The following is a 65,598-nucleotide window of genomic DNA, read 5'->3' as shown; positions in this document are numbered from 1 at the left end:
ACTTTCCCGGCTAAGGCTTAAGCACTGCCACAGTAGGCTTTGGCTTTTTAATGTGTGGTGGGGTTTTTTTATTGTTTGGGGGTTTTGTTTGGTTGGTTTGGTTTAGTTTTGCTACTGAATGTCAACAATTCATCTTCAAATTAAGTAGTCTAAGGAGATTTTAGGAGCATTACACTAGTTGATGTTCTTCGTAAAGAGGTGAAAGCCAGCACAGACAAGTGAAGAACTGGCAAAAACCTGAAAGAGGCTGGGAAATCACTCTAACTCAGTTTCTGTCAAGCCAGCTATCATCCATTGCTGATGGTTATTACTGTACTGAAGATGGAATTGAGAAAAGGGGAACAAAAGAAATTGTATTGGTGCTGTTTGTTTACCTTTCAGGTGCAAAAGGGGAGCCATGCTTTCAGAGTTGAACCAGTAAGTTCTGTTACCAACTTAAGTTTTGTTAGAGTGGTTGTTTTGTTCCCTTTGATCCCCTTAGTTTTTATCATTGAAATCAGGTACTTAAACCAGAAAATGACAGTATTGATACCATAGCACCTATTAAGTTACATAGAATATAATAGAATTAACCAGGTTGGAAGAGCCCTTTGAGATTGAGTCCAACCTAACATCCAACACTATCTAATCAATTAAACCAACTAAACCATGGCACCAAGCACCCCATCCAGTCTTTACCTACACATCTCCAGTGATGGTGACTCCACCACCTCCCTGGACAGCCCATTCCAATGGCCAATCACTCTTTCTATGAAGAACTTCTTCCTAACATCCAGCCTAAACCTCCCCTGGTGCAGCCTGAGACTGTGTCCTCTTGTTCTGGTACTGGCTGCCTGGGAGAAGAGACCAACCCCCACCTGGCTACAACCTCCCTTCAGGTAGTTGTAGACAGCAAGAAGGTCTCCCCTGAGCCTCCTCTTCTCCAGGCTAAGCAACCCCAGCCCTCTCAGCCTCTCCTCATAGGGCTTGTGTCCAAACCCCTCCCCAGCTTTGTTGCCCTTCTCTGGACACATTCCAGCAAGTCAACATCCTTCCTAAACTGAGGGGCCCAGAACTGGACACAGTACCACACACTTTGTTGTATTTGCACTGCTTTGTCTCCTTTTTATGTATAATTCTTGTAGTATTGGGAGTTTCTTCACAAGGACAAGTCTAAATACTTACTCTTTCTTCACAGTTCGGTCTGTTCTAAATTAACCTGGTTAACAGGACTTGACTCCAGCCAAGAGACGTGAGGCCTCATCTCAGCTTTTCTATCAAATAAAACATATTCTACAGGGTATGTACAGCATCTGATAGCTCTGAATATGTGGCAAATTCATCTGCAAATTGCTTCAGCAATCAAAGGACAAGTTTTTTCCTCACCTGCAAGCTTTCAGCTCTGCCCAGGACCTTGCTGTTGTGAGGCAGCTAAGCTCACAGAGAGGAACATGCCTTTAAAGGCTGTAAAAAGTCTGATTTTTTACAGCTTTATGAAAGGTAGAGCTCACATCCCTTCTCAGAAAGGAGGTAGCCAAACCAAAGACCCATCCTAATTTAGGACACTATAAAACACAAACAGGGGGAAAAATCACAGGTTCAAAGTGAAGGATTTCAAGGGAGGTACAGAGAAATTCCACAGAACAACTGCTGTCAGTCACCTTTTTATATTCAATAACAACATGTTTCAATAGCAAACCCCCAAAATAATCCCAGAGTGCCAAAGCAGATGCAAGCTCTGCATGCTCTTTCTTCTTTGGCCTGAAAAAACTCACCTTGGGCAGAAGAGGGTTAACAAAGAGGTCTCTTCTTAGAAGCCCTTGATGAGACTGTAAATATGAGGAACCGAATGGCAAAATGCAACCACAAGGTTAACATGGGGCTGTGGTGAAAAAAAGGCATGGCCTGGTATAGAATAGAATAGAATAGAATAGAATAGAATAGAATAGAATAGAATAGAATAGAATAGAATAGAATAGAATAGAATAGAATAGAATAGAATAGAATAGAATAGAATAGAACCGAACCGAACCAGACCAGGTTGGAAGAGACCTTCAAGATCATTGCATCCAATCCATCAACCAATCCAACCCCCCTGAACAACTAAACCATGGCACCAAGCACCCCATCAAGTCTCCTCCAATGATGGTGACTCCACCACCTCCCTGGGCAGCCCATTCCAATGGCCAATCACTCTCTCTGTGTAGAACTTCTTCCTGACATCCAGCCTAAACCTTCCCTGGCACAGCCTGAGACTGTGTCCTCTTGTTCTGGTGCTGGTTGCCTGGGAAAAGAGACCAACCCCCACCTGTCTACAACCTCCCTTCAGGTAGATGTAGAGAGCAATAAGGTCACCTCTGAATCTCCTCCTCTCCAGTCTAAGCAACCCCAGCTCCCTCAGCCTCTCCTCATAAGGCTTGTGTTCCAAATAGCTGCTGACCCTCCCATCACCTGTTCTGGAGTTTGGCTAATGGGAGTTTCCATCTAGGCAATGTCAGGCACACAGAAGTACCTAAAGAAGCTCACAGGAGGTCTTAGTGCTGGAACAGGAAAGCACCCACCTGTACAGTTTGCTCAAGGTGCAGGCTGGCAGAGAACAACTCTCATGTGCTATGGGAACGCTGCAATGCCCATCCCTCCTCGAGACACAGTCAGAGTGGCACCAATCAGCATAATGCTGAGGGTCATTTCCAACTCACATGCAGGGCTGCTTGGCAAGACTGGGCTTGTCCACGGGGATGTGTTCTCTTCTCTCTCTGCAAGAACCAGATGATTCTAGACATTCCATTCCCTATTTTGAGTTCAGTAACCTATAATAACTTTATATACTCTGCAATATAAAGAACTTCAATTTTTGATTGCAGCTTGAATAAAATAGTCCTGCTGTCCAGTCAAGAACACCCTACAAGCTCTGGCTAACCTGGAGTTTGACATGTTGATTGGCAAGCTGACACTGGTGCGTTCACTATCTGCTGTCTGATGCCAAACAGGAAAGGTAATGGCTGACTTCTTCCTGCTTTTCTCTTGGCAGAAGCACTTCTTCTCTTCTATCAAGTTACTGATCTATTTTTCCTCTTCTTCACATTTCTAAGGGTGTATTAACACCCAAAGATAATTTTGGCCAGTTATTTCAGAATCCTTTATTAAACTGAACCCTTCAAAGACTGCTTTATCGGAACTTTCTTGCCTTAAAATCGTTTTACCTGCACCACTGTTAATTATGAGCTTTCCAGGGATTAAGGCATCACCTTTTTATTTTCACACACAATACATTATGCCTTCTGCTCAAAAAATAAGAGAGAAGCCTCTTTCTTCACTTAATCAAAGAGAGAAGCGAGCTGAACAATGCAAATTTCTAAGGCACAGCCTTGACTGCACATCTGAGGTAATTTCCTGTCTTCTGGCACACTGTGGAGATTGCAGACAATTCTTAAACTCACTTTCATGTTTGCACGTATCTTAATCGCAATTTATTCATACAGGCAAAGCATTCTCTAAAGGAACTCAAATTGCATTAAACAGCAAGAGGGACATTTAGCCACTGCTTCAATGGATGGTGAAAAAAACAGGAGTTGCCCTGAAAAGTTCTGTCACTGATTTGCTGATCTCCTTATGTTCTCAGTCCCACTTGGAAGTTTTCCTTCTCATATACCTGGACCCCTCACTGTCGATTGCTTCATAGAGGTCCTTTTTATTCTCTGCTGTTGCATGCAAATAACCAAGGTAGGCCACACAGAGGCTAATTGCTACGAGTCCAAATGCCATCACAGGTTTGTTCTGACAAGAAAAAAAAAAGCAAATGAGTTGTGTTTTTAGTCAAAACATTTTTCATTCAACACAAACATTACATTCTTCTATCTTGGCTTAGAAAGAGAACAGCAAACTATTGTGAAGTCTGCAAAAATCATCACTGCCTTCACACAGAGTGATCCAAATGACTTTGACAAGCAGCAAGCAAGGAGACTTGATTTTATGACAGCAAAAGGAATTCCCTTTGAAAAAGAAGACTCCTTCTGGAGACAGAACATCACATTGCCCAGGGCTCTACCTATCACTGGGTGCAAGTGCTGCTTGAGCCTGAACAAACAGGCCAAACCCAGTCACTAAAGGCAAGTACTACAAACTTCTAACAGAATCAGTCTGGATATACTACTGGGAGAATGCACTTTGCTCCTGCCAAGCAAAGTGCATGATACACTGCTACCTGATCCCCTGATCATGTATTACCAACACAAAATCTGCTTTTACTATATGCACAAATTTAATCCAGTCTTCCTGGGTTCTGCAAGTGTAAATAAAACCCAAGTACCATCAATTTCATTATCTGAACTTCATTCAAAGCAAGAAAAAACAAAATGCAGAAAAGCTATCAAAAATCCCCTCCTTTCTATCAAAAATCTTACATTTTATGATTTGTTCACTTTTAAATATTAAAGGGGCTTCCTATGACTTAACCTGACAAATTACATGGGTAATATGCCTATAAAGAGTCTTTCTGAAAGCAACATGGTTAGGTACAAAAGAATCAGACATTTTAACAGTGAAATAAAAGCTGGAATAAACAATGTAATGTTTTGGGCTCTTAACAATCTGAGTAGAAAGAAGCAAAAATATTTTCAGTTACATTACTGAGTAGTTTGCATAACAAGAGATGGTTACATAAAGCACACAGAACTGCAATGACTATTTTAAAGCAACTGTGTCTCTCCAGGCATATAGAGTTTCTCTCAGAATAAGCCTCTTACAGGTTTAATGAAAAGCTCTGGGTTCACAGCTCGGAAGAGCATAGTTGTTTGAACACTCTTCAGTCCTGGTTTTCTATCTCTGGGCGTTTCATTTTCATTTGGAGCTTTGGCGGAAGACATTTTAATTAACGCTGGGTATTTCCTAAAAGCAGAAGGAGAAATGTCTTATTCATCAAATTACAAACTGAGAGAATTACATTCACTGAGTTCACACTCAGCTTGTCTTTACAGCATTAATTTTTCTGTATATACTGTGTATATCAGCGATTCCCTTTGGCGGTTCCACTGGGTTTTGCTTAAGCAAACTGGTTTCTGAGCACGTTCATTTTGTGCATCCTAATATTAAGTGCTGGAGATGCACATCTTTACAGAGCAAATGTAAACTGTGTCCAGTTCTGAGCCCCTCAGTTCAAGAAGGACATCGAGACACTTGAATGTGTCCAGAGAAGGGCAACGAGGCTGGGGAGAGGCCTCGAGCACAAGCCCTATGAGGGGAGGCTGAGGGAGCTGGGGGTGTCTAGCCTCGAGAAGAGGAGGCTCAGGGGAGACCTCATTGCTCTCTACAACTACCTGAAGGGGCATTGTAGCCAGGAGGGAGTTGGTCTCTTCTCTCAAGCAACCAGCACCAGAACAAGAGGACACAGTCTCAGGCTGTGCCAGGGGAAGTTTAGGCTTGAGGTGAGGAGAAAGTTCTTCACTGAGAGAGTTGTTAGCCATTGGAATGTGCTGCCCAGGGAGGTGGTGGAGTCACCATCCCTGGAGGTGTTCGAGAGGGGACTGGATGTGGCACTTGGTGCCATGGTCTAGTCATGAGGTCTGTGGTGACGGGTTGGACTTGATGATCTTTGAGGTCTCTTCCAACCTTGGTGATACTGTGATACTGTAAACCTCTTTATAATGTGCCTGAAGTTTTTCACGTGCCTTTGGCTAATGGTTTAGCTACCTGTGAACTGAGTAGCAGTTTTCAGACCACTGGTAAAAAAAAAGACTAAGTGAAGGAACATTTTTACTTTTCTTTTAAACCCCAGTGCAGTGGTCACCCTATCCACCCACCCCAGCAGCACCAAGGCCTCCCTTGGGTCTCACATTTACACAGAAAGGGGTGTTTAGGAAGAGACTGGATGGGGCACTTGGTGCCATGGTTTAGTTGATTAGATGGTGCTGGGTCACAGGTTGGACTCGATGATGTCGAAGGTCTTTTCCAACCTGGTTACTTCTTTTCTATTTTATTTTGTTCTATTCTATTCTATTCTAAATTCTGTTCTACTCAATTCCTCCTTTAAAGATGCTACTTGAGCAAGGGTGGCCAAACACCGTCCTTGGTTAACCTTGATTACTGAGGGGCAGAGACAGTGCTGGGGACCCCTCTTGCCCCATAATTCACCCGAACGGGGCACAACTAGGGATCCACGGGCAAGCTTCACAAACTCAACCTAGCAATCGCCCCGAGCTTCCTCCAGCAAGGCCCCAGGCACAGCGGGAAGGTCAGGGCAGCTTGGAGGTCGGCTAAAGGGGAGTACATGGGCACAGGGTGGCACGCCGCCAGTCCCTGTGCGAGAGGCAACCGCCCAGGCGCTCAACTTGAGTGCCCCGCACCGGCGCCCGCAGCACAAACCGCGAGGGCAGCGACGGAAAGGGCGGCAAACCCCATCCCGGGCGCCCGCGGTCCTCTGACGCCGCTACCGGCTTTGAACCGGGGACGAAGCGGGCAGTTCCCAACAGGAAAAGCCCGTCGGGCTTGCCCGGGACATAACGAGTAGCTCTGGAGCCGGAGGACGACAGTTAACGCCTGACCGGCCACCGGCGCCATCGCCCCCGATCTCTCACCCCACTACTCACCCCTCAGAGCCGCCGCCACCTCCCTTCGGGCGGGACGCGGCGGGGAGGGGCGGGGCTGAGCCGGCGCGGGCCGCGGCCTGCACGCGTGCGCACCCTGCTGGGCGGAGGCCGCCGGCAAGGGCGCGGGCTCCGCCCCAGGCCGCCCATCCCCTCACGGCGCTGTCAGGGGGAGGAGCAGCCTGTTTGCCCCGGTTCGGGGCTGGGGGCTGCCTCCTGGAGCCCAGCTCCGCACAGCGAGCGGGAGGTGCGGGAAGGAGCTGGCCCGGGAGCAGGCTTTGTCTGGCGGCTGTTGGCCCCCGGTACCGGCCAGGCGCTGGCAGTCACCTGTAAACACCCCGACAGCCGTATACGATAAGCCCAGTTGGCGCCAACCTCGGTAATCGGGCTAGCAGCAATTGCGTTTTAAAAGAGGGAAACAGAAACAAGCAGTCGGTCTGTTGATCCCAAGTGGCAGTGTTACCCCAAAAGCAGAGTCACTTCCTCGGTGTGCGACAGCCAACGTGCACACTGAGCAGAGGGATGTGTGTTTATCCCTGGCTTATGCACAGCCAGGAGCTGGTCAGGTCCAGGGAGGGGATTCTCCCCTCGACACCACTCTCGTGTGACCCCACCTGGAGTACTGTGACCAGTTCTGGAGCCCCTGTTACAGGAAGGACCTGGACGTGCTGGAAGGTGTCCAGAGAAGGGCCGTGAAAATGATCAGAGGGCTGGAGCTCCTCTCCTGTGAGGACAGACTGAGGGAGTTGAGGCTGGTCAGTCTGGAGAAGAGAAGGCTCTGAGCAGACCTTATTGTGGCCTTCCAGTACCTGAAGGAGGCTTACAGGAAAGCTGGTGAGGGACTTTTCAGGGTGTCAGGTAGTGATAGGGCCAGGGGGAATGGAGCAAGACTGGAAGTGGGGAGATTCAGATTGGATGTTAGGAAGAAGTTCTTCCCCATGGGGGTGCTGAGACCCTGGAACAGGTTGCCAAGGGAGGTGGTGAAAGCATCATCCCTGGATATTTTTAAGGCCAGGCTGGATGTGGCTCTGATCAACCTGATCAGTGGAAAGTGTCCTTGCTCATGGCAGGGGGATTGGAACTGGATGATCCTTGAGGTCCTTCCAGCCCTGACAAGTCTGTGATTCTGTATTCCACAAACTAGCTCAACATAATTACAAAGTTTTGTGTACAAGTCTAGTTAACACACTCCTACCTGTGTGTATTTATAGTTACTCCTTGATTGGTTTACAGCTTCTTCAGTTAAAACAACAATCTCTACAAAATTGACAGCACACAGTCTGATAGGGGTGGTCTTGTAGGCAAGGGGCTTCTCAGCCCAAGGGGTGTGTGGTTTAGTATTGTAATGATATTTTAATGAGAAAAGTTCACTCATTAGGAACATAAATTGCAACAGTTTTACATCTTCAGGGTTTGCTGATAAAAGTTTCTTCTGTTGACAAGTTACTTTTTCTTTAGCTGTTGATGTCCTTGGTGTCTTCTTAATAGCCTTTTGCTTTACTGCAATGGGAATTTCCAGCACAAGCATCATCAATCTTTCAGGTCCTCTTCAAGGATGTTGTTCCCAGCAAGGCATGCATTGTTTATTCAAAGTAACCAGCTTTATACTGTGAAGCTTCCCAATCCTCCTTAGAAGATCAATGCAGTATAGTTAACCCTAATTTAAACAGAGTCACTATAACCTAAACATTTATTCAAACAGCTTCACTTGGATAGCACCAGGATCAGGAAGGGGTATTTCACATGGAGATGCATCTCTGGAAGTGCAGCCATTTGAGCAGAAAAATACAGTGCAACTGAGGCATCTGATTTCAGGTATTTAGATCAGAACTTCATATTTTGGGTGTCTGGGAACTCCTGGTTATGTAAATGCTGCTCTGTGGTGGTATTGTGTCTTCTATTACTTGTAAACCATAACATTAATAAAATTACCCAGAGTCCAGAGGAAACAAAACCCATGCAATCACATCTGCCTGCTCATGCTTCCCTTACCATCCCTACTGCCTTTGATGCCAGTGGGCAGTTTCAGCCATGCTAGAAAGGAGGGTTGAAATGTAAATTTTTGGGAAAAAAACAATACCTGGAGGTTAGGCAGAGGCCCAAATTGGTGCTCCCAATTGGTGTCCCTGGGTAACTAGTGGGCAGAACTAGATGAGGTGGATAATATTACAGGGATTTAGCTGTAGCCAGCTGGTGGATTAGTACCTACATGGCTCTGTGGTGCCCAGCAACAGGACAAGAGGTAAGGGGCACCAATTTGAACATAGGAAGTTCCATCTAAACAAGAGAAGGAAATTCTTTATGTTGAGGTTGTTGGAGCACTGGAACAGGCTGCCCAAAAAGAACAGAATAGAATAGAATAGACCAGACCAGACCAGACCAGGTTGTAAGAGACCCTCAAGATCATTGCATCCAACCTATCATCCAACACCACCTAATCAACTAAACCATGCAACCAAGCACCCTGTCAAGTCTCCTCCTGAACATCTCCAATGACAGTGACTCCTGGGCAGCCCACTCCAATGGGCAATCACTCTCTCTGTGTAGAACTTCTTCCTAACCTCCAGTCTAAACCTACTTTGGTGCAGCTTGAGACTGTGTCCTCTTGTTCTGGTGCTGGTTGCCTGGGACAAGAGACCAACCTCCACCTGTCTACAACCTCCCTTCAGGTAGTTGTAGAGAGCAGTAAGGTCTGCGCTGAGTCTCCTCTTCTGCAGGTCTCTATCTCTGCAGTAATTCAAAGACAGCCTGGACGCTATCCTGTGCAACCTGCTCTGGCTGAACTTGCTCTGGCAGGGGCATTGGACTAGATGGTTTCCAGAGGTCCCTACATCCACTATCATTCTGTGATTCTGCACTCACACTTCTCCATATCTGGAGGACATGGTAGAGCATCTGGTTATTGTGGCCATGGAGGAGGAGGAGGGGGAGAAGCATAAATGTAGAAGCACCCAGACTCTGAGAGCCCCTCCCTCCGTGTTTTCTTTTGCAGTAATCGAACTGCATTTATTCATTTCTTGACAGATGGCAGAGTAATAGGATATTGCAGGTTAAGTTGTTCCTTCTAAATCCAGATGGAGTACCTAAAGAGTTATTTTTTTATTTTTGATTTTTTTTCCTGTGTGTAAATATCATGGAGAAAATAGCAGGGAAATCAGTTTTGGTGTCAAGAGAGAGCCAAGTGGTATGTCTGTGTTTTGTGTCAACATTTAATTCACAACATGCCATCTGCTAATCTGGTAGGTATTGTTTTGGAAGCATATGACACACAGCTGATTTTGTTTGGAAACTGTTGAGTAGAAGTCATGTCTGAGTGAAGGTTGCTGCTCTCATTTGCTTTTATGATTCTGTAATTGAAAGAAGCTGGGAGAAGGTTTTTGCCTGAGCCTTGGTTTGAGGGAAAGGATGGGAGGGGGGGCTTACAGTACTGTAGGAGATGCTCTGTCTACAGCTCCCAAGTGTCTGACACTACTGTACATGGGAATGCAAAACACTTACATCACCACACTGAAAAGCTCAGTCACTTATCAGCAAGTGCACTGCTTCCCAGCAGTTACTGTCATTAACTAACCCCATCCTTGAAGATAAACCTTATGACTCAAGGCCAGCCAGGGTCATAATGATATTTTCGAGGTCATGGCAGGATGAGTTTATGCCAGAACACATTTGCCTGATGATAGTGACAAGTATTGTTAGACTGCTGCAAGTTCTTTAGCACTTTCCATCTTTCCTATAATGGCTAACTAATTCCCAGGCATGATTAACAGAGGAAGAGATCATACATAGTACAAAGAACACCACTGGCTGGAGAGAAAATAATGCTCCATCTGAAAAGTTGTGGGATAAGGCTTTATGCAGAGAAAGAGAAAGAAGCAGAGAGAGAGAGATAGAAATGGGGTTGGGTTTTGATGTGGGTGGTGGTAGTCAGCATACACTGAGCAGGTGCCAAGTATCCAGATTAACTCTGCAGTGAAAGAAAAAAAATCTTGGACTGCTTACTGTTCCTAATTTTGCTTTATGGCTGTGGGAAAGCATCTTGTTTTATCTTTAATATGAATCATATGTTGCTATCATCTGACCCAAGGGGATGCTGAAATGCTCCAACCATCAAGGCTTACAAAGTTGACTGTCATCTTTTTTATAGAAGAGACTCTATAAAGTGTAGAACTGTAAACATCTGTGGTATTCCTGAGTCACCCATCCTCTTTAACATCTTGAGTATCTCCCCTGAAAAGTAACCACACAGAACCCCTCTTCCTTTTCCAACCCAAAGTCTGTTGCTGAGATTTGTGTTCCTTTTAAATAGATTCCTTTAGGATTTTGCATTCAGCATTGTGCTTTGTGCTGAGGCCATTCAAAACATAATAGCAGCTTCTGCTTTTCTTGAGACCCGCATGCCCTTATCATTTGAGCTGCAGCAGAGCCTCCATGGGGACCAGAGCAAATCTGGTGCAGTGTCCCACACATACAGGCTGGGCAGTGACTGGCTGGAAAGAAGCCCTGAGGAGAGAGACTTGGGGGTGCTGGTGTAGGAGAAGCTCAACATGAGCTCAGTGTGCACTTGCAGCCCGGAAAGCCAATCAGATCCTGGGCTGCATCAAGAGAAGTGTGGCCAGCAGGTCAAGGGAGGTGATTCTCCCCCTCTACTCAGCTCTGCTGAGACCCCACCTGGAGTACTGTGTCCAGTTCTGGAGCCCCTATTACAAGAGGGATCTGGAGGTGCTGGAAGGTGTCCAGAGAGGGGCCATGAGGATGATCAGAGGGCTGGAGCACCTCTCCTATGAGGATAGACTGAAGGAGTTGGGGCTGTTCAGTCTGGAGAAGAGAAGGCTCCAAGGTGACCTAATTGTGGCCTTCCAGTATCTGAATAGGGCCTACAAGAAGGCTGGGGAGGGAGTTCTCAGGCTCTCAGGTAGTGATAGGACTAGGGGGAATGGAATGAAGCTGGAGGTGGGGAGATTCAGGCTGGAGGTGAGGAGGAAGTTCTTCACCATGAGAGTGGTGAAGCCCTGGAATGGGTTGTCCGGGGAGGTGGTTGAGGTCCCATCCCTGGAGGTGTTTAAGACCAGGCTGGACGAGGCTCTGGCCAGCCTGATCTAGTGTGAGGTGTCCCTGCCCATGGCAGGGGGGTTGGAGGTAGATGATCCTTGTGGTCCCTTCCAACCCTGACTGATTCTATGTTTCTCTGATTCTATGATGGCCAAGCCTAGTGCAGGCTGGGGGGCAGCAGCCTGTCTGTGTCTTTGCTGATTCACCTCACAGCTCCTGCTTTTTTTGAGTACTCACACGAGAACAGAGCTTCAAAATAAAGATAGAATGCCTCAAGCTACTGATAAGCTTATCCCTACTTCAGGGAGACAGTTACACAACTGTTGTGGGCAGAAAAATGTCTTTTTGCATCAATACTGGGACTTCAGCACTGGTATGATTTGTAGTGAGAGGGGCAACTTCCATCAGGTTTTTGTTAGGGTGTGTTGTGTGTCTTTATATTCTTCTTTTACCTGATTTATACAATGTTTGACACACTGTGAGTTTCCTGACATTTTAATTACAGCTCACAGCTGGGAGGGGGTTTGGTTGGTATTTGGTGGTTGTTGTTTGGGTTTTTTGTTGGTTTGGTGTTGGGTTTTGTTGTTGTTCTGAACAAATCTGGGGTAGAAGGGAAAGGAAAACTCAGGAATTACAAGTAATGCCTTCACCTTACTGACTAAGCTAATCGTGAGGGGAACCACTGCTGCACTGAGGCGTGTGAAACAGCATTGCCACATTGAGGACATCAGTGCAGGAAAAGAAACAAACAGGTCTGCAGCTAGACAGAGGCAGCGCTGAGGGCTGCTTTCTGTGGAGCTGTTGCTCAGCTGATGTCAGCCTCAAGAGCCCTTGTGTTGCTTTTCAGCCGCTGTCGCTCGTTTCTGTCACTCCCACTGAAAGAAAGCAGAGTTTTCAAGCAGCAGCAGGCACTGGTTGGGACCACTGACAATCCAAAACTGTTTTAAGGCAAAATGCATTTTAAAGCCACGAAATCTGTGAGAGCAAAATCTTCTGTGTTTCATAATATTATGCCTTCCATACCACTTGTTAGGCAGCTGTGTCTCTGAGAGACAAACAAATCAGCCAGCCGTGGGTTCAGGCAAAGATTAAAGCAATTGTTGCTCTTCAAACACTGATTAAGCTCAGTGTGGAAGGAGAAAGGCACTTTGTTTGGTTCTGCTTTCATTAACGAGTGAGCAAATTATTACTGACTGGGAACAGAATAATGCCAAGCCCAAAATGCGCCCCCTGGAAAGAAAAAGCTGGTTTATACTGAGAAGAAAGAGCAGAGAGACGTGCAGCACTGAATTTGCTCACTGCAACAATACACAGCCCGGTGCATCCTAGAGTGGGGTGTAAAGACAAACCTGAGCTAACCTAAGATTGCACCTCCAAAAAGAAAGGGGCAAGGGGAGACTTGTTTTCACTTGTGGTTGCTGTAGCTTTCTTTGCATGAGAGAACTCAGAATTACTCAGCCTTGGAAGACATCAATATTGCTCCCTAGTCCAGTTGAAGACTAACATTGCCAGAAAAGAAAAAACAACACTTTTTTTTTTCCAATTGGATAGGTGAGACAGTTTGAAGTAAGCAGGGCAATGAGTTGGGGTGGCATCTGGAACTGGGAGCACAGACCAAACGGTAGACAGGCGGATGGTGGTCTCTTCTCCCAGGCAGCCAGCACCAGAACAAGAGGACACAGTCTCAGGCTGCACCAGGGGAGGTTTAGGCTGGAGGTTAGGAAAAAGTTCTACACAGAGAGAGTAATTGCCCATTGGAATGGGCTGCCCAGGGAGGTGGTGGAGTCACCATCATTGGAGGTGTTCAGGAGGAGACTTGATGGGGTGCTTGGTGCCATGGGTTAGTTGTTTAGGTGGTGTTGGATTGGTTGATGGGTTGGACGCGACGATCTTGAAGGTCTCTTCCAACCTGGTCCTATCCTATCCTATCCTATCCTATCCTATCCTATCCTATCCTATCCTATCCTATCCTATCCTATCCTATCCTATCCAGGTTCCCCAGTCAGCGTAAGCTGTGGTAAAGTAAAATCCTGCAGCCAGTGGTCTCACTGATCTGGGCACCCTTCAGATCTCGGGCAGCAAACATAGCTCCTAGGAATACTCTGGAGGGTAGACATTTCACAGGTTCAACAGAGTGAACTCTGTAGTGAGGGACATGAGCACCCTGAAATCTGGAGCTCTTCAGATTTTCTGCACCTTACAGTTGTCTTTTCAGTATCTAAATACAATCACATGCTGAACTGCAGTAGACTGGCAGTGTCTAATGTTTACATACTAGGTCAGATAGGGATATAGCTGTGGGTGTCATAAAGATCCCTAAACAGCTTTGACATTTAAGTGATAGGATTGTAACCATGCAGTTCCAATTAATGAAAAATGAGCTGTTGGGGCTTGTCTCTGTAGGAGAAGTGCAGTTGCTCAGATGCCTTTAATGCTATAATAAAGTTTAGATTTAAAGTCAAATTTTAGCTCTCTCAGTACTGGAGGTAATCATAGAATTCCTGCAGTCATTTTGGCTTTGAATTGATGATGTGAAATGAATTTTATTCAGCCAGCTGTGCCTTTTGCCAGGCATTCAGCAGTAGTATTGGGAGGAAGCCATTCACCTGGAGGAAGCTCCCTCCAGCAGGCAGCTGGGAGGCTCTGTGCTACCTGCTGTCCGGCTCCAAGCTCTGGCACCTTCAGTCATCCTTCAGAGGCATCACCTTTTCTGGGGACAGGAGCAAAGTCCTGATTCATGTATTAAGCTATGTGACACCTTCCTCTCTGTAAAACTGCTGAACATGCACATATAATTCCCAGATAAAAGCCACAGTAAATTTAAGATGAATAAATTACACTGTGAAGAATTAATTTCAGAGGCAAAGAGTTCAGCCTTCCTGGGCTATACCTCAGGGGTGCAGCCACATCCCAGGTAAAAAGGACCACCAAAGCAATGATGCATGACAAAGATGCATAAGGCAGGATATGAACACTTGTTCCATTGCTTAGTAATTGAAAATAAAGATAGGGGCTTTCTGGTAGGCAGTGGCTCAGCTGCCTTGTCCAATGTGGGAATTAGCCTGTACAGTAACCAAACTACAACAAGGCAACCACCCACAGAACAAGAGGACACAGTCTCAAGCTGCACCAGGGGAGATTTAGACTGGATGCTAGGAAGAAGTTGTTCATGGAAAGAGAGTCCGATTGTTGGAATGGGCTGCCCAGGGAGGTGGAGGTGTTTAGGAAGAGACTGGATGAGGCACTTGGTGCCATGGTTTAGTTGATTAGATGGTGTTGGGTGATAGGTTGAACTCGATGATCTCAAAGGTCTTTTCCAACCTGGTTGATTTCATTCTCCCCTCCCCTCCCCTCCCCTCCCCTCCCCTCCCCTCCCCTCCCCTCCCCTCCCCTCCCCTCCCCTCTCCTCTCCTCTCCTCTCCTCTCCTCTCCTCTCCTCTCCTCGAGTCTCCTCTCCTCTCCTCGAGTCTCCTCTCCTCTCCTCGAGTCTCCTCTCCTCTCCTCTCCTCTCCTCTCCTCTCCTCTCCTCTCCTCTCCTCTCCTCTCCTCTCCTCTCCTCTCCTCTCCTCTCCTCTCCTCTCCTCTCGAGTCTCCTCGAGTCTCCTCGAGTCTCCTCTCCTCGAGTCTCCTCGAGTCTCCTCGAGTCTCCTCTCCTCTCCTCGAGTCTCCTCTCCTCGAGTCTCCTCTCCTCGAGTCTCCTCTCCTCGAGTCTCCTCTCCTCTCCTCGAGTCTCCTCTCCTCGAGTCTCCTCTCCTCTCCTCGAGTCTCCTCTCCTCGAGTCTCCTCTCCTCGAGTCTCCTCTCCTCGAGTCTCCTCTCCTCTATTCTAGTCTACTCTATTCTATTCTACAGTTTAATAGCAAGGGAAAAAAAAAGCCTTCAGTTACTTGGGAAAACCACTGTAATTTAAAATTCTATCAGAAAGATGTACCTGGCCATTTCTGTAATGTATTGTCAGGAGCAATGTGTGTCTAAAAGAATATTGATCCTCAGTGGACAAATGACTTGCCCAGGGGACCCCAAAATACAAATCTAATGTACAATAACAAAGAGCAAGCAAGGTGGGAGTTAAGGCTCTTAGGTGACTTTCAGATGGTTACCATGATTCTATACACTGTTCAAATGTATCATATGAACAAAGTTACTATAATAATAAAAAATTGTAGAGGCCATGCTATGTAGGGGTGCTAAGAGTCAAGAAGTGTTTCTTGCAGGCCCTTCTTGCCATTTTGATATTGCAATAAAGTTAATATCACAGAGAGCAGAAATTGGATGAGATGAAGGTTAGCAGTGAAGCAGCATCTGAATGGGGGAGCTAGCCAGATCATAGAATGGTCCAGGCTGGAAGGGACCCCCAAAGGTCATATAGTCCAACCACCCTCTCACCCCCACCCCTACAGTCAGCAGGGATTTCCACAACTAGGTCAGGTTGTGCAGAGCCCTGTCAAGCCTCACCTTGAATATCCCCAGGGATGGGGCCTCAACCACCTCCCTGGGCAACCTGTTCAGTGTTCCACCACCCTTACAGCAGCAAACTTGTTCCTAACATCCATCTTAAATCTGCTCTTCTCTACTTCGAATCCATTGTCCCTCATCCTATCACTCCAGGCCTTTGTAGACAGTCTCTCTCCATCCTTCTCATAGGCCCCCTTCAGGTATTGGAAGATTGCTATTAGGTCTCTCTGGAGCCTCCTGCTCTCCAGGCTGAACAACCTCAGCTCCCTCAACCTGTCCTCATAGTAGAGGTGCTCCAACCCCCTGATCATTTTCATGGCCCTCCTCTGGACCCTCTCCATCAGGTCCATGTCCTTCCTGTATTGAGGGCTCCAGACCTGTACACATAACTCCAGGTGAGGTCTCAGCAGAGCAGAGTGCAGTGGCAGAATCACCTCTCTGGATCTGCTGGCAGCATATCTTTTGATGCAGCCCAGGATGTGATTGACCTTCTGGGCTGCAAGCTCACACTGCCTGCCCGTGTCCCCAAATCATTCCTGTAGGAGCAACATACCAAAAGCAGGTTCTTTGTGGGGAGTCTTCTGCATGTGTTTGTGCAAGACTGAAACACTCAAGTGACTTCTTGGCTTGCAGGTGCACAGGCTACACCTCTCTCACAGAGGCCCAGATCATTTTCTGCTGCTTTGGACCCCCCAGCACACGTGCCTTCAGGGTCTGCCGTCGCTACTGTGAAAGCACAAAGTGTACAGCCTTAGAGCCAATGCTTGCTCAAAAGCTGCAGATAACGCCTGTGAGTTTAAACAAATGCTGCAGTTTCCTCATGGCTTGCTGATGATACAAGGCACATTATGGTTCAGGTTTGAATAGTGTGCCAGGAGAGATGATCAGGTTTCACTCATTCAGTTTATATTCCCTAGGAGACCAGCAGCTTCCATTTTCGAGGCTTGAAGCGGTAATTCCCTTTCTCGGAGACGAATCATTGATTGTTGGTGCCACCAGAAAGCTGGGGTCCAGCTGTAATCATTTACTGTGACAGGTAAGTTAGAGAGTTTCTTCTTGTAAAATACAGTTGTGCAAAATGAAAACTTGCTTTTCTAATCTCAGCCAGGCTTGAAATAACCTCATGAATATGTCCCATCAGTCAGCATAAAACAGCTAAAATAGTAGTAGTACTTTATAACTATTAAGGAGTCACAAACTGTAGCATGGCCATTGATGATGTAAATATATGAGGGCTGGGTGTCAGGGATGAAGGGACAGCCTCTGCTGCTATCACTTGTGCCCTGTGCTAGGACAAGGGGCAATGGATGTAAACTACAGCACAGGAAGTGCCACCTGTGGTAGTTTTGTGCCGTGCCTTGAAAATTTCCCCCAGATCTTGAACAGAAAGTGGTAGAGTGTAAATAAATCACCACTGGGTGTAAAAAGGAAAATAATGGGAAGTTCTAAATAACCCCCTAGGACAAACAACAAACATAAAAGTTGGATATGTAAACTTTCTCTCTTTTTGCTTCCTCTGCTCTGGCTGGTGCTGCTGCTGCTGGGTTTTGCTGACCTTGGCTGCATTGCTTTGGGGTGGCTAAGTACTAACAAACAACTCTCTGCTCTTTCTCTTGTCCCATGTGCACAGGGTGGGGTAGGGAAGGGAGCAGGGAAAGGGAAGCTATTAGCCTCCTGGTTTTTGTCTAGGGGGGTGGTTCTTGTGCTGGTTATAAATTATAAATACCTGTAAATATTGTATATTTTGTACATATTTCTTGCATTTCATTTAGATTAAAGTTTTGCTTGTAAATACAGCTTCATTTGCTTCCAACTGAGCTGGTCTGGCAATTTTATGTTGGGGGGGAATTTTCAACCCACCACACCACCTCAACACAAGGAAGAACTTCTTTGCTGTAAAAATAGAATAGAATTAACCAGGTTGGAAGAGACCTTTGAGATCATTGAGTCCAACCTATCATCCAACACCATCTAATCAACTAAACCATGGCACCAAGCACTCCATCCAGTCTCTTCCTAAACACCTCCAGTGATGGTGACTCCACCACCTCCCTGGGCAGCCCATTCCAATCACTCTTTCTATGAAGAACTTCTTCCTACCATCCAGCCTAAACCTCTCCTGGCACAGCTTGAGACTGTGTCCTCTTGTTCTGGAACTGGCTCCCCAGAGAGGTTGTGGAGTCTCCTTCTCTGAAGACTTTCAAGACCCATCTATATGTGTTCCTGTGCAACCTGCCCTAGATTCTATGGTCCTGCTCTTTCAGGGGGGTTGGACTCGATCTCCAGAGCTCCCTTCCACCTCCTAACACCTGTGATCCTGCTCAAGTGGTAATCTTTTGGCTTTTAAATGACTACCTTTTTTTTAATGAATTGATTCAAGAGTTAAGCAATAGCCTGAACAGAGCAGAAACATTTATTAATGTTGAAGATCATTTGCTGCAGAGGGAGTTTTTGTTTACATGGGATAGAGAGGTAACCTGTTTGGTCCCCTCTTTGACACAAGGGTGATGAGAAATGCAGCAGCTGTGCAGGTGAAACACAGGCACCATGACTTTAGGGGGAAAAAAAGTAGTCATTTTGGCTGCTTCTGAGTTTAATTTTTGTTTAATTACATTTTACCCAAGGAACAAAAGAAGCAGTGAACTGTGTCTGCCCTCTCTCAAAACCCATTCATTGCTCTGGAGGAGAGACCACAGCAATTAGCAGCTGGCAAAGCATCACACTCAGCAGCTGCTGGGTTATTAAGTGGTGTTTGCAGTTTCCCCAAATACAAAACAAGGCAGGATTTTGCCACCACTGGCTCTAAAAAACAATGCCAAGTGTGCTTAAGACTACAAAGCTTACTAAAGATGCAGTTCTGAAGTGAGATTTTCAGAGAAGTGAGTGTTTGGCAGCTAGGATCCTGAAGACCAGAAAGGAAGATTTGTCTCAAGCCACTGCAGAAGCTTATGTGAAAGTCACAGAATCATAGAAGGGTTTGTGTGTGAAGGCACCTCCAAAGATCACCTAGTCCAACCCCCCCTGCAGTCAGCAGGGACATCCTCAATTAGATCAGGTTGCCCAGAGCCCTGTCAAGCCTCACCTTGAATATCTCCAGGCAAGGGGCCTCAATCACCTCCCTGGGCAACCTGTTACAGTGCTCCCCCAACCTTACAGTAACAAACATGTTCCTAACATCCAATCTAAATCTGCCCTTCTCTAGCTTGAAGCCATTGTCCCTCATCCTGTCACTGCAGGCCTTTGTAAACAGTCTCTCTCCATCCTTCTTGTAGGCCCCCTTCAGGTACTGGGAGGCTGCTATTAGGTCTCACTGGAGCCTTCTCTTCTCTCGGCTGAAGAGCCCCAGCTCCCTCCGCCTGTCTTCACAGGAGAGATGTTCTGGCCCCCTGACCTTTTTTGTCAGGTGTAAAAGCTAACCCAACCAGCTCCAGTCTAGTGCTAAGTGACCAGCTGAGCTCTCTTCTGTCTAGTCTTTTCCTTCCTGTAGTCAGTTGGTAAATAAATACCTAGACTGATGGTTTTTACACATCACAGGTGTGGTTTAAGTACTACATGTTTGTGGAATTCTACTTTGTGTACTTTGTGGAATTCTACTTTTAATAGCTGCCTAAAATTAGCCCTTATGTGGGGCTACATTTTAGAGCAGATGCTCTTATCACCCAAGGCTCCTCCTCAGCAGAGAAGAGGAATTGGGAAAGGAGAGGAGACCTACAGGTTGACGTGAAAACAGATTTAATGAAATGGCCATGATATGGGATACACCTGTGAGCCAGCTCCAGGCAGCTGTCCTGGCTGACTCAGGACTGCTGATGGCCTGCAGCCCATGGCTGGCCTGGGATTCTGTCCCAGCAAAGCCAGGACAATAGCACAGTATCCAAAGGTTTATCTCCTAATGTATCAAAGGGATCATTTCTTGCTTTGAGGGGTTAAAAGTTAATAATAGACATGAAACAGTGAGAGGTTAGGATCAGTAAGTTAAGGAAGGTGAGAGCAAGGGATGGGACTATGAGACACTGTGGCTTTTTTAATTAGCTTTGCCTCTGACATGCTGAGTGATACTGGATAAACCCATACCACCTCTCTGGTGGACATATCCTCCACCAAAGAATGTGCTTTCTCTGTCCATATTGTTGATGTTTTGAGGAGAGGAATCCGTTTCTTATTACGTGATAATGAAGAGTTTGTACCAATGAAGTTCAATATAAAATGTCTATAGCTTACTTCCTGCTGATCTGTGAGAGAAGAGCAAACCTATTGCTGCTCTGTTTACATCTGCCATTCAGAGGCCTCTACTTCTACTGGAAGCATCTGAAGGATGAAAAAGGTGGGAAACCTTTGGCACAAATTAGCTTGAGGACCATGGACTTCTGCACAGCTAATAGCAGCCTTGGCAGAAGTGGCCAGCATGCAGACCAGCAGGGCTGTGTTTGCTCGTGGGTTGGCAGTCCTTTTCTGTCTTGGTTCTGAAGAGCCTTAAAAAGCAATGAGTATCAATACTGTGCTACTGTTACAGCTTCACTTATTTTATGCTAAGAGATGAGCTGTCTGAACAAGGCAAAGTTAATCTTTTGTGACCTCTCCTTTTTTCTCTTCTTGGCTTTTTTTGGTAAGAACCTGGAAATCACCCTGCATTGGCACTCTCAGCACTGAACCAAAAGAGGCATTGCAAGGTTAGTGACTTGTAGCAGTAGTTTTTCAGCTCCTGTCACAGATGTGCAACAGTTTGGTGCATGTGCAGAGTGGTAGGATGACTTCCAAGGGAGCTGGACTTGGTGTTTCCAGGTTTCCTGCTCCATCTTGTGTACTGGAGCACTGGAAGAGATGCACCATGCTGGGGCACAGGGCTAGTGGAATTTCCATCAATTTAAGAGTAGACTGGACTCTCAGGAACACTGTATGCGCAACAAAACCTTCTTAGGACCAGAGAATGAAGCAAATCAGTTCTTGTCAACCCTGGAAACATTACAACTCTGGTAGTCAGTAAGGAAGCAGTGAGTAGTCAGGGAAACAAGCACAAAAACTCAGCAACCATAAAATAAGGATGCATAAATAGAATAGAATAGAATAGAATAGAATAGAATAGAATAGAATAGAATAGAATAGAATAGAATAGAATAGAATAGAATAGAATAGAATAGAATAGAATAGACCAGGTTGGAAAAGACTGTTGAGATCTTTGAGCCCAACCTATCACCCAACACTATCTAAGCAACTAAACCATGGCACCAAGCACCCCATCCAGTCTCTTCCTAAACACCTCCAGGGATGGTGACTCCACCACCTCCCTGGGCAGCACATTCCAATGGCCAGTCTCTCTGCCTATGAAGAACTTCTTCCTAACATCCAGCCTAAACCTCCCCTGGTGCAGCTTGAGACTGTGTCCTCTTGTTCTGGTGACGGTTGCCTGGGAGAAGAGACCAACCCCCACCTGGCTGTAACCTCCCTCCAGGTAGTTGTGGAGAGCAATAAGGTCTCCCCTGAGCCTCCTCTTCTCCAGGCTAAGCAACCCCAGCTCCCTCAGCCTCTCCTCATAGGGCTGTGCTCCAAACCAGCAACACAACATCTTTCCTAAACTGAGGGTCCCAGAACTGGACACAGGACTCCTTATATCAGGCACTGCAATGACATTTTGATTAAATGGTAAACAATAAAATAAGGAGAAGATGAACTCTCAAGATTCTTACGAGCTCTGCTTTTTAAATGATCCTATATCCACCTTGGTGATTTTTTATTTCATCTCTCTGCCCTATGATTTTGGCCACTATTTACAGTTCCTTTTGAAAAGAGGAGAAGAAGAAGAGAAGAAGAAGAGAAGAAGAAGAGAAGAGAAGAGAAGAGAAGAGAAGAGAAGAGAAGAGAAGAGAAGAGAAGAGAAGAGAAGAGAAGAGAAGAGAAGAGAAGAGAAGAGAAGAGAAGAGGAGAAAAAGGTAAATTGCAGGTGTAGCAAAGTGCTCTCATAAGTAATGTTTATATCAGAAAAACAAAGTGGTTTTCCACCTCTCAGCCTGTAAGGGTAATTCAGCTTGCTGAATACAGAACTCACAGGTCTGCTGTTCCCAGGCTCATGTTCTTTCTGTTATTTCTTGCTGTTCTATCTCCATTTCCCATAATACTGTGCTGCCTGCTTGCAATTTGCCTGCTCACTGAGCTCCAAGTGCCCTGCCCTCTTTGTGCCCCGAACACTTTGGATGCTTTCCCCACTTCATCTCTACTTAGTCTGTTCTTACTTTTCCTCCCATTTTCCTCTGCATAAAGATACCTTTTCTGCTTTTAAAGTAATTAAGTTGGCAGAGCTGATCCAAATCTAGATGAACTAATTCTCTGAGCTCTGTGCTTTTCAATGGATGCATTACTGAATGTACATTAGCCAACCTTCTGCAGACCTCACTGAACAACATAAATGATTATTTGATGAATATATTCAACAACAATAGCATTATTCAAACACTTTACTCAATAAATTACATTCAGCACACTCAGAAGCTAATGGTGCATTCAGGTTGCTGTTTGCTCAGCGTGGAACAGCTGCAGCCTTTAAGAGGGGAAACCAAGTCGCTGATATGCCTGAGGGAAATGAGGTGTGGAAGTTCTTCTGGTCATTTGTGTCTCTAGTGAGCAGGACAAAGTGTATGTTGTTGGTGTACACAAGAAGCAGGAGAGATTACCTGCTCCATTTCCTTTCCTGGCTAATAGCAGAAGAAACCCAGACACTCGTTTTCATGCTTGTCCCTATTACTTCAGCCAGAAATGAGTACAACAAATCAACTTATCGCCAACCTTCAGTTTTTGTCCAAGTTGAGGGGTGTATGCCTCTGTGTGTGTATGGAGCAGGGGGGAGTTTAAAGTAAATCTAACCCCAAATCCCTGCTCTTCACTTCTTGCTCCATTCAGCTTCTCCTTGAGCACTTGGAACAAATAAGTCTTTCTTTTAGTGCCTAAGGCTCTCTAGTGCCTCCTTTGTCATTTCCAATAAAGGCTAAATCTTTTTGTGGCCTTTATGTCCACAGTGATAAGTAGATCCCCTTTTGACCCTTTTGTTGCTTTTTAAAACCTTTGAGTCATTTCATTGTTAGTCTGAACAGTTGGGCATTACCTTGATGCAAATCGACACAACCTATGTTTTCCACAATCAATTTCTTCAGCTGTGCCTGTGCTGCCCCATAAAGTCAATTTTCTCTTGTTTGTCTGTTGAATAACTCCTTATCTTTGAATTCCATTTTATTTTTGTCTATTCTATATGTCCTTTGAATTGCTTCAGTGAATTAATTATATTTTCAAAGGCTACAAAACCAGGAGTTAGCATCCACTATCTATAGCAAAAGTGGTGCAACAAGCAAACATAACCTTTTAAGGACACACTTGCAGCCCCTTTGAACAGAGGAGCTGTGCTGATTACAACCCAAATAACACCATGAAACAGGCTCTGTAGCCCTTTACAGACTCACAGAATCACCAAGGGTGGAAGAGACCTCAAAGATCAAGTCCAACCTGTCACCACAGACCTCATGACTAAACCATGGCACCAAGTGCCACGTCCAATCCCCTCTTGAACACCTCCAGGGACGGTGACTCCACCACCTCCCTGGGCAGCACATTCCAATGGCTAACAACTCTCTCAGTGAAGAGCTTTCTCCTCACCTCCAGCCTAAACTTCCCCTGGTGCAGCTTGGGACTGTGTCCTCTTGTTCTGATGCTGGTTGCTTGCAGCAGAAGGTTGTCCAATACTACCATTTCTCAGCATCAAATGAAGGCTTCAAGCGGAAAAATATAACCAAAGCTCTGCAAGAATAGAATAGAATAGAATAGAATAGAATAGAATAGAATAGAATAGAATAGAATAGAATAGACCAGGTTGGAAGAGACCTTCAAGATCAGTGCGTCCAATCCATCAACCAATCCAACCCACCTAAACAACTAAATCATGGCACCAAGCACCCTATTAAGTCTCCTCCTGGACACCTCCAGTGATGGTGACTCCACCACCTCCCCAGGCAGCCCATTCCAATGGGCAATCACTCTCTCTGTATAGAACTTCTTCCTAACCTCCAGCCTAAACGTCCCCTGGCGCAGCCTGAGACTATGTCCTCTTGTTCTGGTGCTGGTTGCCTGGGAGAAGAGACCAACCTCTGCCTGTCTATTTACTTGCAGACCACCCAAGTAGTTCTCAGCCTAATTGACCAAATCTATTTTAACAGCAAATAAATGTTGAGTAATATCCTCACAAAGAACAAATTATCAGGACTAAGAGCAGGTTGTGGTTGTTTTCCTTTTTCAAATTCTTCATAGTTTTAAATGGGTTCAGTTACTGGTTACATTTCACCTTGAAAGACCAGGGAAGGGCAAAAAAGTTGGCAAGGGGTTTGGAACACGAGCCCTGTGAGGAGAGGCTGAGGGAGCTGGGGTTGCTTAGCCTGGAGAAGAGAAGGCTCAGGGCAGACCTTATTGCTCTCTACAACTACCTGAAGGGAGGTTGTAGCCAGGTGGGGGTTGGTCTCTTCTCCCAGGTAACCAGCACTAGAACAAGAGGACACAGTCTCAGGCTGTGCCAGGGGAGGTTTAGGCTGGATGTTAGGAAGAAATTCTACCCAGAGAGAGTGATTGCCCATTGGAATGGGCTGCCCGGGGAGGTGGTGGAGTCGCCATCACTGGATGTGTTCAGGAGGAGACTGGATGGGGTGCTTGGTGCCATAGTTTAGTTGATTAGGAGGTGTTGGATTAGTTGACAGGTTGGATGCGATAATCCTGAAGGTCTCTTCCAACCTGGTTTATTCTATCCTGTTTTTCTTCACCCAAGAGGAAGGATCTATCTGATCTTGTGTTTCTTCAAAACAGCATTTGCCTCTTTCCTCGGGGAGAAAAATGAGCTGGGGATTCCTCCGTGATCTGCTCAGCGGAGTGAACAAATATTCGACAGCTATTGGAAGAATTTGGGTAGCAGTTGTGTTCCTATTCCGCTTGCTGGTCTACATTGTGGCTGCAGAAAACATCTGGAAATATGAACACGATGAATTTGAATGCAATGCCAAGCAGCCTGGTTGTGAAAATGTCTGCTTTGACCACTTTTTCCCCATCTCCCACATCAGACTTTGGGCTTTGCAATTGATCGTGGTCTCTACCCCTTCGCTCTTGGTTGTTTTTCATGTTGCTTACCGAGAGAACAGAGAGAAACACCACAACCAGAAACTTTATAAAAGCCCAGGAAAGATAGATGGAAGATTGCTCTGCACTTACCTTATCAGCCTTACTTTAAAAACAGGGTTTGAGGTGGTGTTTCTTGTTCTGTTTTATAAGCTGTACAATGGATTCGAAGTGCCACCCCTCGTGAAATGTGACGTAAGACCATGTCCCAACACCGTAGACTGCTACATTTCCAAGCCCACAGAGAAGATGATTTTCCTCCGTTTTCTGGTGGCAACTTCATGCCTGTGCATTGTATTGAATCTGAGTGAATTGAGTTACCTCCTTTTCAAACACTCCATGAAGTGCTATCTGAAAAGGCACACCCAGAAACACGAAGGCTCAAAAAGCAATAGCCACAACGGGCCAGCAGCTGCAGGACAGCCCCACAACAGCTCCCTGTCCTTGCCTCTGCATATAGAAGAAGGCAGATGTGAAAGAAGTTCTCCATTGACTTGAAAGAAGATGAGAAACCATCTTCACAGAATCACCAAGCTCTTGCACAAGCTGCAGTTGATGCCTTGCTTTTCCAATCAGTGCCTTACAGAGCTGGAAGGACAGTTACATAGGAAAGCCTTTTTCTCTATTAATCCTCCCTTACCTGAGTGGATCAATTCAGTCACATTATGTAAGTCACACAGAGAATCATCCAGATATTGTCGTGCTGAAGCAAGACAAGTGTGAAAATTCCATTACATTTTTAAATACAAACACAGATACTTAAGATAAATCATGCTGAAACAATTGCTCAAACAGAACTGCTGTGGTATGAGCAAAAAGAGGCTTTTTGTCTGCAGAGCTGGAAAAACCTGGGATTAAGACACCGAACAGTAAAGGGATGCTCAGCGTCTGTCGGGTAGGTAGAGAGCTGGTAACTGTTGAAACAGCCAAAAAAGCACTGGCACACAGTGGCTCCTGGGGTCTTGAAGTGAACTGGAGGGCTACAATCCCATTCCACTAGACTACAGTGGAACCCAACCAAAGAAAATCCAACCAAGAACACCCAACACCCACCCCCCCCCAAAAACAAAACCCCCAAACCAAACCACAACCCCCACAAAGAACCCAACCAAAACAAACTAAACCCAAACAAAAACACCCAACCCCCCAAAGTCCCCCCCAGCACAACAAAAACCCTAAACCAAACCACAACAACCCCCACAAACAACCCAACCAAAACAAACTAAACCCAAACAAAAACACCCAACCCCACAACGTCCCCCCCAGCACAACAAAGCAAAAAACCTAAACCAAACCACAACAAACCCCACAAAACCAAACCACAACAAACTCCACAAAACCAAACCACAACAAACCCCACCAAGCCAAACAACCCAACCCAAACAGGTAAACTGCAGATCCTGGGTAATAGTGTGGCCAGCAGGAGCAGGGAAGTCGTTGTGCCCCTATACTCAGCACTGGTTAGGCCACACCTTGAGTACTGTGTCCAGTTCTGGGCCTCTGGATTTAAGAAGGACATCGAGATTCTTGAATGTGTCCAGAGAAGGGCAATGAGGCTGGGGAGGGGTTTGGAGCACAGCCCTATGAGGAGAGGCTGAGGGAGCTGGGGTTGTTTAGCGTGGAGAAGAGGAGGCTCAGGGAAGACCTTATTGCTCTCTACAACTACCTGAAGGGTGGGTGTAGCCAGGAGGAGGTTGGTCTCTTCTCCCAGGCAACCAGCACCAGAACAAGAGGACACAGTCTCAAGCTGCACCAGGGGAGGTTTAGGCTGGAGATGAGGAGAAAGTTCTTCACAGAGAGAGTTGTTAGCCATTGGAATGTGCTGCCCAGGGAGGTGGTGGAGTCACCATCCCTGGAGGTGTTCAAGAGGGGACTGGACGTGGCACTTGGTGCCATGGTTTAGTAGTCCTGAGGTCTGTGGTGACAGGTTGGACTTGATGATCTTTGAGGTCTCAATGTCCTTCTTAAATTGAGGGGCCCAGAACTGGACACAGATTTTACAGAATCACAGAATGTTAAGGCCTGGAAGGGACCTTGAAAGATCATCCAGTCCAACCCCCCTGCCAGAGCATGATCACTTAGACCAGATCACACAGGAACACATCCAGGTGGGTTTTGAGTATCTCCAGAGAGGAAGATTCCCCAATCCCCCTGGGCAGCCTGTTCCAGTGCTCCAGCACACTCACAGTGAAGACATTTTTCCTCATGCCTCCACTCCCACCCACTGCCTCTAGTCTGTCATTGGGCAGATCAGTACCTGAGAATGAACCCCCCAAATTATCTTGGTTCTTCTGTACCCTAATGCATCACCAACAACATTGAAATAAAAAAATGCTTCCAACTTTCATTATTGAGGACAGACTTTAATGAAAATTAATGAAAAAGTAGGGTGTGTTTTTTTAAAGCAAGATTTATTAGAGAGAATATGAAGAGAAAACAAACATAGTTTAGCCAATACAGGTTTCTGATTAAATTTGTGCATTAGCTGCCCTCTAATAAAAAGAAAAAAAAAAAGTACTTTCTAAAGTCAGGGCTTGAAGGATTTTAGAGCATCCTCTAAAGCTCTGTGAGCTGGTCAGAGCCTCCTGCTCAGACCACAAAATTTTCCTCTGCAACAAGAACTTCAATTCTTTGGAATGTATATTCAAGGTTTTATTTCTATCTCCAGCAGCCAGGAAATGATAAATGAAACACTAACATCAGCAGGTTTCAAACCCTGGAGAATAACTCAGTTTTGACCAAGCCAGTGCCTCACATGAGAAATGCTCTGAAAAACTGCTGTGGACCAACTCTGCTTAACCCACAAGCTGCCAAGTGGCTTTTAGAATAGAATAGAACAGAATAGAATAAACCAGGTTGGAAGAGACCTTCAAGATCATCGCGTCCAACCCATCAACCAATCATGTGCTGCAAACTTGAGAGTCTGTGACAAAGCCACCAATAAAGAGGAAATGAGCATCACACCAGGCAGCTCTGTCACATTTTACTCAACCTGAGAGAACAGGAAAACTCAATGCACTTCCTAAGCCCTTGCTCTCAGCCAGCATTAACAGGAAAACTCATGTACTTCCTAACCCCTTTCTCTCAGCCACAATTTGGTTTTTCACCAACTCCCCTTCCCCTTTCCCTGCCTTTATAATCCTTTGTGCTCCCAGTTTGAGTTTCACTCATCCATCCATTCCTGAAGTAATTTGCTCTTACATTTTTGGTTCAAATGAGTTTATAAGCTCGGTCCCTGAACTAAAGGCTTAAAGGCTTTTCTTGTGTATTCAACTTCCAAGTCACTCAAACAGCCAAACTTTACAAATCTCAGTTCAGGTGCTACATGGTGTTTTTTCCCCTCTTGAGATGGTAAAAAGCAGAGTCTCCTCAAGCACACAGTCATTGGTACAAAGCTGACCTGAGCCTAGGCTGTAATGGAGAAATAAAACAACCGCTCCATGCAAGCTCATACAAAAATATTTACCTCAGCCATATCTCAACACATCTCTGCAAACATGGAAAGTTCCAAGTCTTATGCAGATCCTCATGTGCTTTACAAGCCAAATAACCTCCTTGCCTCGTGATGGACAAGGCTTGAAAAACAAAAGTCAAAGAAAAAAGCAGGGCACAGGCAGAAGCTGTTGACCCAGCTCCTGCTTCAGTGAGCTCCTCTCAGCCTGCTGGCCTAACCCTCAAGGTAACACACCCATGCAGGTGGGAGCCTCAACCTATTCTTTGGCACAGAAAACAAGAAGAATACAGCCAATACCTTTCCTCCCCTGAGCCAGTGACTGTTTTCAGTTTCTTTCACAAGCATTGCTCCCTTGCTATGCAACAGCCATAGACAGGACATGCCAAAACACTCTAGGACCAACATCTGCCCATGACCTGAGAACCACCACACCAAAACACGTGAAGACAAACTTATTACTCTTTTTTTTACATTGAATTAGTGCTCAGACAAGGTAAGATTTCTTTATAAACAGTTAACTACCAGAGGGGGTGACTGCTGGTTTTAAAGATGCCTTTCACTCACAAACCAGTCTGTACTCAGCATTGATTCCTTGGTTTGGTTGCTTCCCCATCAGCAATTGCTGGTCGAGTCAGCACATTCCTGATGGTGACAGGGGGTTTAAAATAGTGTCTGATCAAATGCACTGCAGTTCATGTGTGACATGCCTGGAAGTCAGAGACAGAGCAGCAGGGAGAAAAAGGGAGAAGACAAAGAGGGACTAGGTGGTGGGGCAGGGGCTGGCAGCACCAGCCTGCAGGTGTCAAGGCACCTCGCAGGCTGAGACAGTGCTGGTAGAGTTGACAATTGGCAGAGCCTCCTGGCAGCCCCCGGGGCAGGGGTACAGCTCCAGGCTGTGGAAGAGCTGTTGGTTCAGACAAACTGCTGCAGCTATAGCAGAAGGTTTTACACATCACATTCAAGGTAAAGTATCTACATGAAAATACAAATGTTATTGCCTTGTGAGCTTTTGTAGGTGACTTTACCAAACCACAGTGCCTTCTGCAGTCCATGGCATCTTAAATCAGACTCTACTTCTGGTCCAGACTTCTTTAATCCAGACTTAAAGAAAAAAACATGATTACAAACTAACATACTGGCTTACCTGTTGGACAGGCTGCCAGGACCTACCCAAGAGGCAATGTGCCACAGAGGGCACTGACTACACCTACTTCAATTAACTGGGATAAGACAACATTAAAAATTCAATTCTTAAAAATCCAGACCTTCTAGTCAGATGCAAGCCAGAAATTACTTCCTGGATATTTATGGCACTAATTGTTGTGGGGTTTTTTCTTTCCCCCCCTCCTTCTTTTCTTTAAATAGCATCCTGTGTAGCTAAACAGGTGTATGCTATTCTCAGTCTAAAAACTGCAGATGATGCAGTAGCTATCATTGGGAATGTCAATACTCAAACTACTTAACTTGCACAACACACAATTCTTCTACAAATAGACAGCTGTGAGGTCTGTTAACAGTGACTGCAGTGCTTAGGTACACTGGAACACAAGAGATTTGAGTTGAGCTTTGTGGATGAGGATCAACATAGGTTTTCCACCCTCTTCTCGGCAGAAGATCCTCTCTGCAATCATTGCAGCTGGCATCCGACAGGAACTCCATCCAGGGAGATGGTGAAGCCTCTGCTAAGTAGAATGCAGTATCCTGTGCTTTATGATGACTACAATGATGTCTCCTAGTTCAAATTCAGGGATTTGTTTTGGCTTTATCATTCAGACTGCATTTGCTACCTTGGCAGAAGTACCAGTTTAGTCACTTGGGAGGGATCAACAGCAAGAGGAGCAAACAGGCTCTGCTGAAATGGTGGCATGGGCTCTCTGGCAAGGTATGCAGTTAGCACCAGACAGCAAACCAAGGGCTATGCCCAAGCTAAAATGCCGCTGCCTTATCCACTTATTCATACATAATCCTCACTCTCTCTCACAAGTCATTTCATTTGGCTGTAGGAACGTGCCCTCTGCACTGCTATTCAAGTAAACTGCCACAGAATGCAGATGAATAGCTTAAGAACGATCTAGTGTAGCACTTAATGCAAAGTTTTACATGGCAAGGCAAGCCTATAGAGAAGAAAAAAAAAATCAAGCCAATCTCTCCTAAAATGAAGACTATTTTGTATTACTGAAAGGAGGTCACATCCAGTAATTAGAATAATCCAGGAGAAATTTTTGGTACCACCCATTTCAGCAGGTGTGTCCCATCTGAGTCAAGTAGGTAAGCACAGAGGAAACCCAACACTGATGATTCCTGGGCACTGCCAGCTCCCACCAATGCACTCACGCTTTGGGTTACTCAAGCAAACCAGACACCTGTCGGTTCCGTTAGCAGCATACAGAGAATTGCTCCAGTCCCGGGCACTACAGCTGGCACCGCTTCTGAGGCTTGTTCCAGCGCGGAAAAGAGAGGCGGTGAGAGTGCTGCCGGGTACAGCCAGCAAGAGGCAGACGAGCGCGGAGGGAGCCTATGCCATCAACAGAGCACAACCACCGAGTTTCGCTGTAAGACCACAATCTCACTTTCCTTTCAGAAAGTGCCTTGTTTTATTCAGTTTGCAATGGTATGGCGTAAGGACTCACATATTTCATAGATAGATAGATACCAAACTGGTATTATCAAAATAAACCATCTGTTTTTTATAAACCCACTATGTACAAAACCGGTTTCTGAAGTTTGTTTGTTGTTCTCTTTTTTTTTTTCTTTTTTGTTTGTTTTGCTTTGCCCTTTTTTTTTCTTAACAAAAATTAAAACTATACACCCATCTAAGTTACAGAAACAAAAATAACCCTTTTATAAGATCACATGTATAAAACAAGAAAATGAAATGTGATTTTTATTTAAGGCAATACTGGGCTACTTCACAAATCACCACCTCAAAATATATATACAACTGCTCCACACTACTAATTTTCTATCACATTCACAATGGGTTTCTTCAATACCAAATATTGTTTTAGATCTCCCAACGTAGCAAACTAGGTTTTTGTTTGTTTTTTTTTTATTCACATTTCCATTCTTATTATGGAAAAAAAAAAAAACAAAACAACAAACAACCCATAAATGCTTTGTATCCAATTAAAAGCAATGAGAAATAAAGGCAGCTATAAGGAACACTAGTGTAGTCGCGGAGTTAACTACCTGTGGGTATCATCCGTAGAGCCTGGGTGCTCCGACGTACAAAACTGAGCGCGTGTCGGCAGGTTTTTAAGTCTATGAAATGTGATTTGTTTTTAATCCAGCTTCCCCTCCTGGAAATAAATGCTGTATGCAAAACAAAAGTGGGTGTTGTCGAGACTCAGCTAGGTTTAGTTCAAAAGTTCTGACCTCAAAACGAGTAAAGGACAGCGTTAAAAACTCGCTCGCTTAGTTAGAAATTAAAATTCCCAATAGAAACGTGTCATTTTTAATAGCTTAGACTTACAGACTTGCTGGTGGCAGCAAATGATTTACAGTAATAAATATATACAAAAAAAAAAAAAATCAAACCACCCCCAAAACATCCCCTAACCCCCCCCCCAAAAAAAAAACAACCCAACAAACAAAACCCAAAACAAAAACCCAAACAAAAAAAAACCCCAAACCCGAACCAAAAGTATCTTACAAATAAAGAGAACCGTTATACACGAGCAGTGACCTGGTGAAAGGTACCAATCACGGACGACTCACAAAGATCTCGTTCATGGGAAGGACAGTGTCCGATAGAAAGTTGAGGTTTTTGATCAAGTATTTACAAAACTGAAGCGATTACTCTGTTCTTCAAGTCCCATAGGGATGAAAACAAATAAGACATTTACATGACTCGTGTCATGTTTTTTGCTAGATTAAACCACTTGGAAATTAAAAAGAGCTCCACAGATACTAGCATGCTTGATGGCTTCCTAGTCAAAATAAACTTTATTAAAGGTCATAGTTAAACACATTAGGCAGTCAGTATTTTTTCTCCCTTTCCTTGGTACCCACAACAGTAACTTTTGCAGCCGTAACCTCTGGATTATCTTCCCAGCGTCCTTCGAGCTTTCTCAAACTGACGATAGGTTTCATCTCCTGCAGCTGCTTGAGCGCACGCTCGGTGCAGTCTTTGAAAGTCTGGTCTAAAACGATCTTGACGTTGGCGCCACACGGAAGCTGCGATGGGTTGGCAAACGGGACAAGGGTTTCCGTCTCGGAGCACGACCAGGTGACGTTGCTAGCTGGTACGGGCGTCTTCTCGCTCGGCTTTCGGGAGTTTGCATGGGATCCTTTTTTGGTGCCACTGCTGTGGTAGTCTCTTTCACTGTTCTTCTTTTGCTTCACAGCAGACTCTTCAAGGAACTTGAGGAATGACACTTCAAAACCCATCGGCTTAAATGAGCTCCAGTCGAAAGCGGCAGGCTGCTCTTCAGCTGTTTGAATGGCGACGGCAGTCTCTTCCTCCCTGGGCACGCTACTCACCTCAGCAGGCAGTGCTTCCTCTGCTTTTTCAGCTCTCCTCCTCTTATTCTGAGAGACATTTTTTTCTTTGTTTGCTCTTTTTAAATTGTTTGGTTTTTGCTTTTCTAAGGGGCACGAGCTGGTCTCCTGCAAGTCACTATTTACATCGGAAGAAACTTTTGCTTGACTTTCAGCACTCGAGCAATCCTCATTTATGAGTTTAGTTATGAACAGTTCTGTCAGTTCATCCACTTCGTCCTTCTCACCTTTCTCACTTTCCTTTTGCGGTAACGTAGGTGTGCTTGGGTCATTATTGCTCACAGTCAAACTTGGTTCAGGCTCTGTCATGTCACTTGTTTTATCAGTCTCCTCTTGCTCGCAAGAGGCTTCCTTTACTTCTGGGACAGAGTGCTTTTTAGATACAATAAGAAGATTCCTGTGTTGGGAGGTGAATGCTTTGGACAGCTTGTGACATTTGTAATGCCTTATGATGTTGCTTTCGCTGGTAACTACGGAGGAACATCCCTTGATCATACAGGGATACTGAGTGATGAACCTGCTGGTACATTCTGACAAGGCATCGTTCCTAGCCTTGATGGTGTACACGTGCTTGCCACATTTCAGGGAGTAAGCCTTGTTTTCTGGAACTGGCATTGTTTTTGAGTTTTTGGTTTCCAAGTTCACGTTTTTCTTTCGCTTTGTTTTCATTGCCAGTCTGTTACCTTCTTTTCCTGATCTGTTTTTCAGTCCTCTCTGTTTGGACTTCAGCGGTTTCTCCTGATTCGCTTTGCTTGAGATGTTTTCCTGACCGGGTGTCAGTCTCCTGGGTCTTATTAGATGATCTTTGTGTTTGTCATTATGTTTGTTAAATATATGCCTCAAGAGGTTAGACCTAGTAGCGTAAATCCGGTCACAGCCTTCGCAGTCGCACCTGAACACACCGTCGTCTTCTACTTTGCTTGGCTTTACCTTAACGCTGTGATCAGTCTCGAGATGTAGGACATAGCTAAGATACGTTGTAAATGAAGACTTGCACTGAGACTGATCACAAAAAAACCTTCCCACCTCTGGAGCTGATTTCATGTTTCCAATCTGCTCTGCGGTCATGTTATGGAGCTTCATATAATGCTGTAGCAAGCTGGTAACTTCCTGGAAGATGCGAGAGCAGTCATTCACCTCACACCTGAACTCTCTGACAGCGGGTTTGGTTTCTACCTCTTCTTGTTCTTCTTTGCCTGGCTCATTCTCCTCCTCCACTTCAGCAGAGAAGGCAGGGAGGTCTGATTTGTGCACAGCTTGGTAATGAAGGATTAGGTTTTGTTGTATCGTAAAAGCCGCAAAGCAGCCCTGATGGACACACCGATAGGGTCTGTAAGGGCTGTACCTGGTGGGAAACTCCAGAGATTTTGTTATGGGCTTCCTACGTTTTCTCTCCTCTTTTTCCTTCCTGTATTTCCTAACCTTGTGTACTTGGGATTCTTCCTCTGTGCTACCAAGGGAAGCTGCATTTTGTTGCTCTGGTGGAACAAACACCACCTGAGGAGGTTTTTCCAGTCTTTCAGGAATATTATTTTCGGGCAGAATTTTCTCTAAGACTTTCACAGGCTCTACAGCTTCTTTTACCTGAGCTTCACTGACCAATGGAGCTGTAGTTTTGTTTTCTGTCATTAGTGTCTGCAAAGGTTTGACTTCGACAGGTTGCGGGGCCGTGTTTATAATTTCGTTTTGAGGTCTTCTGCCATAAGGCCTTTTGATTTTTAATTTCACCATCTCCTCTGTGGTAAAATGGTGCACGAGCTGACAGTGAGCGCGGAGATTAGAGTTTCTCGTGAATGTTTTTGGACAGGTAGTTACAACACATTTGAAGGGAGCAAACTTCAGCTGGTGTTTCTTAATTTCTAGTATCATTTCGGCTGTGTACTGATGAACCTTGCCATAGTGTTTGAACAACGCGTCTTTTGTCATCGCACTATAGTTGCAGCCTGGATTCTGGCACACAAAAGGCTTGTTAACTTTGTCACTAAACTGAATGTTATTTGCCTCTGAAGACATCTGGACGAGGAGCTTATTTTCAGTCGATACAACGGGAATTGCTGGTGCTAGCCTAACTGTTGGAGGGTAATGAGAAATAGTCTCAGAAACCTGAATGGGTGGATCACTTTCTAGTTTCAGTTTTTGCAAGCCCTCCAGAATTTCCAACATTTGAGTGTCATCCTTTTGAGATGGTTCAGACTGAGGAGAGCTACTCTTTGCAGCAGTGCCACTCCCTGGGTGCACAGCAAAGGGTGTGGGAGTGGGTAGTTTTACACTGTGGATCGAATCTCCCAGGGAGGCCTGAGCGTTATTTACTTGCAAGGTCTGTCCTGAAGCAGCAATGGTATCCTGAATTTCAGTTTTCACTTCACGTATCTGGGAATTCATCGCAGTCTTGATAATTTCCAGAGTTTTTTCAAAGTTCTGCATGACATTGTCTTCTGAAATCTGTTCCTCCAAATTTGCTTGCACGCAAGGTGTTACAGGCATCATTTGGGAATCCCCATTTTCAGTTTTTACTGTTAAAGGGGGTAGCATTGGATGAGCTTCCAGATTTGTTTTGAAGTTCTCTTTGATACTGGCCATAAATAACTGATTGTCAACATTATTGAGTTTCTGCGTAAGATTTTCCACCACCGCTTGAGAGCCACAATTTGCCAGCAAGTTGGCCTGAAAACTTTCTCCCTGCATTTGCATGTTTCCTTCGGTGCTTTTCATTACAAGTCCCATCATCGGTGCATTATTTACTGCAATTTTTTGTGGTGTATTGGGTGCAAGCAAGGGTGTAGTTGCTTTTCTCTTCCTCTTTGAAGCACTGGTTCCCTTCTTATTCAAGTCACTCGATCCTGAATTTTGGGGACTACTTATAACTGAAACTCGTGAACTGCTCCCTGCGAAGTTTTGTGCAGCTGCTAGAGCGTTAGAAAACGAGCCAGGGCACAGGCCGTTTTCAATAGTCTTTAGCATTAAGTCCTCTGTTGCAAAAACAGGCAAACTTTTGCATTCATTTATTGGAGGAATTTTGGCATTGAGGATCCTGTTTTGGTCTGTTAGCAGGGCACTGGGGTTACAGACTGTCTGCAGGAGGGGGGACGTGGTTGAGTTGGGAAGAAGAGCTGCACTTATCGGAGCGGTACCAGTGACGCGACTCGTAACTACGTGTGGAAGTACTTCTGGGTTATCAAAGGTACTGGGGATCCCTGCGGTTTCCAAGGCTTGCTTTATAATTTGATTTCCTTCCTCGTTCCCACTGCTATTAAAGTTAGTCATGCTGACCCGTGGAAACATAGTCTGCAGTAAGGCTGTGGAACGATTTTCAGCTGCAAGTAACTGGAGGAATGATGGATCTTTAAAATACATCTCTGGATTGAAAGCAGACTCCTGGGGTTGATGCAAGTGTAATGAGTTTGAGGAAAGAATCATACTGGCAAGCAAAGATTGTCCATTAGCCTGCAAAGCTTCTGGAGAAATTTCTGATCCATCAAGAGGCTTACAGTAAGACCTCTTAGATAAGTGACCACCAAGGGATCTAGGATTAGTAAAAACTCTGAAACACCTGCTACAGATAAATTTGCCATCCCGAATTATTGCTGGCCACTTTGCCCGCTTGTTATGCTTTGGTTTTCTTTCTTTCCCATTTGGGCCCCGGCAATGATCCTTTTTCATCTTGTCTGAAGCTGGATGTTGAGAACTAGTTTCACTGAAGTTATTTTCAGTACTCAACCGTGAGGGAAACAGTTGATCAACAGTTTCCTCTTTTGGGAAAGCAGAACTAGTGTTCCCTTCTAATTGTGATGAAAAGTTATTTGTGTTATTTTCCACTTGTGAGAAGACTGAATTAGGGGGATTCTCTGCTGAGGAAGGAAAGAGAGACAGTGGGCCATTTTCTGCGGGCAAAGGAAGAAAAGGGTCTGAATTGCCATCAATATTCAGAGGCATAACTGTTTTTGCCAGGTCATCCAACTGAGAAGGTAAAGTTGTGCCAGACAGATTTTCCATCTGTGAACATAAAACACTCTCGGGCTCACTTTTAATACGAGTAGACAAACCTGGATTTATGACACTTTCTACGGCAGGCAACAGAGGATTGGCCACATTTTCTAGGTGGGTTGGGAAGAGCGTACTTGAGACGTGTTGCACTTGACTGGAACAGGCAGGATTCAAATTGGGTTTGTTCTGCGCAGCAAAAGCAGCGGCGCTGGGGTTGCCCACTTGGGGCAGCGCGAGGTAGACGACCTTCCCATCGCTGGGCACGTGCTGCAGACCGCTGGACTTCCGGGGCTTCTTGTTCTTACGCTGCAACTTAAAAGCGGCATAGTGGTCAGGGTGTGCTGCCTTCATGTGTTTGCCAATGCTCTGCGAAGAGTTGTACGTTCGAGTACATCCCTCGACCTGACAGTTAAACTTCTGAACCGGGGCTGCCGGCGGCACAGCTGGAACTAACGAGTTAGTGACGTTAGGCTGCGAAGGGACAAATGTAATACTTTCTAATGTTTTTAAAGGCAGGTTATATAGATTAGCTGCAGCCTTAATACTGTCTTCAATTTCAAGTTTGGACAGGGGCACGCTGTTTCGATACCCTGCCTGATTCTGCAGGTTGAATGGATTCACGACGCTGGCTTGTCTTTCTAAGCTTTTTGATTCAAGGGCTTCTGGTTTTAGTGTGTCTGAGGTCACAGAAACGTTCTGAACATTCTGACTGAGATGGTCGTCTTCCCTCCTCTCTTGGAAAACTGGAAAACAAGAGTCAACCGATGAGCACAACAGTTGGGCTCCAGGTTTAGTAGTATCTACCTGCATGTCAGCAGCAGCCAGTTTACCTCTTTTTGCAATGTTATCTAGGATCTTCTGGTTAACTGCAGTCACCTTAATGCTGCTTGCTGGAATTGCCACTTCTGTCTTCACTGAATCTGAAGGAGACTGCTCCGAACCAGCACTGGGCAAGGAATCGCTTTGCTCCAGTATACTCACTGATGCGTTTACACTTTCATTCCCTACTGGCTCTGCTTTGATTTCATTCCAGACAATATTTTCTCCTTCAGTAAAACTGCTTTGGTCATCAGCCAGAGGAGATGTCAATTCCTCTTTAACAGCAACTCCATCAGCATTTTCAGCATCTTCAGAAGGTTGACTAAGATCAGGCTGATCAGGCTGGCTCTCAGGCTGCTGTACTTCTTCGGGCTGCTTGTTGTGGTCCTCGATGTGCTTTTCCAGTTCATTCTGAGACCGGTACACCTTTCCACAGCCCGTGACTTTGCAGGTATAGGTATTATAGTGTTGTGCTTCGTGATCATAGAGCAAATAGGCTTCAGAAAACACTCTGCCACATTTAGGGAACATACACTTCGCTCTGAAGACCTGATGCTCTTTCCGATGCGTCAGCAGCTCAGCGTAACTGTTAAACCCAGCCTTACACTTCATCTGTATGCAGATGTAAGGCTTGCTGCCACAGTGCATTTGTAAATGATCATTCAGGTGAGTAACACTTACAAAATGTCGTCTACAGTACTGGCATATCACTTTTTTGCTCTGCATTTCAAGAAAGCGTTTAGCCTCTTCATTGTCTTTATGCCCCTTTGCATGTGCTATTAGATTCTTAAAATACTTAAAGCCTTTTTTACAAAACGTTACAGGGCAGGTGAATTCATTGATAGGGAGTGGCTTTTGGACTGGCACGATCTCTGGTATGTAAGGTTTGTCTTTGTCATCGTTTTCGTCGTCCGAGCCATCGTTATCGTTGAACACAATGAAGTCTGTTGAATAGAGACTGTTCTTCTTAATGGGCCGCTGCTCCAGTTTGGATACGGAATCAGTTCTCTGACTCTCGTTGGCAGTTACTATTTTGGGAGGTCTTCCCAATCTTCTCAGTGGTTTCATAGCAGCCAATCTCTCTTTGCTGGATTTTTTAACATGCAAAGTCACATGGGGAACAAAGCTTTCTTTAGAATTAAAATTCTGGGCACAAATAGGGCAACTGTAAATTCCATCTTTGTAATGTTTTTGGGCATGCCTGACTATTCTATGACCTAAGAATTCTTTGTCGCATAACACGCAATACTGCATATAAGCTTGCCAGTTCCTAAACCTAGCTGATATGAACCCCCTCTCTCTGAGCTTTTTAATTTCCCTCTTTTTCTGTTTTTCATCATTGATACCCCTAAGAAGGCTTGTAGCCTCATCAAAAGTGCCAGCAAGCCCATTCATAGAAGTTTCTTTAGTCTCATCTTCGCAATCATCAACCTTCTCGTACACTTCGCTATCGTTCAGTTCGTCTATGGACGACACAATGGATGCCTCCTCTCCCATAAGTGCCAGACACTGACGCTTGAGAGTTTTCCAGTCCCAGAATTCTGGATCAAAAGGCCACTGAGTTTTCAGTACAAGTAAGAGTTCACAGCGCAAAGAATTTGGTATTGGAAGATTCTCTTCATCGTACTTCTGGTCAGGCTGATTATACAGCATTTCAACAGCATAATATGCATCCACAGTGGGTTCGAGAAGAAATTCACTCAGCTGACAAGCACGTTTAACCTCCAAATCATCGGGAAGTAAGCAGGAAATAGTCTTGCAAATCGATATCTTGACGTCCGTATTTTCACCGGATTCCAAGCGCAACGCTTTCACACACAGTTCAATGCAGGTTGCAAGTCCAGCACCATCAATCTGCAAAGCAAGACTGGTTTTAGTAGGTCAGCCCATCCTAACCCTTTCTATATTTGCACATAGAATACATCATTATACAACCCTAAGTGCCCAAAAAATGCACCTGGAATTTAGACTAATACTTTTTACTTTAGGAAACACAGTGGCTTGTCCTTAGATGCTATTCATTGGGCTGCATAACTTTGGGGGTGTTTTTTTCAGTAGCATGAAAACAGCTGAGAGTTTACTTTTAAATAAACCACAAATTAATTCTATCTAGTTGGAGGACCTTAGGACTGAATGTTAGAGGTGCTCAGTTTATGCTAGAGCAATCCTGAGCCTTTTCCATGAAATAAAGCCTGCCAGTTGTGTGACACTTATTTGAGATGAGCTTCTGTGGAGCATTAACACTGGGTAGAATCCAAATGCTTAAAAAAGTGCTCCAGCTGGAGAGAAGCGTGTGATCTTCAAAAAGATCATTTGGAAATCACTTAAAGTATAAAGGTTTATTTTGATTTTTCATGGTTATGCCAATTAGGTCAACTGCCCTCGACTGCATACAGAGCTCCGTTCCCACCGCAAGGAGTAAGTATAGCTAAATGTTCCAGCATTTAAATGTTCCAAAGGTCATGTGGTATTTTCTCATTCATGCCCTCAGGCAACGTAAATTATGTTTATGGCCACTTCACAGTCCCTTTATGCTTGCCAAGGATGCACAGAAAGGCTGTGGTGTACGTGAGAATGAAGTTCAGTGAATTTATGAATGCACAACTCCACTGCCCACACGGTCTCCCAATTTGTGGCATCAGTGAAATCATCCACAGCTCACTATAAAAAAAATAAATCAATATGGCCTGGAGCAGACAGAGCTCTTAATATTAGAACACTCTGTGAAAGCTATTCCACCTCCCCTTCCCCCCCTTCTAATCTTTAAGATTAGAAGCCCAAGCCAAAACATTTTAAAAGCAAAAAAAAGAGACATGGTTAGAATATACCAAATTATAGAAGTCTCCCAACTAAAAGCTTTCAGAAGAGCTCAATTTAGTTATGAACAGTGCAGCTAAAATGAGAGGGAACTAGGACAATTAGATGACAAAGTTAGCTGAGATAGATGAATACAACATTGGATCTCAGACCACAAGAGGCAGGTATTTAATTTCAGAAAACAAAAGACTTCTTTTCCTTTTCTTTAAAGCTTAGTCATTTCATTATGTATCAATATGCAGCCTTCATTTCCTTTCCTCATAAGCTCTTCCTCTCCATTTTCAGTAATGTTTGTAATACAGAAAATGTTGAGAAGGGCTGCTAGGACCACCCAACAGAAAAGACCTCACAGAGGTAGTGGCTGTAACTTCACCTTTTGGGTTTTTTTCCTTCATCTGCGTAATAGCATCCAGGTATTCTGTTTAGCCTTCTCCCCTGCCACCCTTTTTTCCCCCCCAAAGAACAGGGAAGTTGTTAATGATTCAAAATGAATCAACTTACAGTTTACTTGCAGAAGGAATCTGCTGCAGCCTTTCCTAAAGCAAATTAGGACTAGCCCAAAGCTGACGCTACACAAAGAGACAGGATGTCTAAGTAGCTTTCCTAAGTTTTCCTGATTACAGTTCCATTAAAAGTGTCAAAAATACTCTTTCAGGAGTATCCTTACCTCTGAATTAATTACTTTGATCAGGAAGAAAATGTGATAAACAGTCTTAGTTAGCACAGAAAGTTGCCGACATCTCTCTAGATACACTTGGATAGAAGGCTCTACCCTTTGCTGCAGTTTACTCCAGAAAAGAGTCAGTTCCCTGGAACAAGAGAAGAAGATTTCAGGGCCAGCAGTGCAAACACTAATCTGAACAGTTTCTATTTTGACTCTGAGGAATGAAAAAAAATAAATAAATCAGTATTTATTCAGAGTTATCTTACAGAGAAAAGCTTTTATTAATATCCCCACACTAACAGTGTGCAATTTTCAACATTATTACAATGACTCAATTCCAGGAGGACAGCTCAGAACAACAGGACGGCTCAGTATTGCTACAGTTTATGCCACATAATTTAAAGACTCTTGATGGGACTTTGGGAAAGGTCTTGCAAAGTAGTTTACTCTTCACAGACTGGATATTTGTACTTCTGAATTCTTAGTAATTGCACACAGCTACAGGAAGATGACTCTTCTCCGTGGTAGACACATTTTTCTCGAGCTGCTCTCTTTTAAGAGGTGAATCTGTGATTTAGTCAGAAATTAGACCCTAAAGCCCAACAGTATTATTTCACAGTAGCTCACTACTTCATTCCTCCCTTAGGTGCAAATAGCCAAGAGTATTTAGTACCTGGTGAAATGGTGTAAACCCCAAAACTTTAGCACAATCTGTCAAAGCAAAATCCTGCATTAGCAGATAAATCTCCTGCTGCCGCACGTGAAAGGCAGACGTACAAAGCAAATCCTTCAGGAACTGTGCAGGTTTGAAAGTACAATCAAACCCTTAGCAGTTGTAAATTTAGACCCTAACAGCTCAAATACAACTTCTTTGTGCCCACAGAAACAAAAGCAAGTCATAAACAAGAAGTACCTTCATCTAGCTTATTAAACTTGCTACAGTAGTGAAGAGCTCCTCTTTAACTAGAGGCTTGTTAGAGACAGAAATACTGAGTTATCAAATAAGGACAGAAAGGAAGAGTATTTACACATTACATGTTCATGTAATGCTGACTAGCTGCCTCCAGATAATAAATTCCTTCTTTCTACAGCATCAGATTATTGGCAAGAAATATTATGAACCAGCTACTGGTATTTGTGAATGCCTCATCATACACAGAGCCTTCAAATACTGCTAATGGAAGCTAACCTTGTCAAGCATCTCCCCCCCACGCCCCTTTTCTAGCTTTTCAAAAGCCTTACCTCCTTCCTGTTTAGCTTACAGATTTTATCAGCTAAATAAAGTCAGCTTACATTTTATGTATCAGTAATATCCTCCCCACACTTTATTTTTGTACCATTAGACAGAAAACAGCCTTCAAACTCACCAGGCACAGTACATCTCTCCTTGCTGCAGCTGGCGAGATAAAAACGCTGCGCATAAAATGAGAGCAGTTTTTTCATCTCCGTCAGATTCCAGGTTACAGATCATTTCCAGAGCATCTTTGCAATCTACTTCTGCTATCTAGAAGAGAGGAAAAGAAAAGAAGGCCAAGGCTAAGAGAGTGGTTTCATTTTCAGACATGCAATTCTATGATCTTTCGTAAAACCAGCCAAAAGAAGGCAAAAAGGCAGTGACTTGGAAGGTAGGTTCTGTCAGACAGGGATATGCTTACAAGCAAATCAGTGCATTTCCACATAACATCAAAACTAATAATGCCAGGGCAAAAAATGTTTTATTGCAGTGACTCTAACTTGGTTTTCAGATACAAGACTTATTTGTATCTGCTGTCCTAGTCACCTAAAAATGTTGATGTACAACATTATTCATCCATATTCCATACATGTATAGTGAGGGGTTTGGAGCACAAAGCCCTGTGAGGAGAGGCTGAGGGAGCTGGGGTTGCTTAGCCTGGAGAAGAGGAGGCTCAGGGGAGACCTAATTGCTCTCTACAACTACCTGAAGGGACGTTGTAGCCAGTTGGGGGCTGGTCTCTTCTCCCAAGCAACCAGCACCAGAACAAGAGGACACAGTCTCAAGCCGCGCTGGGGGAGGTTTAGGCTGGATGTTAGGAAGAAAATCTTCATAGAGAGAGTGATTGTCCATTGGAATGTGCTGCCCAGGGAGGTGGTGGAGTCACCATCACTGGAGGTATCTAGGAGGAGACTGGATGGGGTGCTTGGTGCCATGGTTTAGTTTAGTTTAATTGTAATGAGCAGATTTATAGCTTTAAATTGCAGCCTAATAGAAACTAAAGAGTACGGCCTGAAATTCTAACCCAGTTCATTAGTTACTGATGTTAATATTGCTTTAATACAAGAGGTGGGCAATCAATGAAGCTCAAGTTTAACATGAATGTTCCAGTATTTTTTTAAAAACTAAAGCTAAAAAGAATAGGGAAGCTGCACAGTAAGAAGCAGGTGAACTGAAAGCTTTTCTAGAAGAACATTATGTCTTTGCAACCTAACTTATTTGGTCAAGCAATGATGGAAGCCCTAAATTTGTAGCAAAACACAAGAAAAAACAGTCACCCAGGATTCCCAGACTGTTGTATCAGGACTGAATCAGGGCACTTGTTAGAACAACTCCTGTCTAATTTGATTATCAGCAGACTGGTTTGACTGCATCAATTAGCACATCTGGCAGGTCACACCAGAGTAATTATTCTTTGACATGGGCAGCTGAAGAATAACTTCACTATTGCTTCATTGAGTCCTGTGTCCAGCTCTGGGCTCCTCCATTCAAGAAAGATGTTGAGTTGCTCAAACAGGTCCAGAGAAGGGCAACAAAGATGGTGAGGGGTCTGGAGCACAAGCCCTATGAGGAGAGGCTGAGGGAGCTGGGGTTGCTTAGCCTGGAGAAGAGGAGGCTCAGGGGAGACCTTATTGCTCTCCAACTACCTGAAGGGTGGTTATAGCCAGAGGGGGTCAGTCTCTTATCCCAAGCAACCAGGACCAGAACAAGAGGACACAGTCTCAAGCTGTGCAGGGGGAAGTTTAGACTTGATCCTAGAAAAAAGTTCTTCATAGAAAGAGAGATTGGCCATTGGAATGGGCTGCCCAGGGAGGTGGTAGAGTCACCGTCACTGGAGGTGTTTAAGAAAAGACTTGTGCCATGGTCTAGTTGAATAGTTAAGGCTATGTGATCAGTCAGACTTGATGATCTTTGAGGTCTCTTCCAACCTGGTTGGTTCTGTGATCAATATTGTTGGAAGTCTCTCTTTAAAATAAATAAATAAATCAATCACAAGACCATACAAGGCAAGAACCAGAAGCACCCACCCAAACACCCAGCTAGTTCACTACTTTGGGTAAGGTGGCAGCACAGCTTGCCTGGGCACCGTGGTACCCACCTATTGGTCCAGTAATCACACTACAATTGTAAAGACAACAGCAACTGATTTTTTCCTCTGAATGGACACTTTTATATACTGAAAGCTGTGCCCTTTATATCAACAACCTTTTATTGAATATCATTTGAGGTTTAATAACCTCAAAGTCATCATCTAAAGAAAACTGCATTGCTCACTACCTCAGAGAGGATGGATTAACATACATCTGCTTTGCTCAGCACCCCATCTCAGACAGGGACCATCAGGGAAGAATAAGGAAAACTGAACTTACAATAAACTTACAACAATTTCTGACTTGTTTTTCCAGCCTCTCAGAGTTCCTACAGGACCCAGCTTCCAGTACAGGTCTGTACGAGTCCAGCCATCAAGTCCATCAGTCTAGCATTTCACATACTGCGGCTTTGAATTCTTCACAATATTGAAGCAAACTATTAAGACTAATCCAAGCAGAAAACATGCTCAAATGCTACTATGCTGCCTCTTATGAATGGATATAAAAATTCTCACATCCCTGCAGGGTGAGCTGTGCTTACTTAGTTTACCTTTTTTGCTCCCATTTTCTTACTGCTCTCGCAGTACAAAACAACTTTCCTGCTCAGCTTGGACGTGGCCCTAGACATGTTAATAGCAGATCTGCCTTCTTTTGACAACACAGGAGCTTTCCAGAATGGTTAGTAACACTGCAAACTGTGCTGCAGCTGAAGCTGCAAAGCTAAGCCACCCAAGCAAACCGAGCTTTGGAAGTATCTGAATTAGGTTCTCTGTGTTTAACCCTGTCTACAAGTATCTGTGTTAGGGCATTCTGAGAAACAAGGCTGCCCCAATCCTTTTGTCCCCGGGATTCACAGTTCATTCACTAACCAAGCCCATTCTGCTTTGGGAGTACAGTGGGGCTAGGTAATGGAGTGTGTTTGCAACGTCACAAATCCCAAGTTTCATTGAGAGTCTTCAGAAAATAAACAAGAGATTGCACAGCCCTGTCACAGCTCCCCCTGAGCCTGTTTTGGCAAGGCCTACAGCAGCCAGAGGAGGGAGATCTGATCCGATCCTACCGAGCATCACAAGAGTATGCACAGTGAGAAGCTGTCACTTACAATTTAGTCTATATCTGAGGTGGGAATTTTTTCCAACTCTAATCACTGCATACTTTTTATCCTTTAAAGAGCAATTTCAACACACTTAATAACATAAAAAGATGACAAGAGACAAAAAAAAAGCAGAGAGAGGTTGAGGGAGCTGGGGTTGCTTAGCCTGGAGAAGAGGAGGCTGAGAGGAGACCTTCTTGCTGTCTACAACTACCTGAAGGGAGGCTGTAGCCAGGTGGGGGTTGGTCTCTTTTTCCAGGCAACCAGCACCAGAACAAGAGGACAGTCTCAAGCTGTGCCAGGGGAGGTTTAGGCTAGATGTTAGGAAGAAATTCTTCATAGAGAGAGTGATTGCCCATTGGAATGGGCTGCCCAGGGAGGTGGTGGAGTCACCATCACTGGAGGTGTTTAGGAAGAGACTGGATGGGGTGCTTGGTGCCATGGTTGAGTTGATTAGATGGTGTTGGATGATGGGTTGGACTCGATGACCTTGAAGGTATTTTCCAACCTGGTCTATTCTATTCTATTCTAGATAGAGACAGTCAAGAAGCCTGGCCATTCCAGTCAGTTTTTCTTTAAGAAGGGAAACAGCAGAGATAAAACTCTGGGGTGGGGTGAGAAATAAATATGTCACCTGAAAGAATGCAAAACAGCAAAGCTGTCATCTCTTCTCGGACTTCTGCATTGAAATAAGAAGGATTTTATATTCCCAATCAGATCAAGTATCTGATCTGACCTTCAAGTTCACCCAAGTAGTTGGGTCAAAATAGGTTACATTTATTCTCTGAAAGTAGCATCTCAAGGGCCTCACTGTGTACTAGGTACTACACAAACAGCTAGGGTTTAAACAGTAAGAATGGGAAAACCATTCCTTTCACTTTACTAAGAAGAGCCGAGGCAGAACTTAAAAACACTTCAAGCAAATTCAAACAAAGTTGTGGCAGAACCAGAAAATGTCTACTGCTGACCTCATACTATGTTTCCTGAAGTGTTTTGAGTCATTGCTACTTAAAAAAGTGACTTAGATGAAAAAAAAAGGAAAAAACACACCAAAAAAAGACACCCTAAAAAGATTTTAGTTGATTATTTTGAGAGCAAAACCTCTTCTGTGGCAACACAACCTGTGATCAGTGACGTTGTTAGCATTAACCAAATAAACCTAAAGAAAAATAAAGTAGTTCTTAATTTATTTATTTTTTTTACTTACTTCTTCCATTAGCTTTTCATTTGGTGATCCTGAGCAAAGACAGACCAGGTAGGTTTGCTTGAAATTGCCTTTTGCACTGATTTCTGGATGATCAGAGCACAGCTTTGCCAGGGCAGTAGCTTGCGATAATTGCTTTGTTTTCATGAGGTGCTTAATACGCATATCCAGCAGGACAGGGCCTTCAAACACTAAAAATTCATTCACTTCAAAGAAAAACAAGCCAAAAGATTACACACACGTCTCACAGCAGGTCACAGAGTTAACAGATGGCATTTACTCATTCCTGGTTAACCCCTACAGTTTATACACATCAAAAAAGCAAGGTGCAAAAGCTATGAAACACGACGGAAAAACAGCATCGTTGAGAACTGTGGTTTTTGTGACAAGACAGCCCTGCAACAAAGCCTTTACCCCCTTGCAGCTTTTGACTCATTCTAACTTCCTGGCAAAATAGCTGCACACAGAACAGATTTAGAGCTCATATAAATAGTGAAATACCGAGATAAGATTTCATTCCATTTCTGCAGACAACTAACACAAAGCCACTGCTCTCTCATCCTACCTTATAGATGTGTGCCTTTGAAAGACCTTACTATGAAAGGATAAATGTGACAATCAGAGAGGCATCTCTGAATTCCTCCCTACTGGTGTTAAGTATCTCCTATCATTCATCCACAGAACGCAGTCACACTCCCTTGCAAGTTTTTCAGTCAGCTAAGTTTCCCACAAAAAGAAGCTTTCCTTGAATACATTTGAGGGTGTAGAGTTTAAAACCCAAAGGGAGAGGAATGGCTGCATTTTAGTCCAGTGTACTTGGTGGATATGCTGCTACCAGGGAGGTGGTGGAGTCACCGTCCCTGGAGGTGTTCAAGGGGAGATTGGACGTGGCACTTGGTGCCATGGTCTAGTCGTGAGGTCTGTCGAGACAGGTTGGACTTGATGATCCTTGGGGTCTCTTCCAACCTTAGTTATACTGTGATACTGTGATACCAGAGTCAAAACTACTTGTCTAAACTAAGAACCCAACTCAACGTGCCTCAGTGGAAGGCAGAAGTGTCCTACGAAAACTGGTAGCAGTTTTACGTTGCTACTCTTGCATACACATCTCAGGCCTCATCTAGATTTTCAAGATCAAAATTGCTTCAGCTTTGAAGCTTATGGTTTAGTACTACCTCCCACAACACAGAGTTGGTTATTAAAACTAGGTAGAAACAGAGACAACCAATTTTGTTTAATCCTTTTGACATCAACCTCTCCCTGTGAGAACTGTCCCCACAAGCTAGACATACACTACATGAAAAAGCTGTTTGGTTTCCAATTATTTACATCTTCATTTCATGACACATTCTCACATCTTTCGAAAACAATGGAATTCTCTACAGCTTTTTTTTTTCATTCTTTTATGAAAGAATGGAGCAAAACTAGAAGTAGGTAGACCCAGATTGGATGTTAGGAAGAAGTTCTTCCCCATGAGGGTGGTGAGACACTGGAACAGGTTGCCCAGGGAGGTGGTAGAAGCTTCATCCCTGGAAGTTGTTAAAGCCAGGCTGGATGTGGCTGTGAGCAACCTGATCTAGTGTGAGGTGTCCCAGCCCATGGCTGGGGGGTTGAAACTAGATGATCCTTGAGGTCCCTTCCAACCCTGACAACTCTGTAATTCTGTGAAAAACAACAGATTCTTTATATTCTTTTAGTGTTAGGGTAAAAATCTTGCTCTTTCCTAAATGAGACTTTCCCCCTGCCCCCTGCCTTTGAGTATTTTAATTGCCTCCTCCTAAAACCTCCTGGGGCTTTGCATTGCTCACTTCCTGACACCTCTTGGGAGAAACATTCACTATGTTCCTCTCAATTTACTTGCTTTGAATTTCACTTGATTCATGGGGCCCATTCACATAATTCTTATTTTTCTTGACTTTCAAACCCCTGCTTTTTCTAGGTGAAATAACTAAATTTTGTGCCTGTAAAATTAATGACCCCTCTAATATTTGAGGTATTAGCATACAAAACACAAGGTGTACTGAAAGAAAAAAAGGATCACCTCCTGTTATTCTCTGCTTCCTCCCATCCTAGGCAGTTTCTGATTCATGACCATCTTTCATTTTATCTCATGACTTCTCCTTCTCCTCTCCTTCTGGCCTGCATTAGGAACAGTGTGGCCAGCAGGAGCAGGGAAGTCATTGTGCCTCTGTACTCTGCATTGGTTAGGCCACATCTTGAGTCCTGTGTCCAGTTCTGGGCTCCTCAGTTTAAGAAGGACATTGAGACACTTGAACGTGTCCAGAGAAGGGCAACAAGGCTGGGGAGAGGCCTTGAAAACAGCCCTATGAGGAGAGGCTGAGGGAGCTGGGATTGTTTAGCCTGAAGAAGAGGAGGCTCAGGGGAGACCTCATTGCTCTCTGCAACTACCTGAAAGGTGGTTGTAGCCAGGAAGGGGTTGGGCTCTTCTCTCTAGCAACCAGCACCAGAACAAGAGGACACAGTCTCAAGCTGTGCCAGGGGAAGTTTAGGCTTGAGATGAGGAGAAAGTTCTTCACCGAGAGAGTCATTTGTCATTGGAATGTGCTGCCCAGGGAGGTGGTGGAGTTGCCATCCCTGGAGGGGTTCAAGAGGGGATTGGATGTGGCACTTGGTGCCATGGTCTAGTGATGAGGTCTGTGGTGACAGGTTGGACTCGATGATCTTTGAGGTCTCTTCCAACCTCGGTGACACTGTGATACTGTGAAGTACTAATGCAGGGTATTACTGAAAGCCCATCTCACAAGTTAGGTCAACCATTTTCATTGTTGTCATTCCAGTACACAGTTTTAGGGCAGAATATACTGCCTGCCTTTTGCAGAAATCAGGCCAGTTAGACCCCATCGTTATTTTTCCATGCATTTTCAGATGTATGCTTGAATTATCATTTCAGCCAACTCCTTAGCTGTTTGTTCAGGATCCTTGTGCACTATTAGCCATGGCTCGCTAATGTGTGAGAACATTCAAACACGAATTCTCTCTTCCTCTCTCCACTTCCATGAAGATGAAGCCATGGTTTAGTAGTCATGAGGTGCTGGGTGACAGGTTGGACTTGGTGATCTCTGAGGTCTTTTCCAACCTTATTGATTCTATGATTCTAAGATATGGCAGCCTCTACTCCACTCTGGTGAGACCCCACCCAGAGTACTGCGTCCAGTTCTGGAACCCCTATGACAAGAAAGATATGGATGTGATGGAACCTGACCAGAGAAGGGCCACAAGGATGATCAGAGGGCTGCAGCTCTCCTCTCCTATTCAGTCTGGAGAGGAGAAGGCTCCAAGGAGACCTTATTTTGGCCTTCCAATATCTGAAGGGGGCCTACAAGAAAGCTGGTGAGGGACTTTTTAGGATATCAGGTAGTGATAGGCCTAGGGGGAATGGAGCAAAACTAGAACTGTGTAGATTCAGACTGGATGTTAGGAAAAAATTCTTCCCCATGAGGGTGGTGAGACACTGGAACAGGTTGCAAAGGGAGGTGGTGGAAGCCTTATCCCTGGAAGTTTTTAAGGCCAGGCTGGATGTGGCTGTGAGCAGCCTGATCTAGTGTGAGGCGTTCCAGCCCATGGCTGGGGGGTTGAAACTAGATGATCCTTGAGGTCCTTTCCAAACCTGATGATTCTATGATATATGAAGGATCAACGAAACACTAGAGCAGGCTAACAGACAACTGGTAGAAGGCAACCATTTTTGTGTTAGAAGACATCTGCTATCTAAACAACAAAATAAATCTTCCTTTAATGTCATGACTGATACCTTATAAAACATGTCCCTGCTCTTGCCAACCCACCAATGAACCAGTGACTAATTGCAGTTTTAGCCTTGCTCTTCCTCCTACCAGGTACCAGTAATCCCTTCATCCATGGTGTTTACCTCCAAGCTAGTCTGCCTGGAACAACATTGGAACATTTTGCCTTATTTTCTGTAACAAGATACAGGAAGACCTTAGACTTTAAGCTCTTCTGGTAAGCCAAGATGTTGTACCCTGATTATTGTAATTACTGCATTCAATATTTTGAGGACTGTGTTCTATCTGCTAGTCCTCAGTAATCCCTTGCCTTTAAGTGTTTACTGCTTTAGACAGCCCACCTTGCATAAGCATCAGAACATTTTCTGTTATCTTTCCAACAAGATACAGGAAGACCTTGCCATTAAAGCTACACATTAGCTCTAAAGGATTTATTCTAACCCAAGTAATTATAATCATTACAGTTACTGCTTGAAAGCTCATTCAAAACACAAGTTTTGATTACATTTATTTTGTAACTGAACTGTGTGTGACATTTTAGGATAAGAAAGGGTGCAGAGGTTCCATGGTGGAGAAATGTCTTGAGATTTGGGGTGGGGTTTATTTTTACATGTTAGAAATGCAATTTACAGTGCAATGTGTGTTTCAAAAGTTACTGCAGACAAACAGTTTCCCATAACAAATCTAACTTCATAAAAATGCACTTTTCCAGCCCAAGGCAGTGTGCCCAGGCAGCCAAGAGGGCCAATGGCATCCTGGCCTGCATCAGGAACAGTGTGGCCAGCAGGAGCAGGGAGGTCATTCTGCCCCTGTACACTGTACTGGTTAGGCTGCACCTCGAGTACTGTGTCCAGTTCTGGGCCCCTCAGTTTAGGAAGGAGGTTGACTTGCTGGAACGAGTCCAGAGAAGGGCAACAAAGCTGGGGAGGGGTTTGGAACACAAGCCCTATGAGGAGAGGCTGAGGGAGCTGGGGTTGCTTAGCCTGGAGAAGAGGAGACTCAGAGGTGACCTTATTGCTGTCTACAACTACCTGAAGGGAGGTGGTAGACAGGCAGAGGTTGGTCTCTTCTCCCAGGCAGCCAGCACCAGAACAAGTGGACACAGTCTCAAGCTGCACCAGGGGAGGTTTAGGTTGGATGTTAGGAATAAGTTCTACACAGAGAGAGTGACTGGCCATTGGAATGGGCTGCCTGGGGAGGTGGTGGAGTCACCATCATTGAAGGTGTTCAGGAGGAGACTTGATGGGGTGCTTGGTGCCGTGGGTTAGTTGTTTGGGTGGTGTTGGATTGGTTGATGGGTTGGACGCGATGATCTTGAAGGTCTCTTCCAACCTGGTTTATTCTATGTCATTCTATGTAACCTCTCTGAGCACAAAACCTGATGTGTTGAATGAGAATGATCCAGGTCTGTTGACAGCGTGACTCTTGGAAAAGTTATTAAATGCTGGTTTGTGCAATGCTCCACCAACCATTACAATTCATGAACCCATGTTTGTGCAAGGCATATGCAGAATTAATGTAAAACTCCAGATCTAACAGGAAAGAAAAAGCAAAAAGAGAAAAGGCAGATGACATCCAACAGACAGCACTAACACTGGCAAAGGAACTTGCAGATACTGGAATCTAACCTTTCAGACACAGTTTCTCTCTTATTGCCTTGAATCCCAGAGCTGGAGTCTCAGGTCATGGTACCAAGTGATTCCATATGAAGCCCACAACAACTATTATTAGCTTTGATTACAGATAATGCTTATACCATACATGAATCAAAGAAAAAGAGGAAAGCTAATCCAGAGTTTAGTAGCACACAAGAGCACAAATGAGCTGCAAGCACAGTTCTGCAGTAGTAAGTTCTCTCTGGTGGACAGTCCACATGTATGTCGTGTTTTGGCTGACCGGAGGACTTGTACAGAACAAAGCAAAGAATTTTGGCCTCAAAGCACTCATAATCCTTCCACTTTCCCCTCTGCCAATTCTTGGGTAGGTATAGATTAACCTACCACAGACCCTGATGTCTTCCCAACCTCACTCTGGCCAAGGAGGAAGGCAGCAAGAGGTGAATGTACATGTGGACTATCCATCTCAAAGAACTTCAGTTACTACTCAGTAACCTCTTCAGTCACCTTCAAGTGTTAGTCCACATGTGCGTTCACACCGTGGGTGGCTCTGAACTGTACTTGATGTTTTCATATTTACCTGGAGCTGGGTCTCAGAATCCTTCATGCAAACAACATCTCAGCACAATTCTGCTGAATGCAGCATCAATCCTGGATGCTTCTACGATGGCATACTGTCTGGTGAAAGGGTAAGAGAAGTTCCAGGTGGCTGCTTTGAATACACCCAGGATGCAAACACTTTTAAGTGACCTGCTGGTATCATTTGACTTCTGGCAGCAGATGCTCTGATTACTGCCAACAGTTCCCTGTTGGCTGTTTAATTTCTAACCTGCCTGTTATTCACCTTGATACAGTGATGGCTGTATCTTTTCAGTGGGACATGCTTCAGAAGTCTGCCTACTACATTTGAACTTATGAAAAATTAAGGCATTTAATTCCTGGCATCCAGGTTTAAAAAGCAGCAGCAGCAGCCTGGCTTTTGGTAGGGTTATTTCAGATCTTTCTCTCTCTAGACAGTTCCTCCATTCACTCTCAGCATCAGCTGAGGAGTTATCAGTGACAGCTTTGAAGGATTTCACCATCAGCACAAGAAAATGACAACCTCAAGGACGGAAAAACAGGTTCATGCTGAAGAACACAGGCCAAGCTGAGAGAAACTGAAGATGGAAGTGCAGTAGTACAGTGTTTTAACATTGTATAGGCTATCACAAAACCCAAAACGCTTAGGCACACTTCAACTTCCAGCCTTTGGTACGCTAAGCAATAAGGCCAAACAGATTAGCAACTTCAACAAACATCAGTTCTGGTTATTATGAGTTCAGATCAGCTTCAATTCAAGACTAACATCAGTCCTGATCTCAAATTAAGCTGTCTGGTAGTTCAGAAGGCAGCCAGTGAAACAAAAGACACATTATTTTACTAAGGTTTCCTTCCATAACCAATTAATCACACATGGAATATTCCTCTCTCCAAATACAAGTGCTTCTTGATAATCACCAGCAATTTCAAGGGAAAAAAATAAAGCAGTCATGCAGCTAAAACTTCAAGTAGTAAGCAGCAGATACAATCAATATGCAAATGTAATGCAGTGTCTGATAGCAATGTGAAAACACTGAGAGGTCCTAAAGCAGGTGCCCCATGTACTTTCAGACTAGTCAGTGATCATAACTAATACTGCCATCAAGAATTGAACTATGTGGATAAGATCTTTTATTTCCACATGTCTAGGATATTTTCCCAGATTTCCTTCTGCTTTGGTACTGAGACTAGATCACAGAATTACAGAATGTTAGGGGCTGGAAGAGACCTTGAAAGATCATCTAGTCCAAACCCCCCTGCCAGAGCAGGATCACCCAGACCAGATCACACAAGAATGCATCCAGGTGGGTCTTGAAAATCTCCAGAGAGGAAGACTCCACAGCCCCCCTGGGCAGCCTGTTCCAGTGTTCTGTCACCCTCACAGGGAAAATTTTTTCCTCATGTTTCCATGGAACTTCCTATGCCTTGACTCCCACCCACCGCCCCTTGTGCTGTCATTGGGCATCACTGAGAGGAGCTTGACTCCAGCCTCGTGGCACTCACCCTTTACATACTTAGAAACATTAATGAGGTCTCCTCTTCTCCAAGCTAAAGAGCCCCAGCTCCCTCAGTCTCTCCTCATAAGGAAGATCTTCCACTCCCTTAATAATTTTTGTGGCTCTATGCTGGACTCTTCCAAGCAGTTCCCTGTCCTTCTTGAACAGAGATGTTCTCACTATCTGAGGTTGATGTTATCTGCAAAGAACATTACCAGTCTGCTCCCAAGGGATCTCCAAAGTACTTTGAGAAGACAGGTACTTTGCTGTCCTCATGACCCAGTGGGATTATGTAATACTGGGTGATCACTCAAGTCTAAAATGTCCACAATGCTACACAGACAAAACTCAAAACCTGATAGACATTCTTTAAATGCACAGCAGACAGGTTTAGATGGAAAACCAAAATTCACACAAACAATGAGTTCACAGCTTCTGAGCACACATTTCAGAGATAATACTGCTGAGGAACCAGAATTTGAAACCAAGAAGTTGCAGGCCCTGACACATAATTGTTGGTCCTATTGGGTAAAGATACAGGCAAAGGACAGGAGAAACGACCAAGATAGGCAGAACTGGGGGAAGGATCTCTCTTTTCAGCACTGCCTGCTCTGAGGGAGGGGAAGATTGCCCATTGTTCAGGTGAATGTAGGTTGATTTATGACACAGTATCAAACAGGTACAGGAAACTCAAGAGTTATTCTCAGGAAATCTCTCACATGGCAGACACAAGTAGTGCCAGCAGCTCCAGACAGACACTTAGGCAGCCCCCACAAAGGCCTTTGAAAGACTCTCCTGACAATTCAGTTTGTGCAAATAAATTCTCTCTGGAACCATAAGAAAAAAAATCTATCTAATTATATATATTCCTCAGTTCATTAGGAATCCAAATTCTAGTCCTCCACACAACAGACCAGCATCGTGAGAACAAACACAGCCCCAAATGGCAATGCTAATGTTCCACTTGCAGGGGGAGAGAGAGCTCTCTCTTCTTCAGAAAAGAGGTGGGGTGTCAACATCTCAATAGTTTCCAAGAGGGAATTCTGGTTTATTTGGTGACATCTATGGCACAGAAACTGGCAACATAGGCCAGGTTTCCCAGTATCTGTGGTCAGAGAGGGGACAAAAATCCAGGGCAATGCCCATGTCACCCAAGCTGGTGACAAATTAGGTGGCCAGAGAGTATTTCCAGTGTAAAAAGATTTCTTATGTGCATGTGAACACACACATGCATACAGCTCCTGCAGTGCAGTTCAAGATAGATTTTACCACTTCTTATCACAGTACATAGAATGTGAGTATCTTGCAGTAGTGCACTAATACCCATCAGCAATCAGTGACAGGCATGCTCCTCTCATTGCTTCAAACAACTTGGTATCCTTCCTCTATTCTTTTTGCTCTCCTTATTGCTTTAACCTTTAAAGACATGCACTCATCAGAAAACAGCTCTGCCCAAAGCATAACACTTTATGACACAGCACTGAGGGTACAGCCTCTAACACTTTAGGAAATGAATACTCTTGCTTGTATTTTAAGGTTGAACCTATGCAACCTATGCAAAATTAGGAGAGGATACCCCAGGTTCAAGACAAGTCTGCATTTGCCTGACTGTAATCAGAACAAACCAGCTATGCTGTGTAGTCAAGAGAACATGAACTTGTCTCTCACAATGCCCTGAGTGCGTGTAATTTGGAAACAGAGCAATTCACAACAATCTGTGAGACAAAACAGGCACTACCTAATTTTGCTTCCTACAGGAGATGGAAAGAGTCAAACTGGCCTTCAGGAGTCAACAACAGAAGCATACAAGAAGAGATAATCACTGACCCAAACCCCAGCAGATATCCAGTTATGTCAAAGATTCTGAATAGGTTATAATTGTTCTGAACAGGTCACATATTAGATTACCAAGACCAAAATGAAACATGAAGAAATAACTGCAACAAATGCAGGCAATAAAAGCTTAAGAGGATGATTATTAGTAAAAAGACCTCCACACAACTAGCTGTTTCATCTCCAACAGATAAATGTTTACAATAGTAATTACTCAAAGGCTGGGTTGATCAAATCTGCCACATGGTATCACCTCTATGTGTGTTAACAAGCTGCCCATTTAAATGTATGGGAACTTCTGAAATAGCAAAAAGACAACAGTAAGAACAAACCCAAAATCCTCTAAGGTAAGTTTCCAAATATGCCTAAGATTGTTATTCTGGAGTTAAGGCTGAGAGATAGCTGTGGACCAAAAGGGACTAAGTGGTTGCCAGTGGGAGTGCTGGATTAGAGATAAGAAAGCCAGCTCTCTGGGCAGTGGAGTTTGGCATTACTAAAATATCCTCCAAATTAGCAAGAAGATGGCACAAAACAATGCACTGTTACAGAGGATGACAACAGCTATATACCAGCTTGTCAACTGAGTAACAAAAAGATGGGTATGTAGCATGACAATCTTGCCACTGATGCAACATGTAATAACTTGTAATAATAATTATTACATGTAGTAACATGTAATAAATAAGTTCAAAGCAGAAGCATCCTTGAGTAATGTTCAGGAGCAAAAGGAACCCTGAAACATCTGTAAAAAACTTGGTATGAAAACACTGATAAAACAAATAGCCACGGAAAACCAGATTCATGAGGGAGTTCTTACAAAATCCCTCAAACACAGGGGAAGGAAAATATTAATTAAACCTCTCAGAAATGTCCTATTGCTAAAGAGGAGTGGGAGGTGCTTGACACAAAGCTGACCTCTGGGGCACGCCTGAGAACTGCACACTAGTACAAAAATCTGTATTGGAAGCACAATAAATAACAGAAGCAGCAGAATCCAAATCTTGTGGAAGAATAAGCACAACTTTCATAAGAAGAAAATAAATTACATCATACATTTACTAGACTTCTCTGAGGGAGCTGTGATCCCATGAATAAAGGAGATAAAATCAATTTTCTAAAGGCATTTTTAAAAGTCCCTCAAAACAGCTACAGATGCCAACCTATCTTGATGGCAAAAAGAAGATCCTTATGCAGATAAACTATCAGTCAAAAGAGAAAAGCTAAAAAAGAAAACCCCTGAGTGTATTCCTTGAGGTTCCTGTAGCAGGACCTCTACTATCCAGCTTTCTCCTAAGTACTTTTCCTAAGAACACAAGGTGACAAAACAGCCCCAAAAAAGCAGGGCAGCAAACCCATACCAACAATAAAGGTCTCTTCCAACCTGGTTAATTCCATTCCATTCCATTCCATTCCATTCCATTCCATTCCATTCCATTCCATTCCATTCCATTCCATTCCATTCCATTCCACTCCACTCCACTCCACTCCATTCCATTCCACCCCAATCCATTCCACTCCACTCCATTCAGGCTGAAGAGGACTGCACTCTGTACCACAGCGTAACAGACAAAGTTAAAATGTTGATTAAAACCTCCAAAGTGATATGCACAGGGGGAAAAAAAAATGCAACCACACTGTACAAACAGAAAAATGGGCTTTGTGTTAGGAGGAAATCCTAATAGTCATGTAGGTACTACCCCTCAAGAAAGAAACTGGGACTAAACCAGAATGCTTCGAGGAAACATTGGTTCAGTGCTCAGTCAGGAAGCAAGATCAGTGTTAATAAAGATTACCAAAGGAATGCAGAGTGAAACAAAATCAGTACATCTGCATGCTGACTGCTAAATAACCCTTTGCACCCCTGTATGAGGGATGGGACAGTAAAGCCAGAAGACAGTATGGAACAGACACTAGAGGACAGAAGATGGGCTGTGACAGCAGTCCAATGAATGATGTCTCATGATGCATTCATGAAAAGACACAAGCACAGTTTACTTTTTAATAGAGAATACCACAGGAAATATGGAGGCAGCTGGCTAAAAGGAGGCAGACAGTAAAAGGAACTACTTTACTTGATGTGAGAACTGTGTAGCTCTGCCACAGATGCTTAGCTGTGAGGGCTCACACAGACTGTAAAGCCAATTAGGCAATCAAAAACCCAGCTAAGACTTATTAACACAAGCATACCACTTCTGAATTGCAGATCATTAACAATGGAAATCACCTATCAGGAGAAAAAAACATTATAAGTCTCTGCTGATCATTTACTCTTCTCTATGCAACTGCTGTTAGCCATTCTCATAACTCTGGTCTAAATGAGCTTCTGTAATGCAATTCATAATTGAGTAAATGCCATTTTTATACCAGTACTGAACTTACCCCAGTGTAATACAGCCCATATGTAATCTCCCTTTCACACAGTTTACAAAGAAAATGTCTCAGGAGGACTCCAGGTATGATTATGTCTTATGCAAAATATCAACATTAACTTTTTGGTATATTCCTAGGAACATACTGTCTTAGTAACTCAGACAATGCTATGAGTGTATTTATTCATAGAGCTTATGAATGGTCACACAAACTATATTCACCAGGGGACTTCATTATTAGAGTAATACTTCACTCTATTACTTATCTCATTCACAGTTTTAATGCTTACCTTTTTCTGGATCTAACTGTTCCTGGGAAAGAATACTGCAGAGCACTGGGTTCTTCCACACTCCCTTCTCTTGGGTAAGTGTAGTTAAAACATGCAGTTCACAGCTGCCATTTTCCATCAAGTTTTTGTGAGCCACCTGAAGAACATATTTTACAAAACAAAGTAGTGTTAAAAGAATTTTACATTTGTGTGTTTGTTTCAACTCCTTTGTGCCTTACATGAAACAAAAAAAGAAGAAGACCAAAACCCTTACCCAATAAAGATTTAAATATGTAACAATCTTAATATTCAGCCTATGAAGGTTTAACTTCTGCCTCTGTCACCTAAGACTGAAATTGAGAAACCAAAATGACTGCATGCCCCAAACTTGCCCTTATTTACAGGGCTGCTTCCTAAATGTCTGAAACCAGATTTTGAAATCAGCCTCCCTTTTGAAAACAGATGAGCAAATTCTCTTGCCCACATATGTGTGGCCAGCAGGAGCAGGGAGGTCATTTGGCCCTGCACACTGCACTGGTTAGGCCGCACCTCGAGTACTGTGTCCAGGTCTGGGCCCCTCAGTTTAGGAAGGAGGTTGACTTGCTGGAACGGATCCAGAGAAGGGCAACAAAGCTGGGGAGGGGCTTGGAACACAAGCCCTATGAGGAGAGGCTGAGGGAGCTGGGGTTGCTTAGCCTGGAGAGGAGGAGACTCAGGGGAGACCTTACTGCTCTCTACAACTACCTGAAGGTTGTAGACAGACGGATGTTGGTCTCTTCTCCCAGGCAGCCAGCATCAGAACAAGAGGACACAGTCTTAGGCTGCACCAGGGGAGGTTTAGGCTGAATGTTAGGAAGAAGTTCTATACAGAGGGAGTGATTGCCCATTGGAATAGGCTGCTTGGGGAGGTGGTGGAGTCACCATCACTGGAGGTGTTCAGGAGGAGACTTGATGGGGTGCTTGGTGCCATGGTTTAGTTGTTTAGGTGGTGTTGGATTGGTTGATGGGTTGGATGCGATGATCTTGAAGGTCTCTTCCAACCTGGTCTGGTCTATTCTATTCTATTCTATATTGGTCTGCCATCAGCTGCCTAAACTCTTAAGTCTTTTCAGACCCTTCAGCAGTTCAAGTTTTACACCCTGGGAAGAGTGAAAAAAATATCTTTTTGTCAAGGTGAAAGATTTAAGATGTAAGATATCACTGTGTGGTTCTATGCAAATACAAGGAGAGCAGGCTGCATTCTTAAAAAATCAATTAAAATAGTTTCTACTCCTTTTAAATACTAGAATAAATTCTGGAAGCAGATGTGTGTTTGGGAGCAAACTACATACCTGCAAAAATGGATGGCTGAAGTAGCAATGTACAATGAACACTGGTCCTTAAAGAAAGGACTCAGCTCTCTGTTCACTTCTCATTTATTTTCCACCTGCTCAGAAGGCTGTGGAACCTCCCAGCACAACACAGTTGTTCAGAACTGATTTGCATTGGGCAGCTGCAAGTAAAAATTCACTTGGAAAGTCAGCCTTGCACCTTCCTATGTTATTTAGGCTGAGATTTTTGAGGTAATTGCATTTGGTCTTGTTGTCAATTATGCCTTTCTTCTCTTTAATCCCCAGTTTTTGGTTGGTTTTGTTTTTAACCATAGGCAGGACCTCCCACTATATATTTCTGATAAGTACTGCAGAGCAGAACTTCTTTCAACGCCTTCCTTTAAAGCAGAGCTCTAACCCTTAACCAGCTAGTGCCCTGTGGGAGCTCTAGCAATCCTGCAGTATCAACAGACCTTTCATTCGTAATAAATCTCAAACGTACAACCACAAGTAGTAAAGAATGACTTGATTCATTTCTAACAGTGTTAACAGACAAATGTCTTTTAAAACATGAACTTTAAGTATCTGAGAACACCTTCCTCTCCACAGCTGCTACATGAACTATGACAGACAAATGATATGAGTGATAGCAGTTATTACAGAGTAGGTTGGATTTCCAGCTAAAGGCCTTGATCTTTATCAGCCACCAGGAAACACGTGTTCAAGCATGCTACATGCTTAATATTCCTAGGTTTCCAAACCATTAAGCCTTCATTTCATAAATCTAACTCACCTGCACAAAAGCCTGAAATTCTTCCCATTTATTTTCAGGTAAATCAAGAGGCAGACACAGTAGAAGTTCAATACAGCTTCTAGAAGACAAATGGGAATATTATTGAGGCAATTTTTGCCTTTAAGATGTCTAGCTAACAGCTCTACTCTAGAATCCAAACAGCTGTTTGACATGTCAGAAAAAACCCCATCATGCTTTCTTTGAACATACAAAGAAAAGGTCAGGAATACTTGCAGCAACTACAAAAGCAAACTCTCTGAAAGACAAGGCTTATTTTTTTTTAAATATGGATTTATCACTGCAGTACAAGCCTGTAGCAGCCTGTGTAAACTGATGCACTATCAGGCTGCAGGCAGATCAATAGCAGCAATGCGTTTAAGCCAGGGACGCTGCCTTGTCCTCGGTTAGGAGCCCTGCCCCATTTCCAACCACCGAAGATATGGTCGAACGAGGAAGGAAGGGAGCAGCCCATCCCAACCTAGACAGAACTTCTGCAGGTTGTGAAGTAGATTGGGAAAGCACTTAGGCAGTGAAAAGTTAATAGCACAGAGGCTGGCTTTAGTAACTGGAAGGTCATACTCACAGTGCTAAACGTTCAAGCACGAAGGCTACGTTCTCACACTCGGAGGTAAGATGCGGGCGCGCTTTAACGTAACTTCGGATAGCCACTGTATACACCTCTAGCAGGGGCAGGGGGTCTTCTGATGTTTTCCATTTCTCTGCATATTCCAGCAAGGTCTGTTTAGGAAAAGCAAAACAAAAAACAACCCCAAAATTCAGGAACAAATGCAAGTTCTTAGTTTTGCACCCCTCACTAGTTGATTGTCCTTCTTAACGATTATTTCTGTCGCCTTAATATGAATTGCGAGTTGTCAAAGCATGCCTTTTTTCCTTAAAAGAGATGGTTTCATTATCACCTGGAACTTAAAACTCCACACTCAGATCATGTAAAATTGTTGACTGGCATTTCCCTCTTACAGCATCACCACAATTCATTTTACATTAATGCATTCCAAATATAGAAGTCTGAAGAGAGTATCTGGGAAAATACATAACTTTAGCCCCCCAAAAAATTCATCATTGAGGAACTGAAAACTCAGGGTTTTGAGAGAAGAGGAGAAGAGGAGAGGAGAAGAGGAGAAGAGGGCAAGAGGAGAAGAGGGGAAGAGGGGAAGAGGAGAAGAGGGGAAGAGGAGAAGAGGAGAAGAGGAGAAGAGGGGAAGAGGAGAAGAGGGGAAGAGGAGAAGAGGGGAAGAGGAGAAGAAGGGAAGAGGAGAAGAGGGGAAGAGGAGAAGAAGGGAAGAGGAGAAGAGGGGAAGAGGAGAAGAGGGGAAGAGGAGAAGAGGGGAAGAGGGGAAGAGGAGAAGAGGGGAAGAGGAGAAGAGGGGAAGAGGAAAAGAGGGGAAGAAGGAAAGGAGGAGAGGAGGAGAGGAGGAGAGGAGGAGAGGAGGAGAGGAGGAGAGGAGGAGAGACCAGGTTGGAAGAGACCTTTAAGATCATTGCGTCCAACCCATCATCCAACACCACCTAATCAACTATACCATGCAACCAAGCACCCTATCAAGTCTCCTCCTAAACAGCACCAGAGACATTCACCTTTACAATTCAGCTTCTAAAGCAAGTAAATTTGAAAGTATTAGTCTTTATTTTAACTTCTCTACTTTGAGGAACAGTTTTACATTTCCTCTCTTGCCACCCTGCTGATACAGGCATCTTTGGGATACTGCTTTTTATAAGGTCCTGAAAGGAATATGAACTATGCATTTTAAAGACATCATTTGTACACCAAAAACGTAATCAAAAAGTTGTTTCCAGTGATAGAATCACCACCACCACTGCCTCCCAAAGTACAAAAGGCTTCTGATGATTTCAGTCAGGGCCAGGGAACTCACACATACTTACAGTGGAATCACAGAAACACAGAATTATTGAGGCTGGAAAAGACCTCTGAGATCATCAAGTTCAGCTTATGACCTAACCCCACCACATCAGCTAAAGCATGCCACCAAGTGCCACATCCAATCTTTTAAAGACCTCCAGTGATGGCAACTCCACCACCTCCCTGGGCAGTCCATCCCAGTGCCTCATCAGCCTTTCTGTGAGGATATGCTTCCTAATATCCAACCTAAACCTCCCCTGGTGCAGCCTCATACCATGCCCTCTTGTCCTGCCACTAGTTGCCTGGAAGAAGAGCCTGACCCCCACCTGACTACAACTTCCTTTTAGGTACTTGTAGGGAGTGATAAGGTCCCTTCTAAGCCTCCGCTTCTCCAGGCTGAACACCCCCCGCTCCCTCAGCCTTTCCTCATATGACTACTTAAGAGTAGCCACTAAGGTTCTTGTGCCAACATCCACACCATGTGCCCCTTGGACCTCTGCTCTCAGGCCTGCTGGATTGTAAACTAATTCATATGCTACAGCAGGTCACATTAAGATGATCAATTTTGCTGTTTGCTTCTTGGGGGCTAAGAGGCAAAAAGCTCAGAGAGAGCAATTTTGTTTGTCTGACATCCTGCTCAAAGCGGGGCCATTAGATTAAGTTGTTTGAAGTAATGTCTGATGGAGCCACGAGTATCCTGAAAGACAGAGACTCCACAACCTCTGTGGGCTATCCATCTCTGAATCTGATTGCCATTGTTTGTCCACAGGCTGTCAATAAAAGGATTAATCTCCCTCAACCTGCTGGCCCCATTCTTGCTAGCACAGCTGAGGATGTAGCTGGAGCTCTGCCACAAGAGCACACTGCTGGCTGTTGAGGACAGCTGGGTTGGTGCCTGTGGATTGGCCTCCAGTCTCTACTGGTGGATGGGGCTGCACTCTCCCACATGCAGGGCTTTGTGCTCACCTAAGCTAAATTACATGTCAGCCCATTCTCCTAAGCTGGAGGTCCCTCTCAATAGTGTCCTTGACTACCCACGTATCAATTGCTCCCACCAACTCACTACTCAACTGCAAACATGCTGAGGATGTACTCCAGCCTCTCACCCAGTTCATTAATAAAGAGGATGTGCTCCAATCCCTAGCCTTGATAGAATGCCACAAGTTGCCAGCTGCCATCTGAACTTTGTCCTACCAAGCACAAGCCTCTGAGATCCAGAGTTCAGCCATGTTGGTTTATTACCTGGATAAGGATATTATGAGAGACGAAGTCCAAGGCCTTGCTGACGCCTGTCAGAAAACACATCTGCCACTATCCCCTCATCTGCAGAACCAGCTGTGTTACCACAGAAGGAAATCAGGTTTGTCACTGTGAAAGCTTTTCACACAGTTCATACTGTCAAGGTCATTTAGCAAAAGTCACATTTCCCCTTTTTATTAACATTTGTGAAACAGTTTTGACAATACTGGTTCCATTCTGACAAGGTTTGTTCTGGCACAGAATTATCAGAGCCCTCTGGAAACTAAAGCTCTTCTTCTACAGAATCCCTCACATACCTGAACAAAAGTGGTCCCAACTCATTTCAATATATAAATACTAAACCTCTTTGGGGTTTCTTTAATATGCAAATATAATAATCTTAATGAACTTGCTATGTCTGGGATATAATGCAACTCATGATAAAAATCAGACCTTGAGTAAGGTCTCTGACTTTCAGAAAGGAAGAAAACTGAACATTAATTCTTCAGGAAAGGCAAGTCAATCACCTTAAAATACAAGAGAAAGCAAAGCTAAGTTTATTACTGTCTTGAACTCTACAAGTTTTATTGTAAGTTCAGTTCAGCATTGCCCTGTCCATGTTATGCATCTGTACTGAGTTAGCTACTGGTACTATTAAGAACACAGTTACAAAACCTCATCTTTGGCAGTGTCCAAAATAAAACATCTCAATAAGAAATGTCAACTATTTTAAACTGAACTAGAAAACTGTTCAATGTGGTTATCAGCAGTCCCTGTCACCAGGTTATAGCACAACCAAAACATGGCCAAAGCTGTTCTAGTCGATGATGTCTCTTCTCCCAGGCGGCCAGTACCAGAACAAGAGGACACAGTCTCAGGCTGCGCCAGGGGAGGTTCAGGCTGGATGTTAGGAAAAAGTTCTATACAGAGAGAGTGATTGCCCATTGGAATGGGCTGCCTGGGGAGGTGGTGGAGTCACCATCATTGGAGGTTTTCAGGAGAAGACTTGATGGGGTGCTTGGTGCCGTGGGTTAGTTGTTTGGGTGGTGTTGGATTGGTTGATGGGTTGGACGCGGTGATCTTGAAGGTCTCTTCCAACCTGGTTTATTCTATGTATTCTATGTATTCTATTCTATGTAACAGGTGAGAGACATGTAGGTTTGGGCAAAAATCTGTTGCATTAGAACCTGTTTTGCTTTTAATGAGGTCTTAATACACATTCACCCTAAAAGAAGTTACATACTCTACCTCTCTGCTGCAGCAGATGCTGCCTCTGTGGCATCTTGGGCTCCCTACTGGAACCTTCAACTCAGCTGGAAAACTGTCTTTTACTGTTAACACCCAACAGCAAAAAAAGCACCACAGCTGATGGCAAAGAAATCCAGCAAGAG

At 44.2% G+C, this 65,598-nt stretch overlaps 3 protein-coding genes across 4 annotated transcripts; 1 reads left to right on the top strand and 2 right to left on the bottom strand.

The window, feature by feature from the left end:
- Window positions 1-3,187: 3,187 nt before the first annotated feature.
- SMIM8 (small integral membrane protein 8) lies at window positions 3,188-4,861 on the bottom strand. The gene is made up of 2 exons (XM_009907587.2): window positions 4,725-4,861; window positions 3,188-3,756 (listed from the first exon to the last, which is right to left on the bottom strand). Exons 1-2 carry the CDS (start codon window positions 4,842-4,844, stop codon window positions 3,598-3,600), a joined length of 279 nt encoding a protein of 92 aa, XP_009905889.2. The 5' UTR covers window positions 4,845-4,861; the 3' UTR covers window positions 3,188-3,597.
- Window positions 4,862-24,922: 20,061 nt separating this feature from the next.
- Window positions 24,923-25,895, top strand: GJB7 (gap junction protein beta 7). The gene has a single exon (XM_009907604.2). It carries the CDS (start codon window positions 24,923-24,925, stop codon window positions 25,697-25,699), a length of 777 nt encoding a protein of 258 aa, XP_009905906.2. The 3' UTR covers window positions 25,700-25,895.
- Window positions 25,896-32,286: 6,391 nt separating this feature from the next.
- Window positions 32,287-61,827, bottom strand: ZNF292 (zinc finger protein 292). Of its 2 annotated transcripts, XM_009907588.2 has the most exons (7): window positions 61,673-61,827; window positions 61,090-61,168; window positions 59,008-59,143; window positions 47,064-47,266; window positions 42,807-42,943; window positions 41,443-41,584; window positions 32,287-39,812 (listed from the first exon to the last, which is right to left on the bottom strand). In XM_009907588.2, exons 3-7 carry the CDS (start codon window positions 59,123-59,125, stop codon window positions 32,634-32,636), a joined length of 7,779 nt encoding a protein of 2,592 aa, XP_009905890.2. In that variant the 5' UTR covers window positions 59,126-59,143; window positions 61,090-61,168; window positions 61,673-61,827; the 3' UTR covers window positions 32,287-32,633. The 2 variants fall into 2 exon arrangements, with proteins under 2 accessions (XP_009905890.2, XP_054018542.1); XM_054162567.1 differs by lacking the exons at window positions 59,008-59,143; window positions 61,090-61,168; window positions 61,673-61,827 and adding an exon at window positions 53,021-53,075.
- Window positions 61,828-65,598: the final 3,771 nt, after the last annotated feature.

This window comes from Dryobates pubescens, chromosome 6, assembly GCF_014839835.1.
Source record: "Dryobates pubescens isolate bDryPub1 chromosome 6, bDryPub1.pri, whole genome shotgun sequence".
NCBI lineage: Eukaryota > Metazoa > Chordata > Aves > Piciformes > Picidae > Dryobates > Dryobates pubescens.
This window is presented reverse-complemented; position numbering and strand designations above follow the sequence as displayed.

Excerpts from the sequence above, each read along its gene's own strand:
- GJB7 (XM_009907604.2), top strand. The coding sequence starts at position 24,923 with ATGAGCTGGGGATTCCTCCGTGATCTGCTCAGCGGAGTGAACAAATAT.
- SMIM8 (XM_009907587.2), bottom strand. The coding sequence starts at position 4,844 with ATGTCTTCCGCCAAAGCTCCAAATGAAAATGAAACGCCCAGAGATAGA. Across the intron at positions 3,757-4,724 it reads CAGAGCTTTTCATTAAACCT|AACAAACCTGTGATGGCATT; the intron begins GTAAGAGGCTTA and ends TTTTCTTGTCAG.
- ZNF292 (XM_009907588.2), bottom strand. The coding sequence starts at position 59,125 with ATGGAAAATGGCAGCTGTGAACTGCATGTTTTAACTACACTTACCCAA. Across the intron at positions 41,585-42,806 it reads GGAGAGATGTACTGTGCCTG|GGAACTGACTCTTTTCTGGA; the intron begins GTGAGTTTGAAG and ends CTCTTGTTCCAG. Across the intron at positions 39,813-41,442 it reads TCAAAGTAATTAATTCAGAG|ATTGATGGTGCTGGACTTGC; the intron begins GTAAGGATACTC and ends CTTGCTTTGCAG.